The sequence below is a fragment of the Lampris incognitus genome, chromosome 11, assembly GCF_029633865.1.
Source record: "Lampris incognitus isolate fLamInc1 chromosome 11, fLamInc1.hap2, whole genome shotgun sequence".
NCBI classification, from domain to species: Eukaryota; Metazoa; Chordata; class Actinopteri; order Lampriformes; family Lampridae; genus Lampris; species Lampris incognitus.
The window spans coordinates 11,628,293-11,687,410 of NC_079221.1; the positions used below are offsets into that span (position 1 = coordinate 11,628,293).

Below are 59,118 nucleotides of genomic sequence, written 5' to 3' on the forward strand. Positions count from 1 at the left end.
GCAGGGGTCCGGGGGCTCTGTTATGCTGTGGGGGGCATTTTCCTGACATGGTTTGGGTCCACTTGTCCCCTTAGAGGGAAGGGTCACTGCAAACCAATACAATTATACTGAGCAATCACATTTCTATCCTGATGGGAGTGGTCTCTTCCAGGATCACAATACCCCCCATCCACAGGGCACGAGGGGGGTCACTGAATGGTTTGAGGAGTATGAAAATCATGCAAATCATATGCTATGGCCTTCACAGTCACCAGATCTTAACCCAACTGAACACCTATGGGAGATTTTGGATTGACATGTTAAGACAGCGCTCTCCACCACCACCATCATGCAGCGCCCGGGGACCAACTCCAGTTCTTTTTGCCACACCTCAGTCAGGGGCACAGACACGAGTATTAACCCTGACACACATACCTTTGATGGGTATGTGGGAAATGAGGGGATATCTTTTGGAAGAATGGTGTTCATCCTTCCAGTAGAGTTCAGAGACTACGCCAAGGCGCACTGAAGCTGTTCTGGAGGCTCGTGGTGGCCCAACACCTTACTAAGACACTTAACGTCGGTTTTTCCTTGAACTTATCACCCGTCTGTATATAGCCCAGCTCAAGATGCACACATGTAGACACACACAGCTCCACATATACAAGCATGATGGAACCATAGCCACAATATGATTGCATGCACACATGTGATCCAGTACCTGTGCCCGTCCCAGCAGGCTGATGGATGAGTGGTCTTCAGGGAGACAAAACAAAAGACAGAGACTTATTACCCACAGCAGTGGCATGCAGAGCGGCTCCCTGTCCTCTTTCTGTCTCCTCTGCTCTCTGACGTCTTGTCATCCTCTGGGCTATAAGCTTTTCAGAGAGGCAATTTTCAACGGCGTGCCAGTAGTGCTTAACCATACGTGCATGTTTGCATGCAAACTGTTGAACTCAGCTCTACTCAGCCAGGAAAAACAAAAAAGGCATCTCTCAGCGGGAATCTGCAAACACTCCAGCCCTGCCTCTCCCCTCTTTTTTTTTCTCTGAGTATCTTTCCATTTTTTCTCTCCCCCCCCCCCCCCTCCTCTTGTCTGCCTGCTCCCTGAAGCATGCACAGTGGCCGAATACACAAGGGTATGAGAAACAAAGATAAAAGATGGAGGGGCAGACAGACGCGGTCAGATGAAGTCAGAGCTACCAAAAATGATGACTGTCGTGGAAATAGCTTAGGAGAAGCACTGTGGAAAGGGAATGGACAGCTTCCTGTCTGCAGTGGAGGATTGTGAGGTTCCCTGTCGGTCCACCTACCCTGTGAGTGTCCTCTTCATCGCTGCTCACCTTCAGGTCATCAGCCAGCATACTGAAACACAAACAGACAAACAAGCAAACAAACATTAACAACATCAAACCACGGGACCTTTACACATCTTACTGATTACTGTGGTTCAGCCAGAACTTGTCTATCTGGACACTGGAATACAACAACACCGACTACCTTTATCAAAAATGCATTACGCACACACTACATATCCATTTTTGAAAGAAACTGGCTAAAGTTATGTCATCAATATTTAAAAAATATATACACTTTAGCCTCAAAGGCAACTAATTCGCAATACTTTTTTTTTGGATCCCCCCCCCCCCTTTTCTCCCCAGTTGTATCCGGCCAATTACCCCACTCTTCCTGGCTGTCCCGGTCGCTGCTCCACCCCCTCTGCTGATCCGGGGAGGGCCGCAGACTACCACATGCCTCCTCCGATACATGTGGAGTCGCCAGCCGCTTCTTTTCACCTGACAGTGAGGAGTTTCACCAGGAGGACTTAGCACGTGGGAGGATCACGCTATCCCCCCCCCCAGTCCCCCCACCCCGAACAGGTGCCCCGACCGACCAGAGGAGGCGCTAGTGCAGCGATCAGGACACATACCCACATCTGGCTTCTCACCCGCAGACACGGCTGATTGTCTGTAGGGACGCCCGACCAAGCTGGAGGTAACACGGGGTTTCGAACTGCTGATCCCCGTTACGCTACGCTACGACCACTACGCTACTCGGCTGCCCAATTTGCAATACTTTTTAAAAGACTTATAAGTTAAATGTGCTCAACATTCATATTGGCAATCACTGAGGGAGGAGTAGTTCAATTTTCTTTCAAATGCTGGACGTTCCTTTATGGACTGAATCTTTTCATTTGTTGCATTGATAATTATGTTGATTTTTCTTACCGTTACATTCAGCTCAAAGTATTTAAAGCTGAAAGAGTGCAACAAGGGTTTTACAATTTATGTACGTGCATAAGTCACTTTCTGAAAAAAAGCTTTGTTCGAGCATTTCAATACTTCGTAACGATCCAAATATTCCCCTCTCCTAAATGTCATCATTTGTAAAGGACTCTGGGCAAACAAGGTTCCCCTGTAAATGTTAAATATATAATTTATAGTGGTAATAAATTCACAGTGCTAAATGTAACATAATGAGTGTCGTTATACAGCAAAGGTTGACTGAGTAAATTTGAGAACTGCAGTTGGTGTACACCACGGCACATGTGCAGCTGGTTAAAAAGAGGATATAACGGTTAACCAAAGGGGGGCGGCAACGGTGGCCCCTGTTGATAGTGCTCTATAATGTCTGCTGCTGACCTTTGACCTGGCCCTGGCCATATATATGATGTCAGCTTAACCACTCAAGCTGACAGCTGACCAGAATGACCCGATCCTCCTTTTTTACCTCCTTCTGTCTGACTGCCCTCTCGTTAATTAGGGCCTTTCGACATGACGAAGGATAACCACGGTGTGTCACCAACTTCAATATAAAATAACATGAGTGGATCAGCTGTGCGTGCGATGTTGAGTTTGTGGCCTCCGTTTGTGCGACACTGCCCTAGCTTAAGTTTAATGGCCTGCCTTGGGTAATGTTTCCACGTGTCTCACTTACGACTTGTGAGGCGCCACGTGAGGGTGGCGGGTCATTCTCAGCGGCAAATCTCCCCGAGCTGAGAAAGAGACATAGACAGGATAGCAGAGAGAGTGGACAGAGACACAGAAAGGACAAACAGAGACACAGGAGAGAGCGAGAGAGACGGAGACAGAGACAGAGAGGCCAGAAAGATTGAGGGGGGGAAAGGCAGAAAGAGGTCAAGAAACAGAGTAAGGTTACATACAAGATCCAAACACCGAGTCCAAAAACAGAAACAAGTCAATTATTGCACACAACAAACTATAGTCAGTCTGGGAGTACATACTTTGCTTTTGCTGAGAAGTGTGTTGCTTTGCATCCTTGGGGAAGAAATAAAAAGAGCAACAAATAAAGAGTAAATTACTTCATTTGATTAGGTCAGTCGTCAAAGTTCCACAACACACACAACACAACCACACACCTTAGGATTGTAGAGGAAACGCTGGGCCTGGTCACCCCCGAGGGCTTGCTGGGAAGGCCAGGACTGAGTCATGTCCTGTACAGCAGAGGAGGTCAAAGTTCATGTGTGAGAAGTCACTGATTTGGATGGATGAAGACACACACACAAAATAAGCACCAGCATTAGAAGTCATAGGTATATGTGTACACACAAACACACATGCATCTACTCTCATATTGCCACGCACACAGTACAGACAGATGAGCTCGAGTTGACAGCTGGCTCTAATTACTGACACCAGGACTGCCCACGAGGGGGAGCGAGTCAGGCTGGAAGTGTGTGCTGACCTGAGAGGCTCTGCTGTAGGTTGAGAGGCCCATATTACATGCTCTGCAGGTGGGTGCTTCAGCATATGTACGGTCTTACATGATCTCATACAACAGTTCTGTTTCAGGTAACTTCCTGGCCAGACCCTGTTTGCATCACGCATTTTGAGTTTCGCAGACATTTTAAGTTCTTAATCATCTGTTTTCTGCTGCGATATGGAGCGGGACATTACTAAAAAAAAAAAAAAAGGTCACGTGCTCCCTTAACTTTTTCTGGATGAGTAAAATTGGAGAAAGTACAATTTTATCTACCATTGTTTTTTTGTGGTAGTATAATGCATCTAACCACCCATCCATCCATTATCCAAGCCACTTATCCCAATTAGGGTCACGGGATGCTGGAGCCTATCCCAGCAGCCATTGGGTGGCAGGCGGGGAGACACCCTGGACAGGCTGCCAGTCCATCACAGGGCCGACACATTCCCACCTAGGGACAAGTTTTTTTTTATTTTTTAGTATGGCCGATTAACCTGACCCTTGGACTGTGGGAAGAAACTGGAGGACCCGGAGGAAACCCACACAGACCCAGGGACAACATGCAAACTCCACACTGAGGAGGACATGGGACGACCCCCAAGGTTGGAAAACTCTGGGGTTCAAACCCTGGACCTTGTTGCTGTGAGGTGACCATGCTAACCACTGCACCACCGTGCCTTTCTTCTTGTTAGCAGGAATTGATAATATATATATATATAAAAATATTTATATTATATTATATATATATATATATATATATATACTTAGCACAAAAAGTAAGGACATTTGTGTTTGGTAGATTATTTCTTTGTCGTAACAATGCTTTGTGGCAATAAATCTTATACCGTTGGAAAGCCTGTTTATTTCCCGTTTAAATGGTGACACATTTGTAAGGAACATGCAGTTGTGGGATGAGCAGCACAGCTGAGTATCTGGGTTACGCCCATGAAAAATTTGCCAAATCTTCTCTGCCAATGCCAAACAGCTTATTTTGCTGTTGCTATTGACTCTTGTTTTGAGCTTCTGGTACCCCAGCTGCTGACAGTCAGGTGCCTGATATAAGATTTGTTGCCAAGAAGCATTGTTACAACAAAGAAATAAACTACCAAACACAAATTTCCTTACTTTTTGTGCTAAGTTTATATATTTATGCATCCAAAGGAATTGAATCAAGTGCAACTGGACTTGGTTATATATCCGTGAAGACGTTTCACCTCTCATCCAAGAGGCTTCATCAGTTCGTGCCTTTCTGACTAGACCAAGCTAGTCTGACTGGCTGGTGATGAAACGCAGATATTTAGCCTCTTTGGAGTCGTTATCAGACCTATTGATGTCAATGGCTCTTTTGTGTTCCTTTGTTAAGCAACGACAGTCATTGGAGGTGTTAGTTTTGACTTCGTTAGTGCTCCATTCAGTGATCATGAGTCGTTGGAGCCGTTAGTGACCGACTGTTGTTCTTGGAGGCTAAGCTTTTGAGTCTCCTGGGTAGAGATGAATCCAACTAGTGGTTACAAGAGGAGAATAATAGAATACCTACAGAAACTACAGAAAGGGGGGAACCATTGACCGGATACAATACCACCGTCTCTACCCACAAGATAACATTCCATGCATATATGGACTCCCTAAGATCCATAAAGATGGAGCCCCCCTCAGGCCCATCGTCAGCAGCATAAACTCGGTCACGTACAACATTGCCAAACATATAACCAACATCTTGACCCCTTTAGTGGGTGAAACACCTCACCATATCCAAAACTCCATTGACTTTGTGAACAAGGTCCAAGGCGTAAAACTGGAACCTAATGAAACCATGGTATCTTACGACGTAGCCTCGTTATTCACCTGCATCCCAACCATGGAGGCTTTGGAAACTGTGAGGCAACGTTTGATATGTGACAACACCTTCCACAATAGGACTAACCTCAGCCCAGACCAGATTTGCCAACTACTGGACCTTTGCCTGAACACTACATATTTCCAATTTAGGGGCCAGTTTTACAGACAGAAACACGGCTGTGCAATGGGCTCACCAGTATCTCCCATTGTGGCCCACTTATATATGGAAGAGGTAGAACACAGGGCCCTGAACTCCTTCAGAGGAACACCTCCGAGCCACTGGTTCAGATATGTGGACGACACATGGGTCAAAATCCAAACACAAGAGGTGCAAGCGTTTACCAAACACATCAACTCAGTGGACAAGAACATTAAGTTCACAAGGGAAGATGTAAAGAACAACAGTTTGCCCTTCTTGGACTGTGACGTCCACATTGGGGAAGGCAGGAGCCTCCACATTGGGGTTTACAGGAAACCTACACACACAGACCAATATCTACTTTTCGACTCACACCACCCTCTGGAACACAAACTGGGCGTCATCAGAACTCTGCAACACAGAGCTGACAATGTGTCCAGCAGCACTCGGGCCCAACGGGAAGAACACAAACACCTGAGGGAAGCTCTAAAAACCTGCGGCTACCCCAGTTGGACCTTTGTGAAAACTGCAACATGTTCCAGAAAGACCAACCGGGTGAGCGATGAGGAGAAAAGGAACAGAAGGAACAACATAGTCATCCCGTATGTTTCTGGGGTCTCCGAGAAACTCAGGAGAATTTTTAACAAACACTGCATCCCGGTATACTTCAAACCCAGCAACACAATCCGACAAAAATTGGTTCATCCCAAAGACCATGTACCACACACCCAGAAAAGCAATCTGGTGTATGCTGTACAATGCAATGAGGATTGCACTGTACTATACATAGGAGAAACCAAACAACCACTACACAAACGGATGGCCCAACACAGAAGGCCAAACTCCTCAGGACAAGACTCAGCAGTCTATCTACACCTAAAGGAGAAGACACACTCCTTCGAGGACAGCAACGTACACATTTTGGACAGGGAAGATAGTTGGTTTGAAAGAGGGGTGAAGGAAGCCATCTATGTGAAACTGGAAAAACCATCCCTCAACAGAGGAGGAGGTCTGCGACACCACCTATCTCCCACTTACAATGCCGTCCTTTCATCCCTACCCAGGAGACTCAAGAAGCCTAGCCTCCAAGAACAACAGTCGGTCACTAACGGCTCCAACGACTCATGACCACTGAATGGAGTACTAACGAAGTCGAAACTAACACCCCCTATGACTGTCGTTGCTAAACATCGGATAACTATGGATAACTATGACCTGGATGAATGAGAACATTCACAGATATATCTATGCATCTATCTTAATATTTCAAAATAAAGAAAAGACTAACGCAGTAGGAAATTGTTTACAAAAAAACAACAACTCCCAACTACCTTCCAGCTACAACATTAGTGGTAACAGGTAGGCAAATCACCCATACGCAAAGTTTTCTGTCCGTGCTGCTCAGGGACGTGTCACTTCATGGTTCAGTACATTATTTTATGGGTTCTGATCACTCAACTTGTGGTCACATTCTTTCATTTCTATTTTCTGTCCCAGGAGAAAAGAGGGGCGGGAAGAATTTTTACCAAAAGCCAAATTTAATTTAAAAAGAATTATTACATTTTTAAATTTCATAAATAATATCATGAAAATATTATATAATATAATTCGAATTTTTTCAAATAATTTTAATTTTAATTTATTGTTTTTTTTAAATTAAATTTATTAAATTTTTTATTTAAATAAATCTAAATTAAATTTAAAATTTTTACAAAAACCCAGAGAGCCACACACATTCAGACCTCCGAGGCTTAGGCTGTTTTCTAATACTGCAGCTAATCAATGATAAAAATGGAGGACCGGGAGCAATTTAACATAATTAACAACATAATTTTATACGGAGAACTAGGCAGTGCTTGGAAACGCTTTTCCTTACATCAGCTCTGCAGACTGAATTGTGATAATTTCTTCCATACAAATACTGTTTTAAGAGGAACTTTCTTACAGACTTATTTTTCAAATTGAACAAATACAAATCACAAAATAAAGAAAAGATCATTGACTTTAGAAAAAAAAACTGTTTCTAACACATGGATATCCTGCCCACTTCTGAATGTGGGCAACAGTGACTGTGCCTTTCTCTCTCTTGTGTGTGTGTGTGTGTGTGTGTGTGTGTGTGTGTGTACATGCATGTATATGCATGTGTGAGTGACAGGGCATGTGTCTCTCTTCTTGTAATAATAATTAAAGATTATGGCTTGGGCTGTATTGAAACTATACCCTGTGTGGTGTCTTATTTTGTCATATCTGCACAGTTGAAAGGAGGAAGCAAGCAGCCACAGGAAGAGAGATTTGCATCAACAGCAGATTGTCTCTTCTCATGCCTTGGCTCTAATTTCTTAGATTAGCTTGCCAACAGCTCAATTCATACAAAGAAGCGTGCACAGATGCATCAAAGAAAAGGAAATAGGTCTGTGCCATTTTACTGTAATCTACAACAACAGTTCCTAGGTGGTTACCAAACCTAGGAGCAGGGGTTTGAATGTGCAAGAGTTAGTGTGTGCCCATGTGTGAACGTAAGGGAGGGTATGAAGATTGCCTGACCAACAAAACAGGGGGCAAGCTCTGCAAAAGGTCATGTATGATCACTTCTGATGTGAGTGCATGTGTGTGTGTGTGTGTGCACATGTGTGCACGTGTGTGACGTCTGTGTGCATGTGTACAAGCAAAGTAAGCAAGTGAAGTGGTTTGAAACAGATCGAGAAGTGTTCCAATGCCGACAACCAGACTCCAGTCGTGCTGCTGGAGTCTTAGAACAAGCTTTCAACTGGAGTCTAGTATATACCGTCCATTTCATTCACTGAGCTGCAGGCATCCATCACACAACACATTCAGTCTGGTGAGCTAGGCAGATGACTCCAGAGCATCTCTCTTGCTCTTCTCTCCCTCTCTCTCTCTCCAAACCCTCTAAACCCTGGAGGCCAAATGTTTTCCTCTTTCTGCTCATCCTTTCATTATTTCTCCTCTCTTCCCCTCCATCACCAAGGACACATGGACCACCTCCCCTCACAGACTCTCCTCCAACAACAACAACAACATTGACAACGACAATAAGGTCTCCCGAGTGGAGCAATGTGCAGCGCTATATCTCCCTAGTTCCTCTCACCACTCCTCTACATTTCTGCTCCTCTCTTTGGCTCCTCGTGCTAGTCTGTATACGACGTACAGGTTAGACCACTGATCACTGACTCGGAATCAGTAAGACCAAAGTGAAATCCAGGGTTTTTACTGCAAATGCCTTTGGTCTGAAACTAAAAATTGTAGAATATCTATTGTGGGTACAGGACAGCAAATTTCCTTAGACATGGGAGCAGCATTTTCCTGGAAAGATCCTGTCTCGTCTGGACGGGCCTCATAAAACCCTTGGACAGGTGTGACGTGGCACACGCAACCAATGAAAATGTGCTCTGCTTCGTGAAGGTAACGGCAGAAGCTGTGTACTCTGGAGCTGATGTAACAACCGCTTCAAAAGACACGGTGTATTGTGCACACAATATATGAAAAACGGCAATACATCAGAAACATCTAGTCCATGTTACAAACTCAATCCGAGAGTCAAAACGGGGGTAAGCGATGCTGGGTCGAAGTTAGCAATAGCTAGCAATAGCTTGAAAACTTACTGCAAAAGAATCCGCCCCCTCACTTCTGCCTAAAAGCCTCAGGACTACGCAACCTGATTTGACAGCAAGAGGAGACCAACGGAGATGCCAGCTTGAAAAGCACTCTCCTGATTGGTTGACGCGGAGCGGCTACAGAGAAAATTTTCTGTCTCTGTTTACAGCGTTTATGGTGACCACAGCGACCGGGTTTTTACGCAGGGCACCCACTTGGTAGCTATCGCGTTGCATTTTATTGTAAATATTTTAGGAAGTGTTTAAAATTAAAATGGCTGATAGCCACTTTAACATTACAGGGGTGATCACAGGGCAAGACTCGGTCAGTCATGACAAGAATCCATGTGTATTTCCTGCGTGTATCTGAATCAGTCTGAAACGTGGCTTGGCAGTATGAATGGGGGTCTTATCAACAACCCCATCATTTAAAATGAGGGAAATTCCAAGATTTTCCTTATGTAGCTGTGTCGCAGAAGAAGTCTCAAAACAAAACAAAACAAAATAAAACAACTGAATTAGGTTGCAAAAGGCTCAAAAATGTCAACAAAACGGAAAATATCCTTAAGTTCTAAAAGTAAGAAATGATTTTCTTCCAGGCTCGCAATCTGAATACAAACCTGGTTGATTCATTTTGTTAAAGTAGTATTTTCTGACGACTGAGGAGCCAAATTTCAGAAACATTCAGGTTAGAAGACAAAAAAAAACCAAAAACCAAACCTCTTACAACTGCTACAGATATGATTACTGCTACTGCTACTAATAATAATACTAACCACAATCAGCGTCACCATAATCACCACTGAAGTCAGGTAATTCAAAAAAGCAACTTCTTACCCCAAGACTGTCTTTGGCACAGCTGTTTTGTAGACTTCCTGTGACCTGTGGAGCCCAGGGACAGACAGACACGGGGTTAACCGAGGAGAAAAAAAAAAAAAACACAAACGCAGGAAATCAAGATTTTGAAACAGTTAATCACCAACTGGCAGTGGCGTAACACTACAAGGTAACAGACAGCCCTCTAGTTGTCAACCGCACATACTTGTGAAGACAAGCAAGTGGGCAGTTATCCATCGTGACCCCGCTTTCCAAAACATGATGAGCTTGACTTAAGACGGCATAAAAAAAATGCTGTTTTGCGCACGCACGCACGCACGCACACACACACACACGCACGCACGCAATACACACATTCTCATGCTTACATACATTCATTTGACCATGTACCTATATTATGAAACTAGCAAACATCACAGCCAATCCTTAGTGTAGATGTGGCGTAACGTCATCTACACCACATGTACGTGCGCATGTGCGCACACACCCAACCCCCCCCACAAACACACACCCACCCACACACACACACACCCACGCACACACACAGATAGCTTGACATCCCGCCTTTTTTCAGTAACTATTTTACCATAATCCCCTACATAGTCCTAATTTAACACAGACACACACACACACACACACACACACACACACACAGAGACACACAAATAAACAGTAATAGCGATAGCTGAGCGGAATGTGATGCTAGCCAGTGACTCATATCGTAACAACCACAGCTGCGTAAGATCGAGAGGACGCACGTTCTCGTATGAGCATCTTTCTGTTGGTGTCCGCGTTACCCTGTTCTCTCTCCCTTACACTCGCCCCCCCTCCCCCAGCAACATTTTGGCCTTCTGTCTCCCCTTGAATTCATTTAAAATTCAGCATTACCAAAGCATAAAGAGAAAAGACCAACATTATGCGTCTCTTTACCTCTTTCTTTAAACATATCGCAGTATATATGTGTGTGTACGTTTTAGCGCCCGGACAAAACCAAAACCCTCGCCTCGCCATCCAGCAAGGTGAGAGGTCAACGTCCAAGATGACGGAGCTTGAGTGGGAAACAATGAAATTCAAGTAATAACCTAAGCCATTCCCAAATATGTACTGTGTCAGTTTTAATGAGGCAATATAAAACTCGGCGTGTGTGTGGGGGTGTAATGTATGTGTCATAAGAACGGATTCTCCAGTTATAATCAATCTAAAACAACTTGCCAGGGTGAGATGCTGTTTCCATCTCCAGTTCTTGGTTCTGAATAATCCCAAAGTTCTTTACAATACGGTATTTGGCAAATGCATAAGATCATTTTTACTGGTTGCATTTTTTTCTTCTTCTTCACTTTTTAAGGGAAGGGTGCATTAGTGTGTCAACTTTACTTGTAACCCTGACCACCACAGCAACCAAACATCCTGTTTTCTTTTGGGCACCCAGCTTGCCTTTGGTGCCCTTTTTTTTTATTCGCCAGTTTGTGCCGCTGAGTCTGAATCACGAAGGCATGTGTGAGCATAATTAACTTACTTTATAAGTCTGCACACATTGTGTTTCATTTTCTTTTCATGAATGATCTCTCGTGTCTTTTGTGTGCCACCTGCAAAGGATGAATACATAATATAGCAAATGTGTGTGTCATAGAGCAGTTGGTGTGACTATGAGCATCTGCATGCACGCATGAGTCACTATGGCCACTGTCTGAGTGGCTGACCTCTACGCCTGCAGATGGAAAACAGTGTGTGTGAGGGCGAGTGAAAATTGGGCTGTCTGATTATTAAAGACCACAAAGCAGTTACAAGGCCAGAGGCATCCAGTAAAAAAACAAAAACAAAAAAAAAACATAAACACTGACAGACGGTGTTAAGCATCCCTGTGGCAGTGACACAGTCTTGCTCTTCTTCTCCCTGGTTTACACCTAGAGTCCCATTAGTAGCAGCAACACAGGCATGTAACACACTTCCGTGCCCACAGCCATCGGAGGCTACAGCTGTGGTGCAATACCCCTGAGAAATCTAAAATCCCCTGTGGCTCACACACACTCATACACACACTCATACACACACACACACACACACACACACACCACAAACCATCACAACACCTGTATGTGCAGCATGCAAGTAAACCGTTTACCACCTGTTACATTCTTGAAAATCGGCGATTTCCAGTAGAGACGTGTTCATTCCCGAGTTCTATCTGTCCCAACACCCCCCTCCCCCCTCGTCAAGATTTAGACAGATAACCCCCGATCAAAGCTGTAAACAATTATTTCAGTCCGCGGGACAATTTATAAAACAGCCTGTGCAGCAAAGGTTAGGAATGCTCTTATCCGTTTTCGGTTTTAAAACGGGTTGTCATTTACGAGAATCTTGTTTCAGTTACCGAAAACTTGCGTTAAGACAGAGAACAGACGTGTCAGTTAAGCCGGTCCGCACCAGCGGGTCCCCCAATCGCCGGGTCGTGTCACAAAACACTGACAAGACGACGCTCGTTCGGCTCATTCATTTACAAGCGTCCGTCCTTCGCGAGCTCGCTCGCTCGCGCGCGCGCGCGCGCACGCACGCACACACGGAAACACGTTGGCGCCATTCTCACCTGAGATGATGGACATCGAGGCAGAAGACGGACGACGGAAAGTTTCCTGTTGCCGCCGAGGACCGTAGGCATGTTTCCCCGCTCAGTGGTCCTCGCCGGTGTCCATGCCGGTGAGCGGGGACGACGCTGCCCGGTCCGTGAAGCGGCGAGACGAGCCAACGACGGGGTCCTCCTCACCAGTGTCGGAGGTGAGGTGGAGCCGCTGGTGTCATCGGGAGGTGTGTGTGCGTGTGTGTGTTGGGGGGGTGGTTGAGCCAGTAACGTCAGAGGGAATTCATGAGAGCACACATCGGTGACTGTGCATCAGTAGATGGAGACACCCACTTCACAGCACTCCGACGGAAATTACGCGTCGCGCTCGTCTCAAGTTCATAATTGGAAGCAGGTCCTGGCGTTGACTGCGTCTGCACAGTTGACAAGCTGACGTTATACGTTTACGTTACGGCGCTGCTTGATGTAATTTACACCGTGACCCGGTCGGGCGGTTGACATTGTTAAATAGCTGGTTGAGCGGAGCTAGAGTTAGCTTGCCTGAATCCTTTTTATTATTTTTCGGGGGGGTCTTTTTTTTTTTTAGCTAACCGGCGAACTAGAGCAGCAAGAAACACGTACAAACTTTCATCCGATGACTGATTTGTCTAAAGGGTCTGAAAGTCTGGCAGCGCCATTGTTGTTAATGTTTGTTTTGCTCGGTAAACCTTCCGCCACGGGGGAACGCGGTCAATTAGGCAGAGGTAATTATAATTGTAACCGGTTATTTTCTTGCCCGGTGCGGGATTCGATACGGGGTGTACTGCACCACAGGGCGACATCACTAACCGCTCGGCTAAAGGGTCAGACCCGTTAGCTAATGTGTCTAATTAGTGGTTTACATAATCAATGGCTTACTTGACACCGGTGTTGTTGACTTGGAAGAAGCAAACAGTTGGGGTTTTTTTTTAACATGCGGTATTGGGTTTTTTTGAGTAAATGTTGTTTTGTTAATGACTGGAAATTGACTCGCTACAGGAAAAAAAAAGTGGATGGACTCTTGTTGTTTTGGATACGGACTGCAAGTAATAAATCGTTTTTGTTATCAGAGGCAGTGGACATTTCGTCATTTTACAGGCGTCTAGACAAATCAATCAGAAGCCGTTGTGGACTTTTACGGGCAAAGGGGTCACTGCAGACTAAGTTAGTGGAGCCATCTTACCCGCGTCTCCGTCCATGGTGAAATCCTACCTTGGATGAAACCACACGGGCAACGCCAAGTGAGTGACTACGAGGTAGACGCTAAAAGAACGCTGGTGGGGGTGCAGAAAAACTATATTTCGGTTTTTTCTTACCAATGAGTATTAAAATGGTAGGAAAAACAAAAAAACGTAAAAGCTCTATCTTTAAAAAAAAGTGTTTCTTTTAAGATATTGTAGCGAAGTCGAGGGACAACGCAACCACAGGAACTGCCGCGGCCGGGAAGCGAACCCGTACCGCCCGCACCGCAGGAGACATCGTTAACCGCTAGACTAAAGAATCAAACCCACCAGCCATCTGCCAGCGTGTCTTCTTATCCATGCACGTTACACTATACTTATAAACATTTTTAGCCGGATCACAGCCCCGCCCCCCAATCTACACAGATTGTACAGCTAAACACGGGCCTGTGGAAACTGCAGGAAAATAGAGACGGACAGTTTCTCTCGTTGTCTACACGAACGCCTTTCGTCATTTATTCTTCCGTACAAAATCACCATCTCGGCAACATGGCGGAAGTCCAACCGTCCAAGTCCTCGCTCCGCCCTCTCAACCCGGAAACGCTTTCTTAAAGGCCCCGTGTCTACCAATTGTGGTGACTTGTTCCCATATAGTCCGCTACATACGTCCCCCCCAGAATTCACCATAATAAAAAAAAAAGTCACCGTGGAGGGGGGCAGGTGGCAAAGCCGCTACGGCTTTACCAAATAGGTGTGGAGGCTGGGGTGCTACAGAAGGGGTCTTAAGGACCCCGCGGCAGGCGTGGGGGTAGGGCGGATGGTCGAGGAACCTTCGGGGCCTTGTTGGGGGATGGGGCAGGGTAGGATGGTGCCCCCGCCGTGGGGGCTGGGCAAGTCCAACAGGTCGGTCCAAGTCCAGGTGAGCCGGTTTGAGGCGATCTACTGAAATGTGCTCTGGCTTGTTGGCGGCTTCCACGACCAAGTGCTTGTTTCCGGTCTCCAGGACGCGGAATGGCCCGTCGTAGGGAGGCTGCAGGAGTCCACAGTGGGCGTCGTGGCGGATGAAAACATATTCTGCCGACTGCAGACTTGCGGGGATGTGAGACTGTGAGAGGCCGTTGTGCAAAGTGGGGACCGGTGCAAAAGCTCTGGCGTTATCCAGGAGCATGGCCTGTTGATGGACTATAGACCAGGGACCTGTGGTGTTGGGGATGAAATCCCCTGGGACCCGCAGCGGCTGTCTGTAAACCAGTTCAGCGGACAAGGACCGGAGGTCCTCCTTAGGGGCAGTCCTGAGGCCCAGCATGACCCACAGGAGCCTGTCGACCCCGTTGCTATCCTTGAGGCTGGCCTGAAGAGCGGCCCTCATAGAGCGATGAAACCAACCCATTGGCCTGCGGGTGGTACGCAGTGGTGCGGTGGAGCTTCACCTCTATGCTCTCTGATTTTGTGCCCATATAATCCGCTACAGGACTACATCAGGAATCAGGAATACTTTTCACGAAATGTCGTTTCCCCAGCCCACAGCAGTGCAACACAAAGACAAAAGAACTACAAGATCCAAGAACTACAAGAACACACAAATCCAAACTAACACATATATCCAAACTAAACAAAAAAATAAAAATAAACTGTCCAAGGGAATGAACGCCAGCCAGGATGACTGTCGGAACTGCCAGTCTGCATGGGCTAGCAGTCAGCTTAGCCTGCCCCGCTTCTGCATCCTGTCCGACTGCCCACATTGTTTCCTCTTCGGGCACAGGTTCAGGCAGGGGCGTGGTCTTTGGGCCCACCAGATGCAGCAGACCAGGCTCCCTCAGCCAATTCATCGCCAGCTCTCCCAGCCAGACACCCACGACACACCTTCCCACACTCCACACGATGACACCAAAAACACCACAGTCAACGCTAGGCAAGGACGCTGCCAGACCACCCTCGGAACTGCCGGTCTGCATGGGCTAGCAGTTAGCTCAGTCTGCCCCGCTTCCGCGTCCTGTCAGACCGCCCTTGGTGTTACCTCCGTGGTCCCTGGGCCCACAGGACACAGCAGACCAAGCTCTCCCAGCCAATCCAGCGCCAGCTATCCCAGCCACCAAACGAAGGCAACCTTAGACGCAGACGTGGACAAAGACACTGCATGGACGGTACTGGGTGAGGCCACTGCAAACGTGAATTCGCGCCGCCATCTTCCCAAACCGGAAGCGAAACATGTCAGTTTGTCAATAAGTTAATTAGAAGCCATGTTCTTGAGGTGCTTCATTTTTTTAATAATGAACTTTACTCAGATTAACCTCCTCTGTCACCCACCGAGACATGGGGTCTGTCTTGTTGAGCCAACCGGTGTCTGATTTTCCCCAGGCGGACTGGCCTTTGACCTGCTATGGCTACGAATACACTGAATATACTTCTGAACAATAATTCAATTCTGTTTGTCGTTCAGTGATATTGCATTGGGATGAAATCCAAATATTGGCATTTCGTGATACAGTTTTCTTGTCTAATAATAATGAGAATCTATTACCTGCAAATGTATTTATTTATTTTACAAAATAAGGTTTGAATACATTTTTTTTTTGGACGTTCTGGACCTTTTGTTTTTGGGCTTGGTAAACGACCCACCTGACCCCACCCCTTGGCTACACCCATTCCCGTTGAGCAACATTAAAAACCCGTGGCCCAGATCAATCTCCGGTGCTGTCCTCCGACACCGTGGTTATGTCTGGGTCCATCCATCATTTCGCTAATGTAGGCCGCTCTATTCTGTTCTGTGAAGTGGCTCTGGGTTGCATGGACTTTGCCTTGTCATGATGAAATATGACCCATCTCAGTGGCCCAGATGGCTCTGGCGGAAGGCTGAGTGAGGAGGAGGTGGTGGGGGGAGGGGGGGACACAAGGTGAGAATGGGCTGATAAGATAATGGATTCAGGGAAGCAGATGCTCAGTTTAAACCACTTTTTAATATGGTGCACGCTAAACCATGTTGAACCACATACCTGTTTAACTTGGTTAACAAGGTGGGTATACAGGGTGTGTGTGTGTGTGTGTGTGTGTGTGTGTGTGTGTGTGTGTGTGTGTGTGTGAGAGAGAGAGAGAGAGAGAGAGAGAGAGAGAGAGAGAGAGAATTGTTTGCCAGGGGGAGGGGGGCTTGGTTTGAAGCCTCCAGAGACTAGTCCACCTAATTTCCCTATGACACCTGTCAAACAATGAACAGAGGGGGCAGCCCCAAACCGCACAACATGTATTTTGCCTCTTTTTCGATCCTGTGCTCCAGTTGGGGAATTCCATCTTATCCATGGGGTGCTGAGGATGCCAGAAAAAAAAATCAATTTTGGAAATGGAGTAAAGGAGGCTCCTTTGCATGGTTGCATGCCTGCAAGCATTTGTGGCTTCATATGAAGGATTCTCTGCATACATGACAATGAAAATCGCAATGGATGCTCAGGGTGAAATGGAGAGTAAATGCAAAAAAAAAATAGAGGGAAGAATAGAGCGAGAAAGGTCACGGGAGTGCAGCTAGACCTCCAGTTAATCACAGGTCCACAGAATCCCTCCCTTTCGTCACTCGTTCATCTGAATCCGGTCCTGCTGAGTGTGTTAATGCTCTGTATGTGTCAGAGGCAACTAGGTGGATTTGGCACGGTCACATTCTCAAGTCTTCAGGGGTGCGCTGACCCAGTCTCATTCTGTAGATAACAGAAATCTGATTTAAAAACATACCGGCTTGTCATACCTCATCGGTGTCAAAGAATGACAACTAAGAACCAAGCCACAAAAGCGGAAGTCCCGTTCCAGTGAGGCTTCCTGATTGTGTGGCAAATTCAAGTTCCCTCTGAAATCACGGCTACTGGCACGCTTATCTCTACAAGCACATACCATCCGCGGGCTGCTGGAGCCTATCCCAGCAGCCACTGGGCAGTAGGTGGGGAGACACCCTGGACGGGCCGCCGGTCCATCACAGGGCCAACACATTCCCACCTAGGGACACTTTAGTATGGCCGGTTCACCTGACCCACATGTCTTTGTCCTCTGTGTATAGCTTGCATGTTGTCCCCGTGTCCGCATGGGTTTCCTCCGGGCGCTCCGGTTTCCTCCCACAAGCAAAACATTACAAATAAATGCCCTAGACAAGTGAATATCCTTAATACATAATAAAAGTATACATGCCAATCACCTTTTTTTTAAGTGGCTGGTATTTTGAGGCACGGCTCTCGGTTGTCATCCGTTGGCACCGATGGAAGCCCGACTGGGCAGAACGTCTCCGTTCCTGATCTGCAAAATATGTGTGAGCCTCTTTCTCGTTGCCTCCTATTGTATCGGAGGATCATGTTTTGAGTCACTAAATCGTGAAATTCTCCTCCTAGGCAATCGGTCTGACACGAGCTCTTCCACGCAACATGACAAATCCTGAGGTCATGAAATTGGCGATAAAATGGATGCAGGCTGCTTAATTTGTCATAGTTGAGCAGAGGCGGTTAGGGAGACGAGGAGTTTGGTTTCCTGAAAAATGTGTCGCCATAAATCTTGCATACTTGTATCCTGGCCTCTATCCTCAGGAACCAAGGAAGCTGTAGGGAGGGAAGCCTCCTTTTTTGCTGTTTCCTCAGGCACATTAAGACATGTACACACACACACACACACACACACACACACACACACACGCACACATTACGAACAAGGTCGTCGTTAACAGACTGTATGGTGTTTCAGCGCGCGACATGTTAATAGGTTAAATTTATGTGGCCGGCTATCTGCTCTTTCCTCTCGGCCAGATATCACCACAGCAGGTTATCCAGATGTTCGAGTGGCTCTCTGACCCTGCCATCTTTCAACCTCTTGTCTTTCCCTCATTTTGCATGCCATACATTCTGCTCTCTCCATCTCGCCCCGTTTCTCCAATACTACTTCTTCCCCTCCCATGTCCTCCGTAATACCGAGATGAATCTCCCATTGTTTCCCTGTTTGTGTTTACAGCACCATGGAGGGATTATGGGTAAAAAACACCAAAAAAACCCAATTGTGTTTTCTTCATTTGTGAGTCTTCAGAGAAGGAAAACAGTGGTACCGACAGTGAATGGAGGCAGACGAGATGCCTGGGGCCAGTCTCCACAGCGCCACAGTAGCACCCATGGTAACAGACCCATGGCGACAGGACCTCTAAGGGCCCTGAGGTGTCCCTCGACACCGCCTGTTTAGACAGGGCTGGCCTCACGGGTCAAACTTCTTGACAACACGCAGCACATGAGAGAGGGGGGGGGGTCGGGAGAGATGGAGTTAGACCTAAGCTATACTGAGCAGAGCCGTCTCTGCAACTTGCTTTGGTAACCATGGAGGACCTGTGGGGAATCCAGATTCCTCTAGGTAACGAGAAGAAAAAGGCTGCTGTGCTGCTTTCTCGGGGGCAAGCTGAAGGCTCTATTTGATGCAAGACAGCGTGTAGGTTTAAACTTTTCTAATTAAACACAGTTCAGACATGGGCAACCCTGTGCGATAGGGTGCTAGGAGGATGCAGAGTTTCCCGTCAGTCACTACACCAAGGCGACTCCACAGCGCTGTGTGTCCTCTTCGGTTTAAGGTGCACCCACTCAGTAAAACCAGCTGGCGTTGTGCTTGGAAGGAAAACCTGCGCGTACCCTTCTTGGCACCTCGTGGCCTGTGGTTGTCTGTGTGTGGTTTAGACAAACCCGCGAATCACCGGCATTTACTCGGTTCCCTATTAACCTCTCATCATCTAAAGCAGAATGAGGCCTCCTGACCCTCGTCGCCGCGGGCTTCTGTTAACGGGCGAATGGATTGGACGGGATTACACACTTAGCGGCTATTAGTGATCGGGGCTATTAGCGCCAGTTAGCAGGTCGCATGCTGACTTTGCAGTTCTGCTCGTGTCTGGACCAGCTTGAATGCAGCAGTAGGCCACCTGCAGAAGGACTACCCCCTTGTGATAATGGAGACAGCGGCTCAAATTTGGCGTGCCGCGTTTAGCGCGCACTGAGCGCCACCCTGTGGCCAACGTGAGAAGTGACGCCCTGCTCTGCAGCACTGCCCTATTCCCCGCTGATGAGGCTTAATTATGAAGCAAGGCTGTTGCAATATACCAATTTCTACGATACTTCTGATGTTCCAAAATTTGAAATGGTTACATCATAGGAACAATCTAGCTGTGATAATATCGCGTGCAACAAATAATAGAAGTTAGGGAAAAATTCAAGACGAGCTCTGCGCTTATTTTGCTTAGTTTATTTTCAGTTTGTAACCCCCCCTCTCTCTCCCTCTATCATCATCATCATCATCATCATCTCTCGCTCTCTCTCTCTCTCTCTCTCTCCCACACACACACACACACGCACACACCTACGTCACGTAAGAACTCATCTGGCAAATCTCTCACAAGGTGTCGGTGAAATTGCATTGATTGTTTTGATTTTTGTCATTTTCTGCCCCGATAAACATCTCAGGGAATACTGATGTTGTGACAGCCCTCCTGTGATATATACATAGAAATGAACTTCGGTTTGGATCAGATTTTTCCCCCCCTCCTACAATCAAAGCAGAACAGCCCGGATCCCAGCACACGAAACCATTTGCACCATGATGACGTATGGTGTGAAGGCGTGTGAGTTACCATGGCTTTTTCTTCAATTAAAAAAAAAACGGTGAGACACAACTTTAAATGTGGCAGCGCAGGTCATAAGAACAGATATTCGATATATTCGCATATCAGCCCCCCCCCCATCCCCAGTAAAACCCCTTACAATAAGACCTGTATGGAAGAGAAAGAGAGGGCTGTTCTTCCCCCCGCACAGAAAGCCTGTGGCGTAGCTGCAATAAAACTGATAAAGTGGGATACGCAAATCCGTTCAGGGGATGGCTATTCATGTCAGAACGCTGAAGTGTCCAAACAACTGGTTGGACAGGCTTGTCCCTGTTCTGTGATGTCATCCAGTGGATGAGTGGCTGGCGGCTGCGATGCGCATGTATGCAGTCCGCTGCCCCAACCCATCACGGCGAACCGCGCTTGACAGCTTGCCAGGTTGGAGGAGGGAAACACACACTCACATACACACACACACACACGCACACACACACACACACACACACACACACACACACACACACACACACACACACACGCGCCACACAGGAGAGGAAACCAGACCCGCTGAATTTCCACAAGCCAGGCGTCATCCGCATCCACCCGAGGAAGAAGGAAGGAAGCGAGGAAGAGCGAGGAAGGAGGGATCTTTCTCCGTACAGCTCCCCCCCCCCCATGCGTCCTTCTGGATTAATGATGGTTTTGTTTTAACGCCCCGATGACAGCGTAACCGGGCCAGGAGCTATTTAACACACACACACACACACACACACACACACACACACACACACACACACACACACACACACACACACACACACCGCCGCTTGGTTGGATCGGATCCGTTGTGACTGGTCATGAATTCGGCGGAGCAGACGGTGACATGGCTGATTACGCTCGGGGTGCTGGAGTCGCCGAAGAAGACCATCTCGGATCCCGAAGCCTTCCTGCAGACCTCCCTCAAAGATGGGGTGGTCCTGTGCAGACTGCTGGAGCGGCTCAGCCCGGGCTCCACGGACAAAGTAAGGGCAAATCGTGCGGCTCGTCCGCCTCAAAACAGCCGCCCGCCCCGCCGGCGCGTCGGTGGCGGCGGCGGCGGCACGACGCGGCGTGGTTCCCCCGTCTTCTCTCTGCCCAGTGGCGCGTGAAGATTGGACCACTGTTCTTTTGTAGGTCACGGGAGCGCGGGGGTTATTGTCTCTGAAACAGCGGCGAACGGCCGCACGTATATGTCAGCGCGAGGCAGACAGGGGGGTTGTTTGTGTTCCCGTGCGCGGCCATACGCGTGTAATACAAGCGAATGAGACATAGACGATCGCTGGTAATAGAACGCTATAACGCTCCAATAATGGATCCCGGGTATCAATGCTTCTGCAGTAGCCTACAGGGCTGTGTGTACTGGGCCGTGTTTAAAGGCCACGTCAAACACCATAAAATGTATATTTAACCTCAGTTGATGTGCGTGTTGGTTATATATGGGCTACGGAACACGGTGTGATCCGGATCAGACAGCCAGGGATGCCTGGCTGTCTGTACACAGACCATAAGAGTGGGCCGCCATTGACTGCAAAGGCGATGATAGACCCTCTCCTTATTTAAAGAAACAGCGCAGTTTGTCCGTGTCAACGTATATACTGACATAGCCTTTAGTTTAGAGACTTCCCTAAAGGAGGCAATGTTTCCCCAAAACAGGTGCTGGGCCGGGGACGGCGCACAACCAGCAACCTTCAGTGCTGAAGGCTCTTCGTTATTTTGCATGCCGGTTTCACTTTCACATAGCCTGCATGCAGAATAACTGTCCTCTCATTCGTCCTCATCGGCTTAGTCGCTAGCTGTTGTATAATTTGTCTAAATTATCTACTTTTCCCACAATGCCATACGCGAGAGTACCACGACGATGCTTCAGAAAGCGTGTTTGAGTAAAATAGGTGAAAACTCACGTGAGTGACTTCAGTGTGACAAAGTCAGTAGAGTTCATGCCAAGCAGTTGATCTACTTTTTCTGTTTATTAACTTTACTCCTATACCCTTTGGGGTATCGTTATATATATATATTTTCATTTGCATGTAAACGCTTTAAGAAGATACCCCCAAAACGTGGGTATTCTGCAGCTACAGGCCCATGGCATGCCTCGAACACAGCTTGCTCATTTTATCGAACAATGCATGTAAACCGAATATGTTTTGGTTTGTGCAGATACTTTGCACACGCGAGCCTCTTGTGTAGGCCATTTTCTGTTGAAGTCGGAATGTTCTGCGTTCAAACGTGTGAGAGGTCGTGAAAGTGTCACGAAAAGCGCACCACAACATCTCCATCGTAGCCCTTTGAAACCACCGTGCTCCAACAGCAGACTGGTTTCGCTTCCAGCTTGTGTCGCCGCTGCAGGTTTTTTTAAGACAGTCTGTTCTCATCCTGTGCAACCCGGGTGTTATTTTCATAGTTTTTGCCATCGTGCATATCAGTCAGGAGATCGTTTTACTCACCGGCTCCCTTGTGGAGAGCTTGGATGTTAGACCCAACAGCATCGGAGCACAAGCCTGAAATCTGCCCTTTTCAAAAAACAAAACAAAGCAAAAAACAAAAACACTGTCTCAGTTAGACTGTGTACATAATTTCACATTTGTGTGTGACTTCTCAGGCAGTCACTTCAAGCTATAGTAAGTATAGGCTGCTCATCTGTGCAAGGTAAACCAGGAAGTAGATCACCACTGTTGATGATATCGGACGTTACGGATAAAAACTGTTCGCTTGCTCTTTTTTGTTCACTTCCACATACATGGTTCGGATCAGCGGTTCTTAAACTTTTTGGCGCCGGGTACCCCATACAGGGGAGAAAGTTTTCCAAGGACCCCCTCATAATCGTAACACCGATTGAGCTAAAACTAAATGCTAAAACTTTTCAACCTAAATGCTTCAGACCTGTTTCATAGTGATGAACAGAAACACGTTTCAATTTGAATCATGTTAATACCACATACTCCCTCTGGGTGGCAGTAATGGGCACTATGCTTGTTTTATCGGCGCAACTGGTCCCCATGTAGACACGCACTTTTTAATGATACCGCACAATTTTATAATTTATAGCAAAATATTCCACGAACCCCCTGGCTATGGGTCTCGGACCCCACTTTGAGAACCACTGATTTAGATAATGGGATTGAATTAGACTTGTTGAAACATGTCTGACGCTCGTGTTCTGTTGTCCCTTAAGACACCGAAGCTGAGTCCGGCGGTGGTCCCGTGTCCAAAATCTCCAAAATGAAGTCAGTGAGCGACATGATATTATAACGTGCATGAATAAGTAGACACGTTGGTCCTTAACTAGCGGGTAGGGCTCTTCAGTCGAGTGGTTAACGTTGTCGCTTGCGGAATGGGAGATACGGGTTCGCGACCCGGCTGTGGCGACGGGTAACGGACTGCCCCCCCCCCGAATTCGCTACAATATTATAACGGACGTGCCTGATGGCAAACAGTATGTAAACAAGATCCAGGTTGTAAAAAAAGCGGAATTATCCTTTAACCCTCCTCCGTGGCCATTTGAAGATGCCACGTTGCTCAATTACGTCATCAAAATAAGGTATTTAAATATACTGTTTAGGCGTTTACTGAGATTGATTTCAGAATTAGAATTATTCATTTCAGATTTCAGATGAAAAGTTTCTTATTCATTTTAAAATACATATATATTAAACACAGCAATTGTACAACACTATCACAACAAGAAAAACATGAAATAAGATAAAATAAAACAACTAAAGGGGGACATCAATAATCACAACAGAAGCTATTTTGTTATGTACTTGTTCACACACAGTCTGGTCTTAAAGGTGTGGCATAAACAATTCAGTTTGCCCAGTTTTCAACAAACTTGTCTGAGTTTTTAAATGATAAATTAACTTCTCATTACTAAAACACCACTAGTACACAGTCCGAATTCGTTAATGACTTTATTTCACAGTCTAATGTTTGTCATTAGGCGTGTCCTTTGTAGATTGCGAAGGCCGAACCGAGCGTTGTTAAAGGAGATGTCTGGTATGGCGTCCGGGTAGTGTGGTAGTCTATTCCGTTGACTACCAACACGGGGATCGCCGGTTCGAATCCCCGTGTTACCCCCGGCTTGGTCGGGCGTCCCTACAGGATTCGGCTTCGTAGACCGCGAAGGCTGCACCCTCCGAAGGATGCAGACCCTGAGTTGGGAAAATTGGCCGTGTCTGCGGGTGGGAAGCCGGATGTGGGTGTGTCCTTGTCGCTGCACTAGCGCCTCCTCTGGTCAGTCGGAGTGCCTGTTGGGGGGGGACTGGGGGGAATAGCGTGATCCTCCCACGTGCTACACCCCCCTGGCGAAACTCCTTGCTGTCAAGTGAAAAGCGGCTGGCGACTTCACCTGCACTTCACATGTGGTAGTCTGCACTTTGCAGCCCTCCCCGGATCAGCAGAGGGGGTGGAGCAGCGACCGGAACGGCTCGGAAGAGTGGGGTAATTGGCTAAGTACAATTAGGGAGAAACTACTACTACTACTTTTGGCTGCTCCCGTTAGGGGGTCGCCACAGCGGATCATCCGTTTCCATTTCTTCCTGTCTTCTGCGTCTTCCTCTGTCACACCAGCCACCTGCATGTCTTCCCTCACCACATCACAATTAGGGACAAAAAGGGAGGAAAAACATTTTTTTTTTGAAAGTAATGTCTGGCGTACGGAAATTTCCTATTTGCGTCATAAAGCAGCGCTCTTGTCGCCTAGCAACCTTGACAGCGGCAGTTGACAATTTATTTTAACGAAAATTTCAAGTTTTACGGCCCCTTCGTTTTTTAACATTTGTATCGTTCGCTGTTCGAGTGAGTTGAAACCCAATGCGTACAATTAAAAGTGTAATCGTCAGTCGCTGCTGGAGTTGAAGACGCCATTTTCTTGTGGAATCGTCTACGGCGCGCAATGAATCTTGGGATAGGTTGGGCCGCGAAGGATCCATCCGTAGTGTCCTTACAAACCTAAGTGTCCTGACAGCGTGATTTTTTTTCGTACCCGTTTTCCGGGAACTCTGCCTCTGATTGGCTAGTACTCGTTGCCTCCGTTGATTAGGTTGGTTAAGGTTAGGGATAGGGTTAGCCAATCAGAGATAGAGTAGGGGCGGGTCTTCCCGGAACCCAGCCGAACGCTCTCTCAACGAGTACTAGCCACATTTCTCGGCTGCATTTGAAGTAGTCTTCGGAATGGGCCAGCCTTGGCGCGCCGCGGTGACGTAATCGGTCTTCAAATCCTTGGAATGCTACGTTCAGACCAAAGGCGGCGAGAGAGTTGGCGCCGCTTTGTTCGCCCGTGTTTGGCCGCCAGCTCCGCCAGGTGTGTTCGCGAATTCGCTGTGTTGACGTCACAACAAGCAGTCTAGTTACACCAACGCTGCTAGCAAGTTTGCTAGACCGCACACAACAAATACCACACACGAGCAGTTTGTGTTTACTTGTGATCATCATGGCTGAGCGACAGAGATCAGTTGCGGCGGCTCTGCTTTATATCAACTTGCGCCGCCGAAACCGGCGTCGGCGTTCTGTCTGGGTTCATAGCATACACCGGAGACGTGCCCAGCTTGGCGAATTTGACCGGCTCGTTCAGGAGTTGCGTTTGGACGGCATCCGAAAAGAATTCTGGGTAGGGGGCGTGTATTCTTTCCCAACACGGAGGCGGGGTCTAACCCTACTGGAAGGTGATTGGCTATCGCCTGGCGAAATATTCGCCAGAGTTAGACATTTTTGAACTCCCGCGAAGGCGCGTTCTTCGCTCGATTCGCCCAATTCGCGCCGCCCGTAATTTCGCCGCGAATTATTCCGCCGCCCAAACAATTCGCGCCGCCTTTGGTCTGAACGTAGCGGAAGGATGCGGCCGCTGAATAGGAACACAGCATAATATTGAGCAGAGGCCAGATTCATGATGAGGTCATCGCATCTGAAGAGTTTTATAAAGGCGAATGATTGGAGAATTTTGGGTTATGGACACGATTAATGGCAAATTAAAGGCCCGTTGTTTTATCCTTGAAATCGCCAGCTTTACCACTCAACTTCGTAGAATGTCCCGTCGACCCGTTCCCTTGAGTGTGCGTACATGCGCTGTGCATCTTCATCTTCATCTTCTTCAGTAGGGCTTTTCTACTAGCCGACGTCATTTCCCCTCAGTCCCGCAGCCCTCCGCTTCCCTGTGAGGGGTTTCTATTGAGCCTCCCGTGTTTGCAGGCGCACGCCGAAGGGGAACGAAGAATGCGTGTCGCCAAAACCAAATATTTTAAAGAACCCGCACATAACATGTTAAAATACCGAGAGACCGTTGCATAGTTCGGGAACTGCATTTTTTCTTCATCGGTGCTGCCGTTTCTCCCCCCCCCCCAGATCTACCAAGAACCGAAGAACGACGGCGAGTGCTTGAGCAACATAAAGGAGTTTCTCAAAGGCTGCGCATCGTTTCGCGTTGAGGTAAGCTCTACAAAGACTGAAGTTGGGCTTTCTTGTGCTTTATGTTGGAGGCATTCTTTTCGAAAGCTAGCGGATTTACGATATGTTTGACTATAGAGATATAGGCACAATAAACAATGGGGACTCGGAGGGGACGGAGGGAGCCCTGACAGGGGGAGGAGTGTGATCTGGAAGCCGTGAACAATCGCCCGTCGGCCGGTTGAGAGCGACTCTTGTTTGTTCAGTGCTTTGCGGGGCCCTGGTGTCAATGAGCTATGCATAATAACCTTCTAATGAGACGAAATATGTATGTTAATGCGTGTATCGCCTCACTGTAATCAAAGCAGGCGCATTTCATTTGTCCTTTGATTTTTTTCACTGTTTCCAATTTGCTTGCTGGTCCTTGGTCCCTAGATTACGCTTGTGCTCTTTAATAAATGCAAAGCTTTGTCCCCAGGATCATGCATAGCGTTATTGTCACATCCAGTTCACTATGGCCGCTTTATGAACCATTTTAAGGTTTAAAATCTAGCTATATATGCTATAAAACTATAGAGCCGGGTAAACATAGTTATGACATTGTAATTACAGCGTTTTTGTATGGTTTGAGGCCTAAACATGTTACTGGATGGAAGACCTCACCCCTGCAGGCCTAATGAGTCTGTGGATACTGCACATACTGTTCTCTGGGCTGTAGCTGAGGCCATGGCAATACATCCACCGTCTTCAGCTAATTGAGGACGCCGCAAAGTTTAAGGCCATGTCAGCGCATAGAGGGGTCATTGAACCCACCCAAATGGACAATAACAGCCCAGTGTTCCCCAGCGTGGACTCTCCTTACTGAGGCTACAGCTGCCGAAGAAGAGGTCGAGATGAACTCTGAGCATTCACTGTCATACAGAGGATGTAAATGAGGCCCTTTTTAATACTAATGATATAGAAAACAAATGCACCAACACAAAATGAGCCATTCACATGATTTGACTGGTAAAAACATGTTTGCTTTGGCCCAGTCAAAACAAACGTGTTTTGGGATGGGTGTTGGCAAACTGTGTTGGACAATAATTGGCCCTTTTGTTGATTGAAAAAAAAGTCCAGCTCTGTATATATGGTTATTGGATTTATGTCACAGCGGATGCTCAACCTTTACTCTGCTCCCAGCTCCTCTTTTCTTTAACTGTCCCCCATCCATGTCTGCTCCTTTATGTAATGATGGTCTGTGTCTTAAGGAGATATCTTGGACACTTGTCTTAAGGAGATATTTTGAACAGTACAAAAATGCTGTAATTGCAATGTCATAACTATGCTGCTGCAATTTCACTGTCTTTCCCTAAGCTTTTTACTTATTTGGGTACACAGTGCCGCATTTGAGAATGCGTGCGAGTGAATGATTGCATGAGTGAACCAGGCAGGAAAGGATTACAGTAGATTGGGACATGGCGGTCCTCCTGCACACCATCTGTAGAACATGGCAGAGATGGACCTTCTCCAGATCTAAAGGCACTGCTGGCTCCAACTGCAGGTAGTTAGTTGGGGCAGCAGATTAGAGCGGTGGGTTTGCTACACTGAAAGCGATGGAGAGGGAGAGACAGTGCTTTTGCAGTGCTGACCCGCTTCTTTTTGATGCGTGTAAGCCAGTTGTTTGGCTGATGCCAAGGTTGCTGGCCTTGCAACGTTTGTATGACCAGTTGTGCTGTTTCATTTGGGACTTGTGATCTATTTAGATGGGAATTCAGATCTGTCCTCAAGCTTAGACATTAACCACAGGTTAGACATTTGGACAGCTGTTTTTAGTGACCCCAAAACCTAATCAGTTTGGGCACAAGAAATGCCCCCCCCCCCCAATCACTCAGGAATAAGTAACTTCATTCTCCATCCACCCTGGGAGAGACCACTTATCCATCTGTCTAGATCAGGGGTGGCTAACCATGTGCCATGGAGAGCCATGTGTATGCAGGTTTTCATTCCAACCCGACTCCACACCAGGTGATTTCACTGATACATTCTTCCTCTTTGGTTGAAGGCTTGCTAATCAGTGAAATCACCTGGAGTGGAGTCGGGTTGGAATGAAAACCTGCATACACATGGCTCTCCATGGCACATGGTTAGCCACCACTGGTCTAGATTGATGGAAGGTGCTGAAACCTTTGCCAACACCAGTAAAAATAAGGGCTGGGAGAAGCATTTTAAGGCATTGGCAACAGCTTCAGTTCACAGTACATGTAATCCATGAAAACTGTAATTTGTTACTGAGACTAAGAGTAGGTTGACATATAGCTGGGCGATAGATTAATGTAATATCAATATTGTGATATGAGACTAGATGTATTATGGGGTTGTGGTTCTGGCAATATGGGGATATAACTCAAGTGTTGTCATTCCCTGGTCTTAAAGGCTGCATTACAGTAAAGTGAGACAATTTTCTTAACTTATTCCACTGTTTCAGCTGAGTGAAATGAACAGTGAATGTCTGTACCTGCCTGGTCAGCTTATCCACATTACTAATGATCATTTATCAACATTTCCTTGCATGTAAATATCTTCATTAGAGCAACAGTAGTCGTCCCCAAATCTTCACATTGACATCAAGGTATTCAGTCAAAAATATCTTGATTCTTGATTTTGATTTTGTCAGTATCGCCCAGCCGTAGATTGAAGTTTACATGAGTATTCTCTGTTCTTACATATTCTGTTTAAAACGGCTGCATGTAAACCTCATCACTATCCCACACGCAGCCGATGGTGACATTCGCTTGCTAAACTCTGTTTACATGGTAGTGTATCGTGTCCTGCTGAGGTACACCTCATTTCAAAGTTTGATGTTAATCTGTCACTTCTCAGAGAGAGTGTGTTTACTTGTCTCCATCCAGTGCAAGGACAACAGAAGGTCAGCCGCAGAAGAGTGTTGGTAGGATTCAGTCGAGCAGGATCTTATTGTCTTGCTCAAGCAGTCATTAGCAGGACCGATGCTGATCGGTGTAACTGCATGCTAACTCATCTTAGCATGTTGCCGATTGATATTGATGTGAGCAGGTATGTGGAATACCCTTTCAATTTAAAGGGACTATTTGTAATATTTTGGCTCTCCTGAAGCATAAAAGGACCGGTAAACCACAGCAGGAGGGACTGAGTGGTAGTGAGCAACTTCTCAGTATTTTTTTTCTGTAATTTACTTAATATTCATCTGTTTATTATTTTATCAGTGGCACAATGGCGCAGTGGTTAGCGCAGTAGCTTCACAGCAAGAAGGTCCTGGGTTCGAGTCCCAGGGTAGTCCAACCTTGGGGGTCGTCCCGAGTCGTCCTCTGTGTGGAATTTACATGTTTTCCCCGTGTCTGCGTGAGTTTCCTCCGGGTGCTTCGGTTTCCTCCCACAGTCCAAAGACATGTAGGTCAGGTGAATCGGCCTTACTAAATTGTCCCTAGGTGTGAATGTGTGTGTGTGTGTGTGTGTGTGTGTGTGTGTGTGTGTGTGTTGGCCCTGTGATGGTCTGGCAGCCTGTCCAGGGTGTCTCCCCGCCTGCTGCCCAATGACTGCTGGGATAGGCTGCAGCATCCCTGCGACCCTGAGAGCAGGATAAGCGGTTTGGATAATGGATGGATGGATGGAAAAACACAGTGTTTTATGTTGTTGCTTGATGCTCTAAAGACTCACTGCAAACTGGTATCAGCTGAGGGTGTCCGAGACTGGCAGAGGTCATAAAACGTGCGCTCTGCTCCATTTCTATCTGAATTAGTTTGTCCTGTCTTTTTTTATTTGTTTGTTGTTGTTGTTGTTGTTGTTCACATCGCTGAGCACTAGAGGTCAGCACCCAGGCACAAATTATACACACCCTCTTCAAGCCTGTGCGCTTACTCATTTAGACTAGTGTGGTCTTGTATCAGTATTAAATCTCGTTGCAGCTTGCTGAGTCACCGGAGGTGTTGAGTTATTGATGTGTCAGCCCGCCATAAGGTGTTGTTCCCTCGCTGGGATGCAGCAGCGCCAGCAAACATGTCCCAAGCTCCGAATGTTGGTGGGCGCTCATTATCCGCTCACATAAATGTTTAATTTCAGATCAGTGTTCACATTTCTCACAGTGGCAGCGGATGAATTGCCGTTAATGGCAAACGTGCTAGGATAACTTATAACGTAACAGCCGAGCCCAGTTTCTACTTCCGGGCTCTTTTCCCTCAGGCTTAGAGAGAACCTGAGTCCCAGTGACAGGGCAGAGTGGCGTGGAAGAGGATGCTTACACATGAATACTCACCAAGGACAGGCTGACTTCCAAGAAGTCCTGGAGGGATATGGACTAGACTGCTTCCTTTGAGACAGGACAGTCCATGTGTGTGTATACACACATGCGCATACTCACACACATGCACACCCTTCCTGAAGGCATATTTGTAATCAGAGCGGAAGATGGAGTCTCGTGTCTGAGGGTCGCATTCGTTCAGCCTCAGAAGCAATAACACTGAGAGGAACCCATCACGGGGGCTATTAATACAGGAAGAGGGGCAACACAGAGTCGTCTGCGATGGGAGTTATAATCCCTGCCACTCATCTTAATTAATAGGCTTCTCGGGTAATGGCGGGCGTACTGCGTACATCCTCACATGCAAGTGGGCAGGAGACGTAAGCGGCCATTGCAATCTGTATAACCTCTTGAAACAATAGTTCTTCACATATCCAGTGCTGTCCAAGCATCCAGGATTTCTGTGTCTGGCGTCCAGCGTCTTTTTATTAACCTTGTGCTTTACGATGCCTTGTTATCATGAAGTCACGAAACGTTTATTTCTAAATTGTCCACCATATTGTCTCTCTTAACTGTTACACACCTGTCACACCCATCTGTCTGTATGGGAAGTGGGATCCCTCTTATGATGCTCTTTTAGTGGTTTATCCCGTTTTGTTTTGTTTTTTTTTCCTGGGAAGTTTTCCCTCACCTCAGCTGAGGGTCGGAGTATAGGGGGGGTCGTTTACTGTCTCTGCTGTGTTTAATATGAATCCCTGTGAGACCCCAGCTGTGATTGAGGATGCTATAAATACACTTGAAATGTGCATCTTTCAAGTTTGCATACCACAGGAGATTATCACTGTAAATGTATTCTGGCTTTTTTATGTTTTTATAGCCAGAACGCCTCAGTACCAGCAGCAGAGCTGTGTTTCTGTTGAACCATCAATGTGTTTCGCCCACTGCTTCAGTCAAGATAACAAGACTTATCGATTGGCTGCCGGGCTCTCGTTCCACAGCCAAGTGATGACACAGCCGCGCCTCACTGTGGATTCAATAAGGTTTTTTTTTTTTTAGAAAGGAAGTGAGCTGCCGATGACTGGTACATGTGCTGATGCGCTCTTTCTCTCTGCGTCTCTCTCTCCCGTAGCCGTTTGAGGCCAGTGATCTGCTGCTGGGCCTGAACTTCTCGAAGGTGCTGAGCAGTCTGGTCGCCCTCAACAAAGTTACCGCAGGTGAGTCAAAATTGTGTATGTGTGTGTGTCAGGGGGTGTGGGAGTGGTGTTCAGAAAGTCATGGGTGCCGTGATGGTGAGTGTATTTTTTTTTATGACTAAATTTTTTTGTTATTTTTCAAAATTTTCCATAACGTCACAACATAATAAATGACAGAAAACTGTACGTAAGCCCAGGAAAAGATATTAATTATTAATAAATATACACACCGACTAGCCAAAACATTAAAACCACTGACAGTTGAAGCGAATAACACTAATAGTCTTGTTGCAGTGGCACCTGTCAAAGGGTGGGATATATTAGGCAGCAAGTGAACGATCAGTTCTTGAAGTTGATGTGTTGGAAGCAGGAAAAATGGGCAAGTGTTAGGATCTGAGCAACTTTGACAACAGCCAAATTTTGATGGCTAGAGGACTGGGTCAGAGCATCTCCAAAATGCCAGGTCTTGTGGGGTGTTCCTGGTATGCAGTGGTCAGTATCTACCAAAAGTGGTCCAACCAGTATACCGACGACAGGGTCATGGATGCCGAAGGCTCATTGATGCGTGTGGGGAGCGAAGGCTAGCCCGTCTGGTCTGATCCCACAGAAGAGCTACTGTAGCTCAAATTGCTGAAAAAGTTACTGCTGGTTATGATAGACGGGTGTCAGAACACACAGTGCATCACAGCTTGCTGCGTATGGGGCTGCATAGCCAGACCAGTCAGAGTGCCCATGATGACCCCTTACCACCCCCGAAAGCACCTACAATGGGAACGTGAGCATCAGAACTGGACCATGGAGCAGTGGAAGAAGGTGGCCTGGTCCGATGAATCACATTTTCTTTTACATCATGTGGACGTGTGCATCGTTTGCCTGGGGAAGAGATGGTACCAGGATGCACTATGGGAAGAAGGTAAGCTGGTAGAGGCAGTGTGATGCTCTGGGCAATGTTCTGCTGGGAAACCTTGGGTCCTGGCATTCATGTGGATGTTACTTTGACACGTACCACCTACCTGAACATCGTTGCAGACAAAGTACACCCCTTCATGGCAACGGTATTCCCTGATGGCAGTGGCCTCAGGTGGTTTTAATGTTTTGGCTGATCGGTGTGCATGTGTGTGTGTGTGCGCCTGTGTATATATCAAACTACAGGGGTAGTAAGCCTACGTCACCACACAAAGACGAGTTAAGCAATGATGGGGTGTATTTATATTCTGCCCTTTGCCCAGATATCGGCGTGGGTAGTGACTCTGTCTGCGCGCGTCACTCCTCGGCGCTCCGCATCAAGTCGTTTGAATCGCTGTCCTCCCAGTCCTCTTTGGGGCGATCCTCGAAGCTGCTGCACAGCCAGTTCCGCAGTTTGGTAAGATTTCACACTCACACTCAACTGTCGCAGGAACAGAACCGCTCAGTTTACGTAAACATCCAAAGAGTCATCTGCATTAGATCCCCATAGACCACACAACCAGAAGAAGAATTCTGTTTAAAAATAAGTCGTCTGCTGCCTGGGACAAGTGTCGTCCTTGCTCCCACTACAGAAGATGTCTTGGCATCGAAGGGAAACTTAAACTGAAATGTTCCTGTTAGAATTTTTTCAAGAAATAAAAGCATGTCTGGTTGTGGAAATAATGAGTGATAAACTCGGCCAAAAAGATTCCATCTTAACACATTTGACAGTTAAACTCTTCCGGTTGACTGCTGGATTCTGGAGCCTGCCGTCATCTTTCATTCAATTTGATTATTTTCCGTTTCCTGTCTCGTGCCCTTTGTGTTGCCCCTTGCTTCTCACCTCCCTCCTGTCTCTTCTGCTCAGGACATGTCGGAGAACAGCGGACAGCAGCTGGTGAAGGCGCGCTTCAACTTCCAGCAGACCAATGAGGATGAGCTCACCTTCACCAAGGGAGAAATCATCAACGTGACTCGCCAGGAGGAGGGCGGCTGGTGGGAGGGGACGCTCAATGGCAAGACAGGCTGGTTCCCCAGCAACTACGTGCGAGAGGTCAAAGGTTGCGGTGGGTACCCTCGCTAGCTTAAGGGAGGATTTGGAGTCTGACACTCAAACATGAAGATAATTCCCGTTACGAGCCCATTTTCATGTGACATTTTCTCTTTAGAGCTTAAATAGGAGTCAGCAAGTACAAGGATTTGTCTTTTTTTTATATCCTGGATCTGGGCAGTAAGGAAAATATTATCACAACAGTCAAAGGGAACTTTATGTAATATCAGTATATCTCCTTACTTATGTGAAAATGCCATATTTGAGAATCCAACTGAGGTTCATCACATTGAATTGTTTGGTAATGTATGGTATAATACAAAACCAAAACCAGTTTTCAAATAATACTCCCTCAGATATTTCAGACCTCATTTTGTGAGAACTTTGGGGTAATAGAGTCTTATTGTAATTCATTTAGACAACAAAATGACTATTTGAATTTCCTCCTGATACAATTCCACTGAACAATGACAAACGTTATAGATATTGCAATATTTTCTAACATTTCTGTATAAGTAGAACCCTAAATTGTCTTCTCTCTCATTACAGACAAGCAAGTGTCCCCCAAGTCTGGAACCCTTAAGAGCCCCCCTAAAGGCTTTGACACCACAGCAATCAGCAAGACGTACTACAACTTGGTAAAGACCCAGCTCGCCGCTGTTCTCAAGCCAGCTGTCCGCTCAGCTGTCTAAATTCTGCTTCTAATCTCCCGATTCGCCCCCTCTGTGGTTGTTTTGATAAGCAAACGTTGCTTTTGATGTTTTTTGGCCCTCGGTTCCTCGTTCCGAAAAGCCATGTCCTAGTTCTCTTTGTGCGCTCATGTGCTCGACATCTGTATACGCCCCAGGTTTATAAAGGGAGAGCAGCCAGTAAGTAATTGCGTAGCGTTGCCAGCTGTATGAGCTCTCTGTCTCTTTCAAGCCTCTCTTTGTGTTGTCGCTGTCTTTGCCGTGTTTTTCTCTTGCGCTTTCCTCCTGTATTGGTTTCAGAGAGTAGTTCTGATACTCCCTGCAGGAAGGTGTGGTGTGTTTTCGGAGGGCTGAAGTTTCTTGGGCAGGCATCTCTCTGCCTCCGCGGGAGCCGACAGACTGCAGGGTGTGTCCTGTAGTGTTTGGCAGATTGCTCCAACAATCTTGGATAACAATCACCATTCGAAAAAAGAGATGTATCGTTGTCAGATTAACTTCCTGAGTATTTGCGTCTCTTTAAGTCGGGCTGAGGTGCTTTTATGTCTGTAAACTCAACCGTTGATAGTTCCAGATGATTCAGTTTGGCTGTGTATGCGATAGAGGTGTTTCACCCAGCTTTTTTATCCTGTGCTGTTCATTTTAATCTGTCTGTGTTCTTCTAAGAGAAACACTCATAGGCGTCCGGGTGGCGTAGCGGTCTTTTCTGTTGCCTACCAACACGGGGATCGGCGGTTCGAATCCCCGTGTTACCTCTGGCTTTGTTGGGTTTCCCTACAGACACAATTGGCTGTGTCTGCGGATGGGAAGCCAGATGTGGGTATGTGTCCTGGTCGCTGCACTACCGCCTCCTCTGGTCTGTCGGGGTGCCTGTTCGGGGGGGTCGGGACTAGGGGGAATAGCGTGGTCCTTCCACGTGCTACATTCCCCCCCTGGTGAAACTCCTCAATGTCAGGTGAAAAGAAGCGGCTGGTGACTCCACATATATCGGAGGAGGCATGTGGTAGTCTGCAGCCCTCCCCGGATTGGCAGAGGGGGTGGAGCAGCGACCGGGACGGCTCAGAGGAGTGGGGTAATTGGCCGGATACAATTGGGGAGGAAAAAAAAACACTCATGCATCGTCAAATTATGAGTCCTAACAGATAAGCTATTCACATTGTAACCTGAGGAGTTTGGTCCATAGGTTGAAAAATATTTTTAGAGGCGAGTTTTTGAATCGATTTCGACCAGTTAGAACTCCTTCGCGTTGAAAGGAGCCAGTTGAGGTGGTTAGGGCATCTGATCAGGATGCCTCCTGGGCGCCTTCCTTTGGAGGTTTTCCGGGCACGGCTGACTGGGAGGAGACGCCAGGGTAGACCCAGAACTCACCAGAGGGACTCCATGTCCAGTCTGGCCTGGGAACGCCTTGGGATCCCCCAGGAGGAGCTGGAGGGCGTTGCTGGGGAGAGGGATGTCTGGAGTGCCCTACTTAGCTTGCTGCCGCCACGACCCGACCCCGCAGAAGCGGCTGAAGATGAATGAATGAATGAATGAACCAGTTAGAACACCAGTTCATCTTACTTCTGTGTCGACAAAATTGCAACTTTTAATACGGATTTTAAGTTTCATTATAAATTAAGACCAAGTTTAGCCATTACATGCTGTTAGAATTTTTATGAGATCTTTCAGTTAAACTTGCTAAAAGCCTGGAAAAGTTAAAAGAAGATTAATCAGCATTTGTTCCTCTTAATATGCGACGAACTTGCACACTCATTTTAGTGCTCACTGGATGTTTAATGAACTTTTAAAACATGTGAAATGGTGAATGGTGGCTTTCAACTCTGTCTATTAAAAAACCTTTGGTCAAGTAATATTTCTCTCTCCTGATTTTTACCTTGCAAAATTTCCAATAAGCTTCACTGAATTAAACTTGGTAATTCTCCCAAAAGGGAGGATTTTGAAGTCAAAGTTGTATTTCAAACCTGGTTTTCTTTTTTCTTTTTTGCTGCAGGTGTTGCAGAACATTTTAGAAACCGAGACAGAATACTCCAAAGACCTCCAGAGTCTCCTCACAAACTACCTGCGGTCTCTTCAGAGCACAGACAAGTATGACCCAGGGCTTCTCCTGTACAGCCGGTTAACTTATTTTTGTAGGGACGGTACATGACGCCTTGCAGCATTCAAGCTTACGCACTGGCACAAAACAACAAAGCTGACTTTTGTCTTTTTGAATAATAATTACAATCATGAATATGGTACCGTTTTGTTAAACTTAAAGGGCCATGCCAGTGTTTTGCATGTTTTTGCCCATTAACTCTAAATCGTGTATTCTTTTGTTTACACGATTTGTATAATGAAAAAAAAATTTTTTTTGTAGAGAATATTTGCAGGCTGAAATTTTATTTGAATTTCAACGGCTGCCTGGAGCATTGGAAAAATGCATTAAAAAAAAATCTAAAAAACTGCGGCATGCTTTGCAAAATGGTCGCCAGAAATGTAAAGTATCCATGATTTGTTGTAAATGGGCTAAAACATTAAAAACCACTGGTATGGTGTTTTATGACGCGCAGAGGGATGCATCATAATTGCAGTGGTTGTTGAAAACTCCACTTCTCAGTGATCCTTTTGAAACTGAACAGAGTTGCGGGTGGTGTGTCAGCACCTTCCCCACTGCCAAACAGGAAAAGATGTGGCTTCCTGAGTTATATCTATTGATGTTGTCCTATCTGTTGGTGAAGATGAGTTTATCATTCAAATCTGCTCAGTAGCCACAAAACTCCAAGTCATCTTCATATTTGCTGCTAGCTTCTTTATTCTTTAGCGTTTGGCTGCTATACAACGCTTCATTGCCGCACAGTTTTTCCTGGGAAAGTCTGACCCAACAGTAGCCATTGAAGTTAACATTGGAAAAAAGCATTCATAATATAAATCAGGAGAGACATAGTGAATGAAGTAAAGATAATTATATATTATAACAGTTGATTAAGTGGAAATGAATACGTTTTAAGAAAGACTTGGGCGCTTAGACTTAGAACAGGGAGACTTTTATTTTTTTAATCGAGGGTCATCAGCTCTGAGCAGTAGCGTAACGAATCCCTGCATGGATTCCAGACACTGGTGCTGGCAGCTGATGACTTCTGCTGAGATGATAGATAGATATTCCGGTTCTTCTTGCCAAGTCTCAGTCTGGGGCACAGACAGCAGTATTAACCCTAACATGCATGTCTTTGATGGTGGGAGGAAACTGGAGCAAACGTGGGAAGAACATGCAAACTCCACACAGAAAGGCCCTGGGACGGCCTGGGGTTGGAACCCAGGACCTTCTTGCTGTGAGGCAACGGTACTAACCACTGGGTCACCGTGCTGCCATGTAAGGCTGATGAGGCTGATGAGGAGATGAAACTTGTGATCTGTGGACTAGGCAGTGATGGCGAGGTGGAGAGGCACATATAACAGCAGCATGAATGCCTAGAGGCAGAGAGAGAAACATATTTAGAAAAGACAACAGCAAGATGATAGGCTAACCATGCAGGTGTGTTGCTGTGCTATTGTGCAGATGAGAACAGGCGATGTGATCAACTGATAACTCAATTAAAAGCCCCAGACAATGACAGTAAGGAAAAGTGAGTGAGCGTTTCTGAAAGATGAGAATGGCAGGAAATACAACTACAAGCCTATGCATGCAAAAGATAGTCTTCCTGATTGGACTTTCGCGAGAGCTCCATTTGGATATCCAGGATTAGCTAATGTCTTTGAAAGGATCAAAATGGACATCTTTTTAATGTAAATCTTTAGGATTATGAATCAAGGAAGGAATCAGAATATACAATTTGGTTCAAGTCCCACTTGGTTTCATTTTTCTTCTCCCTGTCAACATTCTCCCGTTGCCTCTGTTGTTCCCCCCCCTCCAGATTGAGCAGTTCAGACGCAGCTTTGATCCTGGGGAATCTGGAAGAGATCAGCACCTTTCAGCAGATGTTGGTCCAGTCATTGGAGGAGTGCACCAAGTAAGTCTGAGTCCTCTGCAGCAGCCCTGTGACTGCTTCACAGTGAGCATGGGGCCACCAATTGGTGAAGTGTGGTACTACAACTACACATTATCATTCTCTTCAGTATGGTATGGTTGCAGTCACGGTGGGACGTTCCCATCCCGGATACACAGGAGTGCCCCACCCAGGCGAGTAGAGTTCAAGAGGTCAAGTTTAGGGTGATGGTTAGATATTAGTTTGTGAGCACGCTCATCGTGTTGACCGATGAAAGGACTAAGGCTATGTAACTACCGCAGGATGAGGTTTGCACACCCAAAGTAACAGATGTTCCTTTGCACTCTTGGTGAGAACCCCCACTTTTCTCATTGGTTAGCATAGGAAGGCCCTGTCGGTGCCCCCGCGGCTGCAGTCAGACCATTCTCCTTTTTTTCCCTCATAATTAATGTGGGCTTACATTCACAATCATACCCATATACTCATGTTTTTCCCTATCTTGGTTGGGGAGTTTGTACAGTTATGTTTGACCAACATCTCCCGTTGATTTTTGAATTTTTTTCCCCAGACTTCAAGAGAGCCAGCAGAGGGTAGGTGGTTTCTTCCTCAACCTCATGCCCCAAATGAAGGCCCTCTATGTGGGTTACTGTTCCAACCATCCCTCAGCGGTCAATGTGCTTACCCAGCACAGGTAAGCCCCCCCTCACCTATGATCCAAATTCAGTTACATTAAACACCTTTGGCTTTTAACCAACTCCTTTATCCAAGTCCCTAATACTTGTTATGAATGCAGAAAAAGAATATTTTCAGTTCCAAACATCACAGTAGTACAGGCAACAAGGTGCAGAGTCAAAAATATCCAATGAACCACACAGTGCTCATATTTGATCTGACATTGAAGTAAGTTAGATTCAAGATTCAATAATGTATTGCCATATCCACTTTACAGTTGATTTGGAATTTGTTTCGGTGTGCTCAAAGATAACAACAGTAAACATATAACCACACAATACATATAAGGAGTGTCCACAAAAACATACTGTTACAATTATATTACAATAATTCAATTAATGCAGCCATATGGCCCAGGTGACAAAGTGCATGTGCTTAAGGAGTCTATACTTACACAATTAGTGAAGCATTTAGGATGTGGATTGCTGCAGGGTAAGTACTATTGTGGAAGTGAGATGTTCTGGTCTTAACACTGGAGTCTTACCCGAAGGGAGATGTTTGAATAGGGATTTGGTCGGGTGTGAGGAGTCCTTTTTAAAATTTTAAAACCTTTCCACTAAATGCAGATATGGTATAATTCAGAAATGGTGGAGAAGTCACAGCCAATTATTTTGAAGCTATGCGCACGACTCTGTCCCAACAGTTTTTTCTTCGTGGGCTGTATAATTGAATGCCATACATTTATTGAGAAGTGAGCACACTTTCTATTACAGCTCTGTAGAACTATAACATTGCAACCCTTGACATTCCAAATTTCCTAAGTTGTATTAGAAAGAATAGTCTTTGGTGAGCTTTCTTCTGGATGGTGGTGAAATTGTCTTCCCATTTCAGGGAGGAGGTGATTGTAGTCCTAAGGAATTTGAAATGATCCACTCCCTCTACCACCTGGTTGTTAAAGGCCAGCAGTAGTAGCTCGCCCTGATTTTTATGGAAGTAAACCACACGTTCTTTAGTTTTGTTGATGTTCAGTTCCAGATAGTTATTACTAGACCAGTCGACAAGAAAGTAGACCTCCTTTCTATAAGCCGTCTCATCATTACAGGAAATCAGTCCCACCAGTGTTGTATCATCAGCAAACAGTCATTTTTACAGTGTCAAGAGTGTGAAATACAGTCATTGGTGTATGGGCCCAGACATACCAAACCGACTAGCGGCAACGAAGGCTGACTGTTGCGTTACCTCACGTCGCCTGCCGTCTGGGCCAAAAAGTAGCACGTGAACACACCGCAAAGACTACAGCTGACAGCCAACTAACATGTACATTCTGCACTGATTCGCTAAGCTGAACAGCCAATCAGAGTGATCTCTCTCATTGCTGGGCTCCGCCGATTAAACATGCTGAGTCGGCCAAAAAGCTGCCGACAGGGTCCAACTAGTGCCGACGGTGCAGGACACACCGCAAAAACTAGGGTCATCACAGATGCTCACCGATGGCCTGACATTGGCCGACAGCCAACCGTTGGCCTGGTGTGTCAGGGCCCTATAATGAGTAGAGCAGAGGTGAGAGGACACACCCCTGAGGGGCAGCTGTGCTAATGGTCATCGAGTGTGAAAATCTATTGTTTAATATGATAACCTGTGTTCTGCCCAATAAGAAGATCCGGAGACATAGAGACTGATGGAAACCTAGCTGCAAAAGTTTGTTATATAGCCTTGTGGGTATTATTGTATTAAAGGCTGTGCTGTAGTCAATGAACAGTACCCGAGATCTAGGCGCCTCTAGGTGCTGCAAGATGGAGTGGAGACAGAGAGATATAGCATCATCAACTGACCTATTGGCCCTGTACACAAACTGATTGGGATGTAGCACAGCACTGGACAGATGTTTACATACTATACGCTCGAACACCTTCATTACAACAGATGTTAAGGCAACGGGCCTGCAGTCATTTAAACAGCTAACAATGGGCTTCTTAGGCACAGGAATTATTATCGCAGAGTTAAAGCATGCTAGTACTTTACACTAGTTGATAGACCAATTAAAAATACAAGTCAGAGGGCGCCTGGGTAGCATAATGGTCTGTTCCGTTGTCTACCAACATGGGGATCACTGTTCGAATCCTTGTGTTTCCTCCGACTTGGTCGAGCATCCCTACAGACACAGTTGGCCATGTCTGCGGGTGAGAAGCCGGATGTGGGTATGTGTCCTGGTCGCTGTTCATGGGGGGGGGGGGGAATAGTGTGATCCTCCCACATGCTATGTCCCCCTGATGAAACTCCTCACTGTCCGGTGAAAAGAAGCGGCTGGCGACTCTACATGTACCGGAGGAGGCATGTGGTAGTCTGCAGCCCTCCCCGGATCGCCAGAGGGGGTGGAGCAGCGACTGGGATGGCTCGGAAGAGTGGGGTAATTGAACGGGGGAAAAATAGCAACAAAAAAAAAACAAAAAAAACAAAAACAAAATTCAAGTCAGAACAGAAGCAAGTTCAGCAGCACACCATTTTAAAGTGGCTGAGGACACAAGATCAGGGCCTGCAGCTTTCCTGCTGTTCTGATTGTGCAGCAGACACCTGACCCCATGCTCCCCAATCACAAAAGGTGAACTTAGGGGGGCATCCATTGTAGGCAGACTCTGTTGGTGGGTTGAGGTTTTATCAAAATGACACTAATTTCATCAGGAACCTTAGGGATCATCATTACAGGCTGAGTGTGTGTTATGTTAAATGCATTTTCACCATATAACTCAACACAGGCAATGTTTTCATTTTTATCCTTATTTGTAAAATACACATTTTACCAATACAGACATTTAGTTTTGCTAATACACACAGAATCCTGACTTAATACCTATTTTGACTTTCAAATAACCTTTAGGAAAGTCTTCAATTTTCAGCAGTAATATGAAATAAATGAACACATTAGGGCCCACTGTAGATTAAATGCCTAGCGTGACTGACCTTTTAATAACATGTTCAAAAACGGATTAGCAGGACAGAAGCCATTGGGTCTGCAGTCAGCCCAATTTAAAATAGTGTTTTCATAATGGATGTAGCCACATAAACAAAGAGCATTTGGTACAATATCACAGAGCTCTTCCACAATGAGAAGCCTTATCAGTATTACCATAAACACCGAGGTCTATGACGAGAACAGTTAATCTCACTAAACAATTGGAAATAGAAATTCACTGCATCATCACAGCCAAACAAAATAACATGTCAGCCTGACCTGCTGCCGCCCTGCGATAATGAGCAGAGGTTTTGGTGAACCCATAATTACATTAGTCAACCCTAAGGAAGTTACAAGCAGAGAGGAGGTGAAAGCAAATGTACTGCTTAAAGATAATTATTTTCCATCAGAGCTACTGAGCCGAAGCAGGGATTTTTGTCAGAATCCATTTTCGATAAAAGACTTATTTTGACTTTACGGGGAAGAGAAAAAAGATCTTGTTTATAACATCATGCGAAGTTCTCTGTTCAGAATTTAAAGACTGAACTGATTGGTCCCATGTGGCATCATAAATGGGTCCTTTTTTCTAATCTACTGCTTGTTTTTATTTTCTATTCTACTACTACTTTCGGCTGCTCCCGTTAGGGGCCACGCTGTCCACCTGCATGTCCTCCCTCACCACATCCATAAACCTTCTCTTTGGCCTTCCTCTTTTCCTCGTCCCTGGCAGCTTCATATTCAGCATCCTTCTCCCAATACACCCAGCATCTCTCCTCCGCACATGTCCAAACCATCTCAATCTTGCCTCTCTTGCTTTGTCTCCAAACCGTCCAACCTGAGCTGTCCCTCTAATATAATCGTTCCTAATCCTGTCCTTCTTCGTCACTCCCAATGAAAATCTTAGCATCTTCAACTCTGCCACCTCCAGCTCCGCCTCCTGTCTTTTCGTCAGTGCCACTGTCTCCAAACCATATAACATAGCTGGTCTCACTACCATCTTGTAAACCTTCCCTTTAACACTTGTTGGTACCCTTCTGTTGCAAATCACTCCTGACACTCTTCTCCACCCACTCCACCCTTTCTGCACTCTCTTCTTCACCTCACTCCTGCACTCCCCATTACTTTGAAAAACAGCAGCATTCTATCTTCTATTCTTTTTATTTCTATTCTACTGTGAGATGACAGGGAGATGGTGCCCAAGTACAGTCAGTAACATTGAACAGTTATAAGAGTCCATTTAAAATGTGTCAGAGTTCAGGTGTGATAAGAAAAGTAAATGTATATCGACTCTCTCTGTCTCTGTTCTGTAGTGAGGCATTGGGAGAGTTTATGGAAGGGAGGGGTGCGGTCAGTCCCGGGATCCTCACACTGACCACGGGCCTCAGCAAACCCTTCATGAGGTTGGACAAATACCCAACATTACTAAAAGAACTGGAGAGGCACATGGAGGTTTGTATGTCTGTCTGTCTGCAAATACTTACTAATGCTTTCTTATCTTTTCAGCTGACATCTGTTGTTTTTCTCGTTCAGGAAATTCATCCTGACAAGCCAGACATTCAGAAGTGCATGGCGTCATTCAAGAATTTATCCGTAAGATGAACCTATATTTATTTCATGGTCTCTACACACCAATAGTAACCAGACTCATAGAAATTAAAGTTATAATAACGAAGACAGATTTTTTTGTTTTTTTGTTTTGTTTCACATACTAGCACCAGGTGGCACAGTGACACAGTGGTTAGTGCGGTCGCCTCACAGCAAGAAGGTCCTGGGTTTGAGCCCTGGGATAGTCCACCTTGGGGGTCATCCCAGGTCATCCTCTGTGCGGAGTTTGCATGTTCTCCCCGTGTCTGCGTGGGTTTCCTCCGGATGCTCCGGTTTCCTCCCACGGTCCAAAGACATGTAGGTCAGGTGAATTGGCTATACTAAATTGTCCCTAGGTGGGAATGTGTCAGCTCTGTGATGGCCTGGCAGCCTGGCCAGGGTGTCTCCCCGCCTGCCACCCAATGACTGCTGGGATAGGCTCCAGCATCCCCGTGACCCTGAGTAGGATAAGCAGTTTCGATGATGGATGGATGGATACTAACACCTATTGTGATACCTTTAATGATGCTGGTGTTTGAGCACTCTAAATCCCACTGTTAGCACCTTCCCCACTGCCAAACAAACAGCTACCAGCTTGTTCGGTCATATCTGCTTGTTAGAAACATCAACTTCACCTCTTATTTAAAACTCCCCACTTGCCACCTTATTCCTCTGCATTTGGCTGTTAAGGTGATGGCATAAAAAGTAATGCACACTATCATTTTCCATTAAAACCAATAAAAGGAACAACTACATAATGTTGATTTAGCTATTCATCCGTTGGCTTATTGCTTAAATACAACAGCAATAGAAGGTTTTAAAAAGTACATTTATTAACATGTTTAAACTTCAGAATGATATGTTTAAATGCACAGTAGTTTTATAGAAAGTTGTCTGTCTGTCTGCAATGTGGCAGGCCCAGTGTCAGGAGGTCCGGAAGCGGAAGGAGTTGGAGCTGCAAATCCTGACCGAGTCCATCCGGCTGTGGGAAGGAGACGACATCAGGACCCTTGGCTGTGTGTTGTACATGAGTCAGGCCATGGTCCATAGTCCCGGGGCAGAGGTACACACAGCATCCATCTCCACATCCACCTCCATCTGAACCTCATGTTTTTATCCTGGCTCTACACTGTAACACGTGATGGTGCCTGACAAAGTTTTAATGAGGTCTTGGTTCAAAAGCTGTGAACCTGTCCTTTAACTTTAATTTCATTCATTCATTCATCTTCAGCCGCTTCTCAGGGGTCGGGTCACAGTGGCAGCAAGCTAAGTAGGGCACTCCAGACATCACGTCTCCCCAGCAACACCCTCCAGCTCCTCCTGGGGGATCCCAAGGCGTTCCCAGACCAGATTCAACATGTAGTCCCTCCAGCAAGTTCTGGGTCTACCCGGGGGTCTTCTCCGAGTTGGACGTGCCTGGAAAACCTCCAAAGGAAGGAGCCCAGGACGCATCCTAATCAGATGCCCGAACCACCTCAATTGGCCTCTTTTGACACGAAGGAGCAGCGGCTCTACTCCGAGCTCCCTCCGGATGTCTGAGCTCCTCACCCTATCTGTAAGACTGAGCCAAGACACCCTACAGAGGAAACTCATTTCAGCCACTTGTATCCGCGAGCTCACCCTTTCGGTCACTACCCAAAGCTCATGACCATACGTGAGGATTGAAACAAAGATTGACTGGTAAATTGAGAGCTTTGCCTTCCGGCTCAGCTCCCTCTTCACCACAACAGTCCGGTACAATATCTGCATCTGCCTGTCGATCTCCCGCTCCATCCTACCCTCACTCTTGAAAAAGACCCTGAGATACTTGAGGCAAAAACTCATCCCCAACCTGGAGAAGCAATCCGCCATTTTCTGGTAGAGAGTCATGGCCTCAGACTTGGAGGTGCTAACCATTTCACACTCAGCTGCAAACTGCCCCAGTGCGCGCTGGAGGTCTTGTTCTGATGAAGCTAACAAAACCACATTATCTGTGAAGAGCACAGATGCAATTTTGAGGTTCCCAAAACGGACACACTCCTCACCTTGGCTGCACCTTGAGATCCTGTCCATGAATATCACAAACGGAATCGGAGACAAGGGACAACCCTGGCGGAGTCTGACACCCACCGAAAATGTGTTTGGCTTTGTGCCGAGAATGCAAACACAGCTCTCATTTTGGTTATACAAGGACCGGATGGCTTGTAGCCACTGCTCTGGTACCCCATACTCCCGCAGTACCCCCGACAGAGTGCCCCAGGGTACACGGTTGTAAGCCTTCTCCAAGTCCACAAAACACATGTAGACTGGCTGGTCAAACTCCCATGCCCCCCTCAGCACTTCCACAAGGGTAAAGAGTTGGTCCATTGTTCCACGGCCAAGACGGAATATGCATTGTTCCTCCTGGATCCGAGGTTTGACAATCAGTCGGAGCCTCCTTTTCAGCACCCTAGAGTAGACTTTCCCAGGGAGGCTGAGCAATGTGATGCCCCGATAATCGGAGCATACCCTCCAGTCCCCCTTTTTTTAAATAAGGGAACCACCACCCTAGTCTGCCACTCCACAGGTACTGTCCCCGACCTCCACATGACACTGAAGAGGTGTGTTAACCAAGACAGCCCCACAATGTCCAGAGCATTCAGCATCTCAGGACGAATCTCATCCACACCTGGCACCTTGCCACTGAGGAGCTTTTTAACTACCTCAGAGACCTCTGACAGGGATATGGGTGGGACTCCCCTCAAGTCTTCAGACTCTGCCTCCTCCACTGAAGTGTTCTTTCCATCGCTCGACAACATCCCCCAGTCCGGGTCAACAGTTCCCCTCCCCGGCTGAACACAGCCTGAGTCAAGCCCTGCTTCCCTTTCCTGAGTCGCCGGATGGATTGCCAGGACTTCGTTGAGGCCAACTGAAAGTCTTCCTCCATAGCCTCGCCGAACTCCTCCCACACCCGAGTTTTTGCTTCCGCGACCGCCAAAGCCGCAGCCCTTCTGGCCTCCTGGTACCTGTCTGCTGCTTCAGGAGACACCTGGGCCAACCAAGCCCAAAAGGCCGTCTCCTTCAGCCTGACGGCTTCCCTCACCAGGGTTCTTAGGTTGACACCTCGACAGGCACTTATGACCACAGCTCCTGCCTGCTGCATCTGCAATAGAGGCTTTGAACATGGCCCACTCAGACTCCATGTCCCCTGCCTCCCTTGGGATACACAAGAACTTCTTCCAGAGGTGAGAGTTGAAGACCTCACGGACAGGGGCCTCCACCAGACGTTCCCAGTTCACCCTCACTACACATTTGGGTTTGCCAGGTCTATCCGGCAGCCTTCCCCGCCATCTGATCCAACGCACCACCAGGTGGTGATCAGTTGACAGCTCTGCTCCTCTCTTCACTCAAGTGTCCAAAACGTACGGCCGCAGATCTGATGTTACGACCACAAAGTCTATCATCGATCTTTGGCCTAAGGTGTTCTGGTACCAAGTGCACTCATGAACTACCTTATGTTCGAACATGGTGTTTGTTATGGCCAATCCATGACTCGAACAGAAGTCCAATAACAAGGCACCTCTCGTGTTCAGATTGGGGAGGCCGTTCTTCCCAATCACGCCCTTCCAGGTTTCTCCATTGTTGCCCATGTGAGCGTTGAAGTCCCCCAGCAGAACTATAGAGTCCCGAGGCAGAGCCCTATTCAGGACACCACCGAGAGACTCCAAGAAGCCCAGATACTCCAAACTGCTATTTGGTGCATAAGCACACCCAACAGTCAGAGCCTTCCGCCAAACGACTCGCAGTCATATCGAGGCAACCCTCTCATTCTCCGGGGAGAACTCCAACACGGCGGCGCTCAACCGGGGACTTATGAGTATCCCCACACCTGCCCGGCGCCTGTCACCTTGGCTAACTCCGGAAAAGTAATGAGTCCAGCCCCTCTCCAGGAATTTGGTACCAGAGCCCATGCTATGTGTGGAGGTGAGTCCAACTATATCTAGTTGGTACTGCTCCACCTCCCGCACCAGCTCATGCTCCTTCCTTGCCAGAGAGGTGACGTTCCACGTCCCCAGGACCAATCTGCGATGCCAGAAGTCGGCACGCCCCGGTCCCTGCCTTTGCCTGCTGCCCGGCGTGTATTGCACCCTACCCCAATGCTCATACTCTGCGTGTGGTGGGTCCACGGGGTGGTGGGTCCATGTTGTTTTTTGGGCTGGGCCCCATAGGCCAAGGCCCGGCCACCAGATGCTCGCCGGTGAGCTCCCTTCCCAGGTCTGGCTCCAAGAGGGGGCCCTGGTTTCCCTTTTCCGGGCGAGGTGCTGTAACTCTGCTGGTGTAATTTCATTGGGTTTCTTGGGAATCGCTCTTAGTCTGGCCCCTCCCTTGGGACCAATTTGCCTTGGGAGACCCTACCAGGGGCTATTGCCCCTGACAACACAGCTGCTAGGATCGCCGGGACACACAAACCCCTCTACCACGTAAAGGTGGCGATTATCTAACTTTAATTTGTTATATCATAATGCGGAAATCTGCTTATAACTAATTGATTTTTGTTTCAGTGTTAATTAGCAGCTTCCCATGATGCAGTTACATTAAACACATACCTCTGAGACAAAGAAGAACGAAGGCACGTTATTTTAGTAAAGGTGCACATTTCATCCACTTTTCAGAAAACATAAACTGATTTTCTTAGATTTGAATTAAGGTCATATTTTTGTTTGCTTTTGGTTGTCTTTCATTTTGGTAAATTTCGGAGGCACACCCATGTTCAACACGCAGCCTTGGCCGCCAGGTTGAACTCTGAATAATGGAAAATATTTGTTTGCCAAGTTCTGTCTGAATACTGTCTGTCTGGAGTTAAAAGGTTTTCCTGTTAAAACAGTCAGTGTCCAGTTTTCCGTCTTCTGGAAACCCACACAAAATACAGATACGAGACTAAATCGTCACGCACGTGTGATCGCTGCCTCATTTTGGACAGGATTCTACGTCAGACGAAATGTTTTGTTTGTTTGATATTATAAATTTTATATATTAACTTTCAAATGTTGCCCCGTGTATTTCCTGAAATTGCTTCATTTGAATGTAGCCAGAGTTTAAGGGTGATGTGCAAACTAAACTCATCATTGATTCTGTCTTTCTTTTTCTCTTATTTGCTGTTCTTCTTTTCTCTCTCTCTGTCTCTCTCAGGAGAAATGTGAGCGTTACCTCATGCTCTTCCCCCATGTCCTCCTCATGCTGTCTGCGAGTCCCAGGATGAGTGGCTTCATATTTCAGGTCAGCTGACGCGTCTCTTCCTGCGGACCAACCTCACTTTTCCCTTCCATGTAGGGGGGGCTACATGTTAAACTGTGGGCAAATAATAATACGGCGTTCATGCGTTTTTTCTGGGGTTTTGTTACTGATGTGATAACTTAACTCTGCAGGGAAAGCTGCCCCTTGCTGGCATGGCGGTGACCAAGCTGGAAGATTGTGAAGCCCATAAAAATGCTTTGAGCTCAATGGTATGGTACCTTGGCTATGTGTGTGCACAGGTTTCTATTTGAGTCTGCTTTGTTTTTGTGTTTGATACCTAATGCGTGGCTGGATGGACATGTCTCTGCAGGTACAATGTTTGAGCGTCTCCAAGTGATTTGCAACAACCAGCAAGACCTGCAGGACTGGGTGGAGCACCTGACCAGACAGACCAAACACACCGCGGCCTCCGCACCCAGCCACAAGCCCTCTGCAGTGCCCTGCCACACGGTCTGGAGCCCACGATCACCACAATAATCACACCATACAGCTCGCACTGCTTTTTCCTCAATACAATACAGTGTTGTATGCTGTAGATAGCTCTGAATCATTATTATATTTTATCATGACTTTATTGGATTAGATTTTAGTGTGAACTTGGGCTGCAACTGATGACTATTTTTATAACTAATTAATCAATCAGTTTTCCTATCAATGGATTTATTTTATTTTATCATTTCATCTATAAAATGTCAAAATAATTTTGACTCATGTTCCCAAAATGTCTTAAAACTCTTTAGCCTGACCATCAACCAATTTACATCTGATTATTTTATAATTTTATAATGATATAATTTAGAGAAAGACAAGTAAATCTTACCTTTGTGAAGCTGTAACTGGCAAATGTTTGGTATTTTTACTTGATGAATGACAAACGATTCATCATTATCAGAATTATAATCGATCACTTTTCTTTCAGGTGACTAATCAATTCATCAATGAATTGTTTCAGCACTGTTACGCTGAAACAAATAAGCTGTCGACTTATTCTGTTCTGCTTTTCCCTCCCAGCTCCCATCTCACCCCCTGACTCCGTCCCGGCACGCCGAAGGGAGGGCCATGACAGTGGCTCCAGCGTACCACACCCTGCCCCATCCCTCCTCCCACGGAACTTCTCACAGCACCATGATGTGGGGGCCCGCTGGAGCCCCCGAACAACCCCTAAACCCTGGAGCCTGAGCTGCCTGCGGCCCGCGCCCCCCTTGCGGCCCTCAGCCGCTCTCTGCTACAAGGAGGTGAGGGCCCGCTGCACACAGTATGGACGTCCCTGTGATTGATCTCAGATTTTCTAACTCTCTCTCTCTCTCTCTCTCTCTCTCTCTCTCTCTCTCTCTCTCTCTCTCTCTCTCTTCTCTCTCTCTCTCTCTCTCTCTCTCTCTCTCTCTCTCTCTCTCTCTCTCCTCTCTCTCTCTCTCTCTCTCTCTCTCTCTCTCTCTCTCTCGCCTTTCCCATGTAGGACCTGAGTAAAAGTCCCAAGAGTGTGAAGAAGCTTCTCCCCAAACGCAAGCCTGAGAGGAAGCAGTCCGAAGAGGAGTTTGCCCTGAGAAAGAGTACGTTCACCACCTTAAACGCATTACATTCCTGGTCTTTAACAGCCAAACATTTTCTGTCTTCATTCGGTGTGTGCCGATGAGGGTCATGTTTATTTTGTGAAATGTGCAAACATGTAGATTTCGTTTATGGGACCAGCCCCACGAAGCCCTGACCACTATTTACATTTGGATTTAACGGAGATGTAAAAGCCCTGACCAGCCTGTTGATTCATTTCTCTGCTCTCGTCTTCAGGTACAGCCGCCTTGGAGGAGGACGCACAGATCCTTAAAGTCATAGAAGCCTACTGCACCAGCGCCAAAACCAGGCAGACACTCAACTCCAGTAAGAAAACATACACGCACGCATACGTGCACGTGCATACATACAGAGAAACGTGCACGCATACGAACGTGAATACACACTAGTGGGTTTCCCGTCATGTTTAGAAATGTACAGACAAATTGTAAAATGGCCGCTACTCTCATTGCTACAACGCTGCGTTACTCAAGCTAACTAGTAATCGTTCCGCTGTACATTTGGTTGGCTCACACCGACCAGCCTCACCAGTCATTTTTTTCCCCAGTCCGCTCTCTTAATGCTCCAAGTCTGTTTTCCTGGAATGGCCTTGTTTCTCTGTTGTGTTGGTACGACGCCGCTGGTTGACTATACAACCAACCCGCAAGCTATACGTTTATGCGACCGCGAGCCAGACACATATATAACAGAACAGGATGACAGTCGCCAGTCAAGTTATTTGAGAAGCACATCACTCTTTCCCTGAATTCTGGTTACAGCCCAAGCTGGTGCACGTTTGTATCATCTAGAATGGAACAACTCTTTATTTTCACTAGCCTACTGCTCGGCAGGACTGGAAGAGGACTTAACACCCCTCATATTATAGTTGAAGGTACAACGAGTAGGATTTTCCTAGAAATGAATGTATAGGGGCATCCGGGTGGCGTGGTGGTCTATTTCATTGCCTATCAACATGGGGATCGCCGGTTCAAATCCCTGTGTTATCTCCGGCTTGGTCGGGCGTCCCTCCAGACACAATTGGTTCTGTCTGCAGGTGCGGGTGGGAAGCCGGACGCGGGTATGTGTCCTGGTCACTGCACTAGCGCCTCCTGTGGTCAGTCGGGGCGCCTGTTCAGGGGGGAGGGTGAACTGGGGGGAATAGCGTGATCCTCCCATGCCCTATGTCCCCATGGCGAAACTCCTCAGTGTCAGGTGAAAAGAAGCGGCTGGTGACTCCACATGTATCGGAGGAGGCATGTGGTAGTCTGCAGCCCTCCCGGGATCGGCAGAGGGGATGGAGCAGCAACCGGGACAGCCCGGAAGAGTGGGGTAATTGGCCAAGTGCAACTGGGGAGAAAAAAGGGGAGTAAATAATCCCTCTCAGTCGTCACTTATGACCCACTAGACGCGTGTGTGGCGGGTGTCTGTATCTGCAGAGACCCCATCCTCTGCCTGTAGTCTCTTATTTTGCTGTGTGCGGGGGCGTTTCTGGGCGTTAACCTTTGGGCAGCGGGGACTCTATAAAAACGTAAGCAACCAGGTACCAGATCGAGATCGTAAGCACGCATCCAAGAGGAAGCTACGACAATGGCAAGACGGCGCTGAAAAGACGCAAATATAGCGAGGCGAAACGCCAAGCGGATGAATCTCATTCCAAAACGAGAGTGAATCTGGGCTTGGCTGTCACCCGCTGGCGAGCGCCGAAGGAGAGAGGATGGGGGATGAAGAGCGACGTGGAGTCGGGACTGTCCACTGGGATGCGTTCTGGCTACTGCGGTTGGGGGGGGCGTGTCCTTCTGGCGATATTGCGCCGAGGGGGAGGGGCTAACTTTGAATGTTGCGTTTACAAGCCGCAACCGACAGATCCTACTCGTTCTACCTTTTAAAGGTTTTACTTACACAGTAAAACTGTGAGTTGTTTTATTCCAGGTTTGGAGTTAAGCGATAAAAGGAGGCTTTTTTTGTCCACACACACACACACACACACACACGCTGTTGATGTGTCTGGGTTGTGTTGTTCAGCTCCTGTCTGTACTGCCGATGCTCTGATTCTTTTAACAAAATCTTCTCCTCTGTTTCTCCTTCACTCCTCAACTCTCTGGCATCGCTTCGGTTTGCACACTGACCTTTTCTTTCCCTCCACTTGTGTTTATTTCATCTTTTTTGTTTCGTTTTACCCCCCCCCCCCACTGTTTTTTTTTTCCATGTTGCATCATAATATTTATGATTTGGTCCATGACGCCATCTTGTATTTGTTTCATTGGCTGTGGTGGTTTTGATTTGAAACCTCGTTGTCACGTGACGCTACCTCCCTTACTCCCATACCGTCATCCGCCACTTCCCCCCCACATACCGTACTTGCGCATGCCCCCCCCCCCCATACACTCCCCAACCACCTCCACACCTCTCCCACCCAAACTTCCAACTGCTCCAACCAGCCTGGCAGGGCACCGACCCTGATGCACAACCACGTGCTCGCCGACGTGGACCGGTCCTGCCTGGACTCCCCAGGCCGCCGTAGCAGCATGACGCGGCCGGAGGTGACCTCCGACCTCTCGGAGGACTCTGACTATGACTCCATCTGGACCACCCACAGTTACAGGATGGGCTCGGTGTCGCGTAAGAGCTGCATCTCTCACCAGAACTAAAGCGAAACCTCTGCTCGACGACGCGCTGCCGTGCCGCGGTGGCCACGCAGCACGCCAGCGCGCTTACCTCTTAACCTTCGTTGTATTGAAAGGAAACTAGATTTTAGATGTTTTTACATTTTTATTTTATTTATTTGCTATTTATTTTTTATGATCTTTTTTGGTTAATTTATTTTATTTATCTCCGACACGTTGTTTTGGGTATGTTTTGATATCTCCCTACTGCCTTGACCATTCCCCCTTTTATGTGCCTCCTCTCTCTCCGTAGTCGTCATGCAGTACGTGTTTGCTACTGTGCTAATTTTTCTTGAATGTGCTCGCTCCCCTTGTTCGACCCTACATGTGGGGGGGGGGTGGCGTAGGGGTACCAGTGGGTTAACGGGGCTGGCACAGGGGTACCAGTGGTTAACGGGGAGGGAACAGAGAAACGAGGACCAAGTGTCTCCTGTCTGATATTCAGATGCGGTTCAGGGAGGAGGATATTCAGATGTGGTTCAGGGAGGAGGATATTCAGATGCGGTTCAGGGAGGAGGGTAAGTGTATTTACCGCGCACGTCTTCTTCCTGTGGCGCCTGCGTGAGAGGACGGATGCTCCGGTGTGGCACGTGTATGCTCCGGCAGACACACTCGGTCTCACTTGTAGTCGTGAACACTGCACAATAAACACACACACACACACAGGTACCCATGTATGCCCCTGCTGTCAGATGTTTTTCAAACGGCACGAAAATGTTGTATTGGCACGCTTGGCATTTTATTTATTGTTGATTTTTCAGAATTTTTCATAAAGTAAACCTTAAAAAAAGCAGATTTGTGTTTAGCAAACTGTCAAACTAAAAACACTAGCATCTTAAAAATCATTTCTCAGTCTGCTGCAGTGTTAACCCCTGGCCTGGCTCCGGTGGGGCTGCTGCAGGAAGATGGGTATAGTCAGTCTGTGGGTGAAGTAGAATTTTCAAGCCAAACATCTTACATCCCATCCAGCCAGCAGTCAGAGTGGATTAGATGTCTTATGTTCGTCCATCAACATGAGAAATGAGAGTTGAGTTGGAGAATGTCTGGGTAGTGTGGCGGTCTATTCCGTTACCTACTGACACGGGGGTCGCCGGTTCGAATCCCCGTGTTACCTCCGGCTTGGTCGGGCGTCCCTACAGGCACAATTGGCCGTGTCTGCGGGTGGGAAGCCGGATGTGAATATGTGTCTCACTAGCGCTTCCTCTGGTCGGTCAGGGCTGCCTGTTCAGGGTGGCGGTGGGGGGAACAGCGTGATCCCCCCACGCGCTACATTCCCCCTGGTGAAACTCCTCACTGTCGGGTGAAAAGAAGCGGCCGGCGACTCCACGTGTATCGAGGAGGCACGTGGTAGTCTGCAGCCCGCCCCAGATCGGCAGAGGGGGTGGATCGGCGACCAGGATGGCTCGGAAGAGTGGGGTAATTGGCCGGATGCAATTGGGGACATAAAGGGGGGGCAAACCCCCCCCCCAAAAAAAAAAGAAATGGGTTAATTTAAAGACTTTGTGAAATTTGTTGTGACATATCAGCATCCTTTGCTATATGTGGTCCCTGTATTAAATGTAAAACAGCCATTCTATCAAATCTAAGTGGAAATTGGTCATGTCTGGCAGCAAAGAGACAGCAGGGGCCGGGGGTCCCGCTCGATACTTAGATGAACCAGATTCTTACCCGCTATAGAAAAAGCACGCATTCCTCTCATCCCAACACAACACAAACCTTTTTCTTTCGACTCAACCGAAAAAAAGAAAAGGAAAAAGATTCTCTCCAGAAGCTTCCCATGCTGTCCCTGTCATTAATAACTATTTTTATGAAGAAGTATTTTTCCAGTTCTGGTATAAAGGCCACAGGTTAACCTCTCTGCTAGTCCAGCGATCATGTCGGTGACATATGGAATATATATCGGTGTTATTTGCATATCTGAAATTAGTTCTCCATTTTTATTTATTTTGTACGCAGACTTTTTATTATTTTCTACTTTTTATTCTGTATGTCAATGTTTACAAAATTATCACAGACGATCCCTGGAGTACCGTTTGATTTCTCTCCTCTGAACTGTACCAAGGTTTACACATAAATTATCACAAAGTGGTCCGATTATTTTGCACAATCGTGTTTGGGGGGCGGGGCGGGGCGGGCCCATGTGGGACAGAACCTGTGTGAGAACCTGTACGTTTCCGTTTGTCTGCCTCGAGTGTGTACGATTATAGTTTTTAAAGGTAGACCCGAGTATTATTAAGTGTTAATGGTAAAGAAAATGCTTATCTGTAGTGTAAAGACTCACCACGGTACCATTTTTTGTGTGGACTTCTCATGCGGTCTCAGAAGGCTGTCAGCGTGGAGGTGGACTGTGAAGGGCACACAGACCCCTTTCTGTAAATAGCGTCTGTCTTGGAGCAAGAAAAAGGACAAAAAAAAAAATCCTATGAATATTTGAGCTAAGAATATGACTGTCCTCATGTCATGTGCTATACTTTGTGACAGGTGTATTCTGTGGTTTAAAAAAAATTAATATAAAAATAAAAATAAGACGATTTAAATTTAGGACTGGCGTCGGCAGGCAGACTTTCTGTCTCCCCGCCGACGGACGGTGTCCTCTGTGTGCTCTAAATGCTGTATCAAACGTCACACGTGACCCATGTCTTATCTACAAACAGCGCCTTCAGAGTATTTGTGCTACGCTACTGAAGTATCCGAATCCAGAACCCTGTATTATGAGTTTGAATAAATCTGTTATTTGGGTAGACATTGGCGTTCTGGTGGTTTTTTTGTTTTTTGTTTGGTTTGTTTGTTTTGTCAGAGTGGCACGGCGGCGAGTGGTTAGGGTGGTCGCCTCACAGCAAGAAGGTCCTGGGTTTGAGTCCCCGGGTAGTCCAACCTTGGGGGTCGTCCCGGGCCGTCCTCTGTGTGGAGTTTGCATGTTCTCCCCCTGCCTGCATGGGTTTCCTCCAGGTGCTCTGGTTTCCTCCCACAGACCAAAGACATGTAGGTCAGGTGAATCGACCATACTATTATATATATATATATAAATATATATATATATATATATATATATATATATATATATAATATATATATAATATGTATATATAGCGTTTTTTCCCGAAACCGTCAATGGTGTTGTTGTAAGTGCTCAACTAATGAGGAGCGGGATATCAACAGGGATACAGGAAAATGCATTAAAACTTTTTTTTCCCTGTATCCCCGTTGATATATATAATTTTTTTTTCTTTTTGTGTGTGGATTTTTTTACCCCTTTATCTCCCCACTTTTTTTTCTGGACCCCCCTCACCCCCAACCCAATTGTACTCGGCCAATTACCCCACTCTTCCGAGCCGTCCCAGTCGCTGCTCCACCCCCTCTGCCGATCCGGGGAGGGCTGCAGACTAACACATGCCTCCTCCGATACATGTGGAGTCGCCAGCCGCTTCTTTTCACCGGACAGTGAGGAGTTTCACCAGGGGGACGTAGCATGTGGGAGGATCACGCTGTTCCCCCTCCCGCCTCGAACAGGCACCCTGACCGACCAGAGGAGGCGCTAGTGAGGCGACCAGGACACACACCCACATCTGGCTTCCCACCCGCAGACACGGCTAATTGTGTCTGTAGGGATGCCCGACCAAGCCGGAGGTAACATGGGATTCGAACCGGTGATCCTCGTGTTGGTAGGCAACGGAATAGACCGCCACGCAACCTGGACGCCCCGGCCATACTAAATTGTCCCTAGGTGTGTGTGTGGGTCCTGTGATGGCCTGATGGCCTGTCCGGGGTGTCTCCCCACCTGCCACCCAGTGACTGCTGGGATAGGCTCCAGCATCCCGTGACCCAACGTCTGATAAGCGGCTTGGATAATGGATGGATGGATGGAAGGATAGATGGATGGATGTTGTGTCAGAGGTGCAGGAACTGTGTTTTGTGTGATGGGCAGTGTGTCTTCCACATGGCTGATGACAGATTCGAGAGCTTGTCTAAGTTGTCAGTGCGTTTGTTGGTATTGTGTTGGGTGAACGGGTCTGTCTTCCCTGCAGTATCTTTCCGCAGGCTCTCGTTTTTTGTCGTTTTTTCCCCCCGTCTGTCATCTTTTTCTCTCATGTCCTTTGTAAGCATGTCTCTAACAATGCTACCTCCCCTGCGTCTGCTGTTTTTTTTTTTTTTCTTCCTTCTTTTCGTCCCTTTGCCTTGGGTCTGTCGGCCGGTGTCTGTCAGCAGAGGCCCCCGGCAGGAACCGAGTCGTGTCACCGCTGGCGGAGACCAAGCAAAGCACCAACCTGTGGGCCCTCTTTTGTTTTGAAACAGGGCCGCGGAGGGAAACCGGACCTCAGGTAATCATCCCCGGGGTGGAGAAGGTCCTGTTGGAGGACCCCAGTCGCAACGGGCAAATATCAGTGGAAGAGAAGTAAGACGACAAACCCCTCCTACATGATCTACCTCCCTACATGATCTACCTCCTCAATGCATCTACACTGACATGTGGATTCAGTCATTCCTCTTCCTCATTAACCTTCCTCACCTTTCTTCAGACTGAAAAAAAATACAAAGGAGTCCAGGTAGTGTAGCGGTACACCGTTGCCTACCAACATGGGGATCGCCAGTTCGAATCCCTGTGTTACCTCCGGCTTGGTCGGGCGTCCCTACAGAGACAATTGGCCGTGTCTGCGGGTGGGAAGCCGGATGTGGGTATGTGTCTTGGTCGCTGCACTAGCGCCCTCCCTGTGGTCGGGCGCCTGTTGGGTGGGGGGGTGGCAAAACTTGTATTTTTAGAACGCTGCATTCTTTACACATCAGCTTGTGCTTTCACTGCCGCTTCTTTGCCTCCTCCAGCTGACATGTGGTTGTCCTTGTGGCCATGTGGTGAAGCATCTTCCCTGTGCTCGTCGGGTGCATGCACCTCCTCATACGCACACCAAAAGAACGCAGGATAGAAACAATACAGGGATCCGCCTTTCTTTCTTTTTTGTTGTGTGGATATTTCCCCCTTTTTCTCCCCCAATTGTACTTGGCCAATTACCCCACTCCTCTGAGCCGTCCCGGTCACTGCTCCACCCCCCGCTGCCCATCTGGGGAGGGCTGCAGACTACCACGTCTCCTCCGATACATGCAGAGTCGCCAGCTGCTTCTGTTCACCTGACAGTGAGGAGTTTCACCAGGGGGATGTAGCGTGTTGGAGGATCACGCTGTTCCTCCTCCCTCTCTAACAGGCGCCCCGACCGACCAGAGGAGGCGCTAGTGCAGTGACCAGAACACATACCCACATCCGGCTTCCCACCCGCAGACCAGGGCCAATTGTGTCTGTAGGGATGCCCGACCAAGACGGCGGTAACACGGGGATTCCAACCAGCAATCCCTGTGTTGGTAGGCAACGGAATAGACCGCCACGCTACCTGGACACCCGGGATCCGCCTTTCTTACTGTGCTCTATAGCGCCACTAGTGGTGGGAAAAAATCCACTGGATA

At 47.1% G+C, this 59,118-nt stretch overlaps 2 protein-coding genes across 2 annotated transcripts in view; one reads left to right on the forward strand and one right to left on the reverse strand.

Annotated features, from left to right (window-relative positions):
- The window catches only part of aff3 (AF4/FMR2 family, member 3), a 33,532-nt gene extending 20,662 nt beyond the window's left edge, over positions 1-12,870 (reverse strand). Inside the window, exons 1-7 of the mRNA XM_056289877.1 lie at positions 12,710-12,870; positions 10,126-10,170; positions 3,359-3,433; positions 3,224-3,257; positions 2,917-2,974; positions 1,293-1,344; positions 701-735 (exon numbers count right to left, since the gene is read on the reverse strand). Of these exons, the coding sequence (XP_056145852.1) occupies positions 701-735; positions 1,293-1,344; positions 2,917-2,974; positions 3,224-3,257; positions 3,359-3,433; positions 10,126-10,170; positions 12,710-12,781 (371 nt within the window). The 5' untranslated portion in view covers positions 12,782-12,870. The remainder of the gene's footprint in view (positions 1-700; positions 736-1,292; positions 1,345-2,916; positions 2,975-3,223; positions 3,258-3,358; positions 3,434-10,125; positions 10,171-12,709) is intronic.
- Positions 12,871-21,282: 8,412 nt separating this feature from the next.
- arhgef7a (Rho guanine nucleotide exchange factor (GEF) 7a) lies at positions 21,283-53,652 on the forward strand. The gene is given in 21 exon segments (XM_056289371.1): positions 21,283-21,510; positions 26,864-26,947; positions 32,290-32,374; positions 33,583-33,716; positions 34,167-34,365; positions 34,899-34,987; positions 37,026-37,120; positions 38,926-39,021; positions 39,566-39,688; positions 43,930-44,068; positions 44,150-44,209; positions 45,120-45,266; positions 49,352-49,438; positions 49,588-49,655; positions 49,756-49,906; positions 50,468-50,611; positions 50,614-50,691; positions 50,913-51,006; positions 51,242-51,331; positions 53,443-53,459; positions 53,461-53,652. Coding segments are annotated over 21 exon segments (2,337 nt in total). The 5' UTR covers positions 21,283-21,345.
- The last annotated feature ends 5,466 nt before the right edge of the window (positions 53,653-59,118 follow it).